The following is a 72,089-nucleotide window of genomic DNA, read 5'->3' as shown; positions in this document are numbered from 1 at the left end:
TCAGAAGTTGAGTCCCATAGTGCTCAGAGCCATTTTGAAGGTCTAAGCAGGGTCAATCCGTTGGCTGCTCTGTAGTTTTCCCTGATTTTTTCCTCGAGATCTGAGTACCTCAAGACTTCACTGTCTTTGATGCGGAATTATACGCGAGCTTGTGGTCACTGGAGGAGATGAGATGAGTTACGAATGCTATAATCCTCATCTGTTCCGACTCCCTCGGTGCCCTTCGCTTCCTACAACGTTAGTACCCAGCAGACGGAGTAGTCCAGAATATCCAGGGCGCCCTCCTCCATTTATAAAGGGAGGGGAACGACGCGTCTCCCTGCTGTTGGGAACGAAAGGTCGGCAGTGGCAGCCAAGGAGAAGTGGGGAAATCCTCAGATACTTCAATACGCTATACCACTACATTCTATCACCCCGCTCTTGATGCACATATGTCGTTGGGGAAAAGAGTGGCTGAAAGTGACAGACTGTAAGCTGCGTCTAGTAAAGTCCACAACGTGCCCGTGGCGTATTTCCTTCCAGCCATAAGGGCAGGATCAAGTCCTCCTTACTCGTCTTCGCATAGGCCACAGCGCTATGACGCATGGCATACGGCCTTTGGGTGAGGTTTTTCCAATCTGTAGTGCTTGTGGCGCACTGATCATAGTGCGCCATAATTTAATAGACTGTGTTTTATTTTCGGACCTGATGGCTGCAGCATGATTGTCGATAGATTTCCTCTGCATTTTAACTGACTATCAAGGATATGTATTACGACTTTAAAGGTTCTGTGAAATGTCGACTAGTGTCCTAAAATTTTTAGGGCGACGTTTTCAATGAGTTATCAGGGCGGCTGGATCACCCTCATTTTTTTGTAAGTGATCACTCAGTCAGATATTCCTGTGAATCTGTTTCAGTTTTTCTCTTCTCTTAGTTTTATTTGATCAGTAGTTGTATAATATCTGAACGATTATACTGCTAACTTCCAAGGTATGAGCTATTGTCATTGTGAGACTGGAGGAGAATGAGCGATTTTATTACACATTGATTTTTATCTCTTTTCCCTCATTTTCTCCTTTTTAACCACATTCGTTCCTACTGATTTCGTTTGGGAGCTGATAACCCTGCAGCCGAGTGCTCCTAACCACCCTCCCCTCCCCCCTTCCCCCCCTCCCCCTCCCCCCGTCACATTCACACACACACACACACACACACACATACAAACGTTATGACAGTCACAGGTGTGTGTCCTAACTTCTGTTTTAATTAATAGACAGTAGTCGAGTGCAGATATTCACTGTTATGAATAAACTGGAGGCTGACTGGGAAAATATTGTAATTTATTGATACACAACACCACTGTAAGTCACAAGACGGGCATTTAGAAAAGACTGGACAAAGTGCTAGGGTATCAAATGGAACACTTCAAGACTGTAAACTGTGCAGGTCCTCGATAGCGACTTCCCAAGTAAAGGTTAGGAGAAGTACTACAGGGCTTATGTGAGTGCAAAAGAGGACCTGGCAGAAGCAAGCAAAGTGACTTATCAAGTAATGGTTCAGGTTCCGCTTCCACTTAGGTGTACAGTTTTTATTTATCTGGATACATTGTTACAGTATGTTTTCTAGTGCAAAAAGAATGATTCGGTCATGTATCACATGATACTGTGAAGGATTTTGTGGTGGATCTAAATTTAGTACAGTACTAGATAGAGATTCTGTTGAGAGTAATACCTACAATCAAGCTGTGTACTCACTGTTAAGTTGATTTCTTAGAGAAAGTGCTTCCGTAGGCAGCTTGTACATAAATCGTGTTGCAGCAAATACCATCATAACTGTCAAAATTTCTGAGGCAACTTCAGTGATGGTGATTCCACCGAAAGAATTATAGTCAAAGTCTTGACTGCCAATATTTATAAAAATTATGCATCCGTATTAACAATTTACCAATCGAGTTGTGGTAAAGTGCTTTAGAGATTCATTTTATAATGTGAGTATAAAACACAGTAAAATCTATATTAAAGTCTAATCAGAAATTCCGATTATGTGTGCGCAATTACGTAGTCTGTTTGTCTGACTGACGCTATTGATAAACGGGAGTCAGTGGAAATTCCTGGTGCAGCATTAATGCATTTTTTAAATTATCTCACAGATTACACAGTCCGCAGAATTAGTCATTGAATGCCACTGGTGCTTTGCGCACTGACTCGACTAGCGTAAGATTTATAAATTGTGACATTCTTGAAGAAAACTTAGGAAATAGTAGCAAATATTCACGATTTCTTTTTCACGTTCTCAGTCCTCTGACGCAGAACGCTATAGGTAAAGAGACTACATCACGGGATAGTTTCCTCTGCATTCCAATAGTGGTTTGTTAGGATTGTATACTACAACCTGTGTTGGCAGCTATCACACTAAATTTTGTATGAATAGATAATAGTCCGAAATTTAAAATTATGCATTTTATGAAAGCACAAGTATCCATCGGAATATCTCACTCGGCATTTGGACAGACTGCTCGAAATAAGTTTCGTATGTTTTTTTTTAAACAAATTTTCCACTTACGAAAAAATAGTCTCTAAGTCGAACTATGCAACAACTGAACCGGTAGACATCGTTGGCTGGAAGGAACGAAGCTTCGATTTTAATTCGATGTAAGTGTAGAATATTGTCACTTCTTTTAGACACCACATAAACAAGATTTTCATGTTTTCAGGTTCATCGTTAGTTGGAGTATGTGAACAGTACATGACTAGTTGAGGAAAATAATGTACGCCTATGTGTGATGTTTACATGACTAGTTGTATTCAGAACTGAATTCTGTATTTAAAAAAATAACCCTGAAAGAGAGATGGATTTAAGATCTCAAAATGTTGTTTCCAAGACTGTTACTATGTATGTCTGCTACTAAGCTGGCAAAAATACTTGCGGTTGCCAGCCATATCCCTGATTATAAACGTGTGGTGAAACTAAAATTAGTTGCGCGCCTACATAAGTTGCAGAATCTCAATCAGTTCATAGGTTTCTGCTGTATCGATTGCTGTATGCATAAGTATGTTGCTTTTTAGTTTATCGATTGTTTCCTTGTCAGGAAGTTTTGGATGTAAGGTGAGTAGCATATTTAACTGTGACTGTGAGGGCGACATTTTTTATGGTATTGATGAACTCATAACTATTTTTGAGTGAGAAGTTATTTTCAAATATGTATTCATTATGGATAATATCATTAAAATTACTGTTGATTTAATAACTTGGATTATTTATGGAATTCACAATGGGCTGCATGGGACATATTGGTTTGTGGTATACAGCAATAGCCAATGCTTCCTTCTATTGGTATCAATGTGCTTTTGTTGTTTTGGGTGATATGCTTTCGCTTGTTAGTTTTAGACTAATATACTTCGGAATCACTTTTTCAGAGAGATGCGTATTGTTAAATATCACTGTAAGATGCAGTATTAAAGATGCTTTTTGATTATAGCTTGGAATATGGGGAAGGGTCTTATTCCAAATCTTTAGTGTTACTTTCCTGCAAAATGCATTAGTTTCGTTAGTTTAAACTCATACTTACATGATAAATGGTGCGCTACCCTTGTCTTCTTTAACAACGAGGTCACTATTGGTTGAATCTTTCTTTTTTATTTCACTTGTTCTTCCTATTGCAATTTTTTATAGTCTATTTTAATCGTAATCATGTTGTTTAACTCATGGGCTATAACATTTTTTTTCATTGTGTTTGGCAGCTGTGCATACTATTTTTATGCTTACTATTTGACATTTAATACTTATTTATTCGCTTTGAGGGCACTATTATGCTTAGAGCATTTGTTTAGCGCGTAGGGGATTATCGTTGAAGCATGTGTCTTTAGTATTTACCACTTTGACCAAAAACTTATAATCTGCTTGTGAAAAACGCATGGACGACTTTAATGTATTATGTCTATCCCTTAATGACGTAAATATTGGCATAATCTAGTAGGAACATGAATGAATGGGGAATAAGTTTATGGCTTAGTTCTAGAAGAATATTGTACAGTTGTCAACTGAGTAAAGCTTTCTTCTGGAAAATAGGTTAAATTTCGGATGTAACCAAGTAATTTCACAATGTGCTTTTGCTGTCTTGGATGATATGCTTTCACTTGTTTGTTTTAGACTAACATACTTTGTAATCACGTTGTCAGAGAGACGTATATTGTTTAATATCACTGTAAGGATAGTCTTCCTACATTTAAGTCCACACTTCCGAAATACACCTAGTGATCTAATTACCTAGTGTAGTAGCAAAAGATTATATGACTATTTCACAGCGCGATGCTGAGAACTGACTCTGTGACAAGAACATTAAGAAATAGTTAAATCTATCGAATTGGGTAACGGTTATATGGCATACTGCGACAGTAAGGGCGGTTTTGTAATTATTATTCATCTAACAGTCACCACTTCGATCGCCAACTTGTTGTAGATCAATCATTTTTCGCTGGATGTAAATATAAATACCTAGAGTTATGGTATCCTGTCGGCATGCAGAATGTGCCGTAGAACTGGTGGTTTTTACAAAGATCTTCGCACAAAGATATAACACACAGCGTGTTTATAATTAAAGTTCCAGTTTTAAAGCAACGCAGAAGGAGAACCATTGCTCAAAGTGACGTCAACTTTGTACAGCATATTATTGACGAAGGGGAAAACGGCATGGAACAAAAATAATGTAACGACAATTTTACCAACAGACGACACTGTAAGCATCTTAAAGTAAATGAGGTCGGCTAGAAATGATCGTAATACGACGGCTGAGGTTGCAAATCACATTGTTCTTACTGTTCAATGTGCATGACTGCGCAAGTTCGGCCTTCGAAAGTTGTGGCACAGCTAGTTAAGTACGCCCGTCCACAACATGGAAAGAGAAGAAATTGTTTTAATTGCCGTGAGACCAAAGACTCTACAAAAATCAAAGTGACGTCGGTTTTTGATTGTCCTGGGACCAAGAACAGCATAAAAAGCGAAAGACATCGGTTTCTAAATGTCATGGGGCCAAAATCGCATAAAACGCTAAATGATATGGTTTTCTAAGTGTTGTGAGATTGGTGCAAGGCAAGTTCAATATACAGTACACCGTTTCCTGCCACGGTCTGAAATCTAGATACACCATATTCCACAACAGACTGGGGTGTTCCGGGGACAGGGTTCAGGAGGCGTTGCGCAATGCATGTCTTCATTTCAGCTATGTTCGTAATTGGAGCACTGAACACAAGATCATTTAGATAACCAGACAACCAGAGGGCACACGGACTACGAATAGATTAGCCGGAGGGCCAAGCTGTAAAGAAATGACAGCTGATATTCCTAGCATTCCCGAAATGCCTCTGCAGCACCAGCTTCACTGGCTTAGCAACGTGCGAAGGAGCACCATATAGCGTTAAAATGTTTCTATCCACACATCCACGCTGTTGAAGCAATGGATTGACGCTGGTGCGCAAAAGATTCTCATAGCATCTACGAGTGACGGTACAGGTAAAAGATCGAAAGGACTCATCTCCTCAAAAGAATTGCGGCCCTACGATAAATGATGTCGAAAACCCGCACCGCACAGAAACCTCTGCAGGATGAGGTGGCATTGGTTGATGTATGTGATGATTTTCCGTTGCTCATATTCCGAATTTCTGCATATTTACATGTCCTTGGAGTCTTTGTCTGTCCAGAGAATGTTCCACGGCCATTTATTGTTCACTTACATGCAAGCAAGAAATTCCAGAACTAAGTTTTTCCGGCTGGCAGGTCAGCAGGGAGCAACTGCTGAATATGTGTGATTTTGTGCCGATAGCAACACAGGATGTTTCGCAGGATGTTATGCGTCGTGCTCGCAAGCATGTCCAACGTTCGGGAATTCCCCTTTCACTGCGTGTTTGTACACCATGGCTCGACTCCTCCTCCACTGCTGTGGCTGCATCTTCTACAGACGTCGGACCAACTGCTTTCCCCCATCTGTCAAACTGCACTTTAAACGAACTGAGGAACAGCCGGGCGTCGGGCGTCAATTGTTGTGCTTCTTCTGACGCTTACAGTGCCAAACCGTTGGTTAGGTATTCGTTGTTCTTTACCATAACGTCTTCCCATCTGTCAAAATTATGCTGTTGAAATTTGACCTGATTCTAAGCAGTGGTTCTATTTCTAATGCGTTTTGAAACTGAACCTTTAATTATGGGCACTCTGTACTTCAGAAACAGCACAGAATATAACCTCCAAGAACATCATTCTGCTAACAAAGATATACATATTGGTCATCTTTAAGAAATTAAAATCTTTATCTCAACACAGATAGAACACTAAACCACCCACTCAGTATCGAGACTTAAACCTGATACAAATTTTTCCTTCAGAATTCCGAAGAATTATCAGCTCAAAACAGCTAACGAGCCAACGAACCCCCCCCCCCTCCCCCCGCCCAAAGCTTCTCATCTATCACACTCTCTACATTTGGGCCACCTTTATACCACATAATTAATCTCGCACTATGCCGTCAATTATCCAAGCCTTCTCTTGTTGAAGTAACTTATTACTCATCTCATCTACATACTATCATGACAGCTGCTCTAACCAGATTAATGTTAAGTCCGTTGTCTTGCGGTAGCATTCTCGCTTCCTGCACACGGGATCCCGGATTCGATTCCAGCCGGGGTCAAGGATTTTCTCCGCCTCGTGATGACTGGATGTTGTGTGTCCTTCATCATCATCAATGACTCGCAAGTCCCCGACGTGGCGTCAACTAAAAAGGATTTGCAATACGGCGGCGCATGGGGTCTCCCGGTCAGCAGTGCCCTACGATCATTTCATTACAGTGTAAGAATGGAGGTAAGGCAGCAGTTAACTTTGAAGTTTTGTTTTCGTTTTAAAACGGAATTTCATTTCGATGTAAACAGTTGCAAATACCTGTTAGTATTAAGGCTTCACTTTATTTTTGGGCATCCATATGAACGTCGATCTGATCAAAATATTTGCTCACACATTCACACAAAAGCAATAACGTCTCTGAGAGAAGTATGTCATCTCATTTCCTAAACATCTTTGTAACAAGCACGAGTTGTACCGCACAAACTGGATGCTGGCAGTCTGCCGCGTCTGTTGGTGTATTTATCTATATCCAGTGAGAACTACGTGACGTGTAACTGCTGGCGGTCTCAGTGGTAGCTGCTAGATCGATTGTAATTACAAGACCGCCTATGCTGTCGTAGATACAACAAACTTCGTTTGAACATATAAAGGGCAACATAAACATTACTGATATTGATACATCAAACAATTTTTCTATTGTCTTTCCAAAGGGCCAATACTCCGCTTCACGCTATGAAACAGTCTTGCAACTCGCAAGTACATCATACGAAGATGATTCTGGAAATATTCGAGGACCGGTTCCTGGAATACACGAACATTAAAAAAAAAAACTGGTAGCAGTTATCTGTATTTATATTGAACAAATATTCACGGATTCTTAAACAGCCCTATGGATAAACTTAAGTTAAATCCAATTCGAACTCTGAAGTTCTTCAGATACGAGTTACTAACTCGGCTGTGTGACATGTGTTAACAAATGATCCCTTATAATATAAATTTCAGTTTTGTTGCACGAAATTTGTGTTAAGTGTTAAATCAGTTAGCTTCTGAACAAATTTTGTATTCTGATATGTGAGATATCACTTTCTAAAGGCAAATGAAAAGTTAGGCACTTTATTGTGAATAGCAGAGCAATCATGTAGATGTAGATGAAGTTGATCTAAAGCATAAGAAATACCTTACAACATTATTCATTAATTTTATGTAGTATAGGATTCGTTCTATTTCACAGCAGATATTGGCTAAAATAAGACGAATTTCTAACAAAGATAGTAACAAGGTTGCAGATTCTGCAAGATCATTGGACACAAACTTACCATTAGGATTTCTTTAGTTATATAACGTTCTGGCTAACTTTTTTTGAAGTTATTATCTAATTTTATATATAGAATAGAAGAAAATATCTGGAGCCTACCACTAACAGTAAAAAGAAGGAAATAATCTAATTTTAAATTTCCCACAGGACTGTACAGAACATTTATGGGCATATGAGGCAACTCCTAACTTTCCATCTTGTTTCTGTGTGTCCATCTCTTAAGAGATGTTTGTGAGACTCAGCTGCTCGATACATGGTGTCAAATCAAACATCTTTTAGCCGTCTAGTTTCCAAACGTATTTTATTTGACTAGGCCCCCTACCAGTTTCGGCTATTTACTACGCCAACCTCAGGCCCCTGACCTACCTGTATTAGGATCCCACCTCGGTTATCCTCAAAAAAAGGACCAGCATTCGAACACTGGTACCTGTAGATCCATCAGTCTCGTTGATCTGGCCATGTACGGTGCCTGAAAATGTTCGTAAATGGACCACAGATTGCAACTTAAATTAAAGGATGAAGAGTAGAAGGTGAGCCGTGCGTGGCTCGTGTTCGTGCCATATGTTATTTGACATCCTGTTTTTACTGTACTGCCACCTAGTTATGTTAATTTCACTTAATGGTGTCACTGAGTTGCCACCATCTCTGCCCGTGAGCGGCAGCTGCGGCGCTTATCGATATAAGCCCTGGCATATTATCTTTGCTGACTGCTATTACTTCCAGGTTGTCGTGTGTTCAGGGAGCATTCCGATCTGCCAGTGAGTTGGGAGGTGCTAGCAGTGCAGTTCGTACCTGCCGGTGTTTGACGCGGCAGAAGTTCAGTCGGGGCGTGGCTGAGTGAGGTCTGGACAGCCATTACTCGCACGATGGTTGCCGATACATATCACGTGATTGTGGACCACTTTGGTTTGTCGTCGGTCTGTCGTCTTGTCAGACGACGTGTGTGTTGACCGGTGATGGATTATGGGTAGCCTGCATGTACCGACTCATGATTCGTCCTTGTTATTGCACTGTCGCTGCCGTTAGTATTGTCTAATCCTTTGTGCAAGTGTTCGTGAAACTGTGTGTAGCTTGTGATGATGACTGCTCAGTTACTGTAGTGCTGTCTCCGTGCTGATGTGTGGCAGTCGGTCGGTTGGCGTGGAGCAGCGAGATCTCCACGGGGCATAGTTTGGCCGGGCCCGCTGGGGGTCTCTACGCTGTGTCGGAGTGTGTGGGGTTGTTCCCATTCCTACGAGGTCCGTGGCTCACCGACCCGAAAGTACGGATTGGATTTAATTTATCGGCAAGTCAAGACAGTTCACATTGTGACATCTGGTCCTCATTGTTGGCTGTTGGGACATTCCAACGAGCAACAACGTGTGTGTTCGAGTTGGTTAAGGTTTAGCCAACGTTCGGTGGAGTCTAAATGTATTTGGTTATTTGCAATTGAAGTGCACCAGCGGAAATTTCTGCCTCTTTGCCGTTAAGGTTCCGGTTACCTGCCCTGTCCGTTGACGTAAATTCTGGCAATGTCCTTCCCTCACCGTGTTGTCGCTGTCCAGCACGGGGTGCTTAATGTATGCTTGGTTGTGGGCGTCCATGCCTTTTACGTTTTGCATAGAACTCCCGGTTGACTGCTGGTCGAGTGGAGCGCAAGTTACCTTGTCGATGAGGCCGTTGACTGTCTGTTGGTTGAGTTGTCGTCGGATCGTGAATGGTTGGGCCGACTACCTGTCTCACCTAAGTGAACATTAGTATTTCAAGTGCTGGCCGACCCCCGAAACTTCTGAGAACCGTTAGCTGCACTGCCTTTTTCTTATTTTCTGTTGTGTGTATTTGTATGGCTCATAGTCGATGGTTTTGAATTGAATTGTTTTTAGTGTTGTTTTAAGTCATGGGCCCTCAGTCGCTTTAAAATTCCTTGCTTGTCAAGTGTTAGATTGTTTGGGCCTTCAGCCTGATTAATATAATGCTTAAAGACATAGCCTTGGGCCTTCTGCCTACTAAAAATTGTTTTAGTTGTGTTTTAAGTCATGGGCCTTCAGCCGTTTTAAAATTGAAGTTCCTTGCTTGTCAAGTATTACACTGTTTGGGGCCTTCAGCCTAATTTAAGATAAGGCTTTTTTGTTTAGATTTATTTTACCTTGAGTTTTAAGTCATGGGGCTTTCAGCCGTTTTTAAATTAAGGATCTTTGTTTTTCGAGCATCAGACTGTTTGGGGTTTTCAGCCTAATTGAAGATAAGGCCTTCTTTTTTGTATTTAATTTTACCTTGAGTCTTAAATGATGGCCCTTCAGACGTCTTTAAATTAAAGTTGTTGCTTTTCAAGTTCTCCATTTTGGGCCTTCAGCCAAATTGTAGAACTTACTTAACGTGAGGCCTTCTGCCCTCTAAATACTGTCTTTAGCGTCTGTATTTTGAGTTAATGGCTTTTATCCGCTTTTTTAAAATTAAAATGGTTGTACCCTTAAAGCATAAGATAGTCTGGCGTATTCAGCCGGTACCTAAGTTCAAGAATTTGTACTGTAATGTTTGGTCAAATAAATAAAGCTATATGTGTTCGAGTGTAGCTGACAGCCACTAAATTTGACCCCTTTCCACAATTCCAACTACCTATCCTGCCCCGTGGGCTCAGCAGGTCGTTTCAGAAGGTTAATGTTTGACGATGCCACGACGAAAACGTCATTCAAGACGGATTTGGATGGGGGAAGAAGATCGGCCCTTTCCTTTTCAGTAGAACAATACCAGTATTTATATTCAGCGATTCAGGAATATACTGAAAACTTAAATCAGGTTAGCTGGACAGAAGTAGGAACGAAGTGTAACCGTTTTATCTATTCGTTAGTATTCTACCATTTATTCCACTGACACCCCTGTGCTGGCTGTTGTCGGGTTAGTAGCTCTTCATTTGCCTTCGCAAAGCTGAGCACAACCAGCTACAGCATTCGCACCAAGGAAATATCCATGGGAGTACCAGGTATCAAACCCAGGTCCTCAACATGCCAGTCAGCTAAGCTGAGAACTCACCTATGTAGACGGATGCGATTATTCTACAATGGAGGATGTTTTGTACTTTACGCAGCGGTAACACAATCCAGTTTCTCGACTGCGAATAGAGTGTTAAACAGAATTGTTAAAAACGTAAAATCTGTCCACATTACTAAATTGTTTGGGGTTTGTGACAGTCTTGAATTCTTTGGGAGCACAATGAAGTGATATCATTTTCGAACTGAGCTGTTGTAATTTTAATAATTTCGTTTGAGCATAGTGTTGATGCTGTTGCACAATGTTCTAGAAACACATTTAAATTTGTGTGATGTTTAGTTCTAACATACATTCAAGCTGCGATTCAGTTGACAGATCCTGCAATTGCTTGTTACTCCTCCTACGCATTAAAACGTTTGTTGTAGTCACTGTTTCCTTTGTGTTCTTTAAAGCAAGCCAGACACATAATTGTTAGAGAAAGTGTTTTAGTTGGCTGAAAGGTACCGTTGCAAGGACATCCAAGTACATGCTGAGCAGCGATATTGCATGATGTAAGATTAAGTCAGGGAAAATCTCTTTTTTTTCCTTTTTTTTCTTTTTTTGTAAGAAGGTCAGGAAATTGATGGTCTCAAGTCTTCGTAACTATCTGTCTTCACCACTAAAGCTGAAATGCTCGTAATCTCCCACTGATCAGGTCTTCCTTATCATATTTGTTTTATAACTGCGTTTTAAGCTCCACTACCATTGGTGCTATCCCTACAGTCAGCTACTTCGTGTTGAGACGTAGTCCTAGTAATATTTTAGTACAACTGATCCTTTTAATCAACATACGAAAATATTCTGCTTAGTTACATAGATCATTCCATATTCGAAGGGATAAGTAAATTGTTTCGACATAGAACAATGAGTGCCGCACTGAACAAGTTGTGATACGCTCAAATACAAATAAGGGAAGCAAAACGAAAAACAAAAAAAACTAAAGTTAAAGCAATATCGCAAGGGCACTTAAGAAGCGATATCGTCATATGAGAGAGCTGATGAAGCTTTATGAAGGAAAAGTAACATTGTGAGGCATTTCTTGTTAAGTAAGGCCAGGGTTTGAAAGCCAGGCATAATTCCCTCAGCGTAAATCCTTCCATGAAGCAGCCATAAATAATTGCCTACCAACCATCCTTTCTCAGTACCTGCCCAGTCACACGATTTTCTGTATCTAAGGACTACTGCAACATCCTACGTTGCTTGTCTTCTTAAACCACTATTACCGTGGCTATATTTGCTGCCTTATACCACAATGAGGTACCACATCGACGCAGTAAGGGCATGGAATCTAATACCTCGTTTGATATATTATTTATATATCATATATTTAATTCTGATCAACAAATTCATAAACAACATATAGTTACTAATTTGTAAAATATTTAAAAAAATGTGGAAGCTTCCAGCTAATGGATCTACCACTGTAATGTTTCAGTCTATTGTGACGAACACACACACAGGGGTGTAAGGTACAAAAGAATTACAGACATTGGCTGCGAGGGCGCATTGATTTAAATCAATGGGGAAGGTGGAAAATTTGTGGGTGGTCGGGATCCGTACCCAAGTCTTCTGCTAACTGGTCAGATGCTCGAACCACTAAACCATCCAAAAGCAGTGGTCATGGCACGTTAACCGACTACCCTAGCACGGTTCTCGTCAGAACCAAATTGTCAACTTATCCAAACATTACTAATGCAGGACCCCTGGCCCATCATCAATCGTGACATTTCGGAGATTCCCGTAAGAGTTCAAGGCTGGTGTGGACACACACTGAAGAGATCATAGGCCGTCCTTGATTTTAGTATGTATACATATCGTACCTGTTCTTTCGGACGTGTCCAGAAGAAAAGAAAGTTCTGAACTTGCATTTTAAGACTTCGGGTTTATCAATTAATTTACTTGTTGTCCGCTGGAAGCATATTAGAAATGAAACTTGCTGCATTGACAGCAAGGTGGACGACGAACGCTAAATGCCAGCACAACGTTGGACGATCTTTCACTTCTCGATGCCCCACTCACTTGATGCATGAAAACTTGCAAATTACTAATGAAGTTCTGCTGCCCACCCAAGTTTTCTGGCAAGGCGCCCAGCTATCGGTCGATGGCCGAGCAAAGTGGTAAAGATGCGGCAGATACTGGAATAAGCGGCCGTCAGGCAGTGCTATCACGTTCGACGACCGTTTGAAACTGCACCGACGGCAAAGGAGTGTTCATTTGCCCTTCATGTTACAGACTCGATATGATGGTGACCATCCCAGCGTCTATTCATTAAGCAGCTTTTGAAATTTCTGTCGCCGAGGCATTGTGTTGAGTTGTGTTCTTTTGGCTGTGGTTGTGGTGGTGGCGGCGGAGGTGCAGGTTCCGATGGGGCCAAACTGCTGAGGTCATCGGTCCCTAGGCTAACACACTACATAGCCTAACTGAAAATAACGGCTAAAGACAACACACAGACCCATCGCCGAGGGAGGACAACAACTTCCGACAGGGGGAGTCGCGTGAACGGTGTCATGGCGCCTCAAATCGCGTGGCTACCCCGCTCGGATTTGGTTGTGAGTCAGGCCGAGTAGAGTTAGGTCGTTTCCCGTACCATTTAAATTGCCACAAGCATACTGAACTTTTATACAACGTGATCCGACTTAATGTTTCGGCAGGTCGCATGTGTTGTGATCCTCTCTGACGAGCGTTCGGATTTGTGTTTGGCAATTACTCTGATGCATAAATTTTCTGGTAATTAGAGAGAGTAGTTAACGCTTAATATGATCTTGATGTCTTTTCACGATGTTACTTTGTACCCGTGTGGGTTTATTTTGTGTCAGTGGCAGTTAATATTTAATTCTTTTCACCATGTGCATTCTGATTTGTCTATTGTAATACCGAAATTTAATGTACTATTTCGGTTGTAGGCAGCCTGCGTCCCGGTCATGGATTCTGTATTGTACTTGTAGAGGCAAATGGGTCGCGCCATTGAATCTGAGTACCAGTATCATTTCTGTTAATCAAATGGTTCGGTATCTATCACGAACAAAGAAGGTAGCAGGTTAAACAATTGTTAGATTTCTGAACCTGAAATAAAGTCTTAGGTGTTAGACGGTTTGGTGTTCTTAGGAAAGTTAAAGGTGGTGGGAAAAGAAAGGAAACGAAAAGGAAGGAATTCATAATACCAACTGCATCACAACTGTATGCGGAAACGCCTGCGACGAGTGAATATGTGTGCTGGACCAGTGTGCTCGAACCAGTGATTTCCTGCTTACCAGACATTGCGTTAATAACTGGGCCATAGAAACACAGTGTTCAACACTAATGCACAAATTATGTCAGCACGCTGTCCAGTCGACCCTCATTCCACTTAGTGCCACCAGCCAGCAGTCCCTATGCATCTCCTATATGTTATATAATTTTAGATTCCCGCCATCTGTCGAACCATGTTGTAAATCCGTACTGAAGGTGTATTCATTGCCCATCGAGACAAATCAATTATAAGAATATATGGTGTCTGTTCTTTCGAACATGTCCCAAAAAACAGTCACCAAGCATTCGTCTAATTCGATGTTAAATTGTTCCTTTTGATTTTGCAAATGTGAACAGTTGTTGGTTGGTTGATTTGGAGGAGGGGACCAAACAGCGTGGTCATCGGTCCCATCGGATTAGGGAAGGACGGGGAAGGAAGTCGGTCATGTCCTTTCAAAGGAGCCTTCCCGGCATTTCCCTGAAGCGATTTAGGGAAATCTAGGAAAACCTAAATCATGATGGCCAGACAGGGGTTTCAACCGTTGTCCTCCCGAGTTCGAGTCCAGTGTGTGTACCATCGTATTTTATATGTATCAGTGGAGGCCAAGTTGTTTTGAATGCACAAAGGTAGACCACTACCTTGTGGCTGATGTTTGAGTGCCGAAGTGACGTGAATCAGAAAGACCTTAACCATTAAATGATAATTAAATCGAAACCCTTAGCTGCCGACAGGTGTTGTTAATATGCATCACTGGGGACAGCTGAAAATGTGTGCCCTGGCCGGGACTAGAATCCAGGATCTCCCGCTTACATGGCAGATGTTCTATCCATCTGAGCCTCCAAGGGCACAGATGACAGTGCGACTGTAGATACTTACCCATTGCACTCTTCCGTGAGAGCCACATTCCCAACAGTCCACAACCTACGTTCGTAGCGTTCCTAGTAGATATTTACCCAATCACTTATTACTCGCTCCAGACCAAGCTGACGAGCTCCGTAAGAGTTCGGCTAAAGCGTGCGCATTCGCACAGAAGGTCAATGGCCGGGTAGCCCCCAACTACATGAAGATGGTATCTGTTCCCGAAAGGACAAATACCATTGATGACCGTGCAGCTTCTCTAGAATGAAATAATGAAATGGTAATTAAATCGAAACCCTTAGCTGTCGTCACCTCAGTCTGGTGCGAGAATCGAGTAATTTCAGATTCTTTGATTAACTGTCTTGAGTAACTTGACTAAGTTACCTGCAATACCTCATCAATGTAGGCTCATATTGTGAGGCCTGAAGCACCTGCCACTGCCAAACCTTACTTATGTAGAGCGTCTTCATGTTGTACATTAAGACATTTTGAGTTTGCTGTTTTTTCAACTAGTAAATCTTTTCCTGTTCGTTTCGAATTTCTTTGCCTACAGGGCGGATGTAAATATTGGAACAGCGGCCAAGTGAATCTTTTAATTTTTCTAAGCTTGATTTAATTTCACTTAATGATGCTTCCGTTTATTCGACAAACTATTTCATCCTTTTCGAATTTAATTCAGTGCTTGTTTTGGTTTAAAGCTGCCGTTACTGTTCTTCTTCTATATCTTTGGAGCTTTTTAGGCCTGCTGGCAAGGTCGGCTGAGTGGACTTTATGGTTCCATCTTGGTCGATGTCTGAATGAAGATTTACGGCCTTCTGGTCGTTGTGCAGAGTGTCGACTCATCGTTGTCTAGATCGTCCCTTGGGTCTCTTTCCCATGACTTTCACTATGGGTACTGCTGTGCAGCGGTAACGTCCTTCGCACGCAGCAAAAGTCCGAACCATCCAGACAGCTTTCTCGCATTTTCTACTGGATCGGTGCTACCCCGAAAAGTTTCCTGATAATGTCATTTGAGAAATGATCCAGTCGAGTGATGCCACTGAGCCGTGCTTGGCTCGTGTTCCCGCCATCATGTATTTTGCACCCTGATTTTAACGTAATTCCACCTCACTACGTTAATTTAAATTACTACTGTCACTGAGTTGCTGATGTTCCTGCCCGTCACCGGCATTGGAGCGCGTATCGATATATCCCCTCTCGTAGTATCTTTTCTCAACTGCTATTACTTCCCGGTCGTTGTCTGTCGTAAGCAGTTTGCGTCGCCCAGTTCGGGTAGCGAGTTCGGGTCTGCCAGTCAGTTGGAATGTGTCTAGAGCGCAGTCCAGACCTACTAGTCGGGGAGTTGCAAGGCGGCACTAGTGCAGTGGAATTGGAGCTGGAGTGAGGTCTGCGTCGACGTGGCTCGCCCGACAATCGCAGCCAAACATCACTTGAGCCGAGCCACGGTCTTGGTGGATCGTCGATCGGGCGTCCTACCGGACGACGCGTTTCGGCCCGCCAATCGTTCATGAATAGGCTGTGTATGTGTGTGTATCGACTTCAGATGCGTCTTCGTGTGTGCTTAGTTACTTTGGGTATCGTTCAGGTCTTTGTGCAGTGTTTGTCAGGTTGTGTGTGTAGTTGGTGATATGTCACTGACGACTATTTGAGATGTTGTCGGCATTCTTCGGCGGGTCAGTCGGCTGCTGCGGTCCGGGGAAGTTATCTCCACGCGGTGCAATCGGCTAGGTCTGCTGGCTTTCGCTGCGCAGTGTCGGAGCGTGTGTGGAGCTGTCCGATCACTACGAGATTCGTGGTTCAACGACCTAGGACGCCGAAGTTGAGTAATGGATTCAACGACCGAAGCCACGTCCATTCAAGTTGCGGTGGATCGTTTCGGTGGTTCGCTGATTGGGAAGGTTTTCCTGTGAGCAACACCAAGTGTTTCAATTGCTGATATTTACCCATGATGCCGGGCGATTAACTATATTGGTTGACTATAATGCGAGTGCACCAGTGGAATTTTCTGCATTGTGGCTGTTAGTGTTCTGGTTACCTGCCCTGGCCACTGACGTAATTTCATGTAGTACAACAATGAAAAACTACAACTACAAAGGAAATTCTCTATAATTTCGTGCTAGCAATAAAAAATGGCTACACTAATTACACAAACTACAAGAAAAAATCAGAGGATTCTAGTCAGGTATCCTGGCAGGGTCGCCATATGAAATGTCCCCTTAGAAATATTTATGAATGACTGTGCTGATAAACCCCTTACATTATTAGATTTTCAAACAGCTGAGCAGAACTGAACGTACTCAGACATTTCGCTCTTACCTATTCTGATCAACACTAAACTGATACACAATATTTTTAGCACATTGCAATCTGACTTTCAAAAATCCCTACAAAAGAATGGCCCTGACTAACAATAACTTATACCTTTCATGAATCACTTACCTCACAAAAATCTTCGTTACTCAAACGACTGCAATACAGCGTGCGCCCATACTGCCAGCTGAATAAAAGATTCTAACTACTGAAGGCACTAACTACTGATAGGCATAGTTAGCAAATGATATATTTTGATAGAGATCAAACGATGTATATACCTTAATAGCGCTCAAAAGTCATAATATATATATATCAGTTCATGACATCCAGTCTTACAAATTCACTATTTCTGATGGACACACGTCCAGATCTTCCGCTCTAAAAACTCCGCCATCTTTCTTCCCGCATCCACCACTGCTGGTGGCTCACCTCGAACTGCACAATACTACTTGCTGTTAACAGCCAACTGCCCAACACTATAATAGCAAATTCCAACAATGCCACCCAGCCACAGACTGCAACAGCACAGCTAGTGATTTTCATATAGAGCGCCACGTGGCGTTACCAACATAAAAACCTAAACAGCCTACTTACATAGCCCCCATGCTCCACACAAAAAATTTTACAAATTGTTTTGGTCACTGGCCAATATATATTTGTTAATTTTTTTATTATTACAATAACAAATATATCAAATGCACACACTTATTGATACACTGTTGGTCTAGAGCAAAATTGTTGTCATAAAGACAGTCCTGATCATTTATCACAATAGTAATTACAGTTTTTTCTCAAAGTCTCATTAGTAAAAGATAATGCACACGGAAGTAGGGGATTTCGATGCAGTCTTGAAGAAGTAGTGTAGTCCATCGAATGGAAAGACACTGCTTTCTCTTGACATACAGACAGGTAATGGGACACAACAGAGCAAACACACAGCAGAGTCAGTCGATGTTTTGAAGAATATTGGTAGGTAGGTCATCACAGAGCAGACCCACAGTAGTCCTGGTAGAGATTATGGTATTGATGGGCCACCAGAGGTGCAGACCCACTGCTGTCCTTGTAGAAATAATGGTATTGGTGAGTCATCAATGATGTAGACGCACTGTAGTCCTTGTAGAGATGGCCAGCAGCCATCTGTTGCGACTATGCGGATGCACAGTCACCATTAAAGAGTCTTGCAGACAATATAGCAAGTCCATAAACAACCACTTGTGCACCCATAAACTTTTTGATATGTCCTTAGAACCAGCATTGCTGTTAACCTGTCCCTTGCTCAATTATCAACACACGTGCAAACACTAACAGTCCCAACTTCTCATCAATTATGCATATACTATGACCAATAGAAACATTTGCAGCGATATGTAACTTAATTTGAAGAACCGGTGTCTATGCAATTTTTAATTTACAAAATAAGAATACAATTACAATGGTACAAAATACATCATTAAATAACATAACAATACAGATAACATTTTTGGTAATACGGGCTTTACAAAAGAATCTAAATGACATATACATCGGTGTTACAGGAATTATGACATAAGTAAATACATAAAAGCTCAGAATAACTTTCAAAACATCAACTTCACACGTGAACATTAAAACAAAACAAAATAAATAATGTCTAAACATCTTTACAGAGAAAATAACATATTATTAATGGAAATTATATTTGAAGATAACAGTATTCCTCATCATAATGAATGTAGCCTAGTATTAGAAAAATTCTACAACATAAATCTTATTAGCTAAACACATAAAGACAGGAAAAACACAAATACACATGGGTACACAAACACATAGCGGAAGTGAGACGTCTGGTACTGCAGTCCAACCCAAAACTTCATTCCGTAGATCTTTTCTCTTATTTCAACATTTGTTTCTACCAAAGAAACAAATAAATCCTATCCAAGCATGCTTTCTGTATTCTATTCATATCCTCTCTGATAATAGTTTTTCTTCACTGTACATCACTTTTTTGGCCAAATCATTATCTTATAGCTTCTCAATGCATATCTTCCAATTCATTACAACTCGTTCTCTTATATAGCCTACCCCATCTTTAGTTACCTTAAATCTACTGAGCTCAGATGCATAAACTAAGGGACGAGGCAATGCAGCAGCACAAAACAATTAACACAAACAGTATTGACAAAAAAATGCAAATTGGCGAAGCAAGCAGCAGTATATCTATATTAGCAGAGCAAATGCAACATTACAACTAATATGAGCCAATGTGTAGCAACAACAAAAAGAAATCAGTAGTAAAACTAGCATAACAGAGTAACACAAAGTGAAATTCAGCACTATGGATGGCACACAGCAGCAGCAAATGCAATAACTTATATCTAAACATGACAAAGCTCAAGCAGAAAAAATGTTACAGTAAAGATAGGAAATGTCTAATACCTATGTCAGATCTCAACACTAGAGTGATGCATCACCCTGACTTACTCTATGAAACAAGTTACCCAGTCATTGACAAAAACTATGTTTGCAATTCCTGTGAAAGGAAATGTCTATTTGTGCTCCCTTTTTTAAGAAAGTACATCATAAAATTATTCTTTACTGGGTCTGTAGACAGAAAGTAGTGATATTAGTACATCTATTAAATTTTATTTTAACCAATGCTTCAGTGCCACTAGAAACTAGACATCAAATGAAATAAGCAACTATGTAAAGCAAACCATAAAAACATCATTCAATAGTCATGTGGCATTTCATAAATCAGTAGAAATTCTCTCAACTCTCAACCACTTGTCATAATCAGGTGTGCAGATGTTAGAATATTTCTCATCAATTCATAAGCATTTCAGTAAGTAGCACAAAGTACGATATGTTTCCAAGTAATGAGCGAGTCGTAATAGCAATGCTTTCTGCAAAGAAATGTCAATAGCGAGGATAATGGCCTCCATTTTTCTCCACCTGTGCCTCTGAAAGGCACACACTAATGACTCTTTTTCCAAGTGACTATCGCTCAGATGGGCCTCAACAGCACATTACGTCATGGCCATCAACCATCCTTACTGAAATATTTATGGCAGTAGTCTCCACTACTGTGGCAATCTCATATACAATAAGAAAATTCAGAAGTTAGAAATTTACATTAGAAGTGTGTAGGAACAAAATCTCATATATAACAGTGTCCAAAAAGTTTTGTCAGCATTGTGGTAGCTACCATTCATGTATGTACACACATTTCATAACTCTTAAAGTACGGTTCTTCGTTTCCAACATCCGTTCTCAAAAATCAGAGTCCCTAACTACAACTAATTATTCCTTACCTTATTACAAATATACATATTCGCCAACACTTCTTCAATATTTCATCATAATAAGTAAGTAGCATAATCAAGTTCCTCATATAGCACAAGCTTATTGATCATAAACATACCTCAATAGCATAATACACATCGGCGTCATAATAATAACATCATAACACCTCAGTCAAATCTCAAAAACGTCGTAGCTTTCTGTAATAATTTCAAAACCTCAAATAAATTCTTTGCTCATTTCAATAGTGCCATGTAGCTCAAACGTACCTTAAAAAATCATGATCCCATACCAAATGCGTCATTCACAGATCTCATAGTATCACAATGGTTCTGAAATATATGAAGAGTTCACAAAGTACAGAAAAAACACAATTTCATAGGTATGATTTTATCCAACTGTGTAATTGCGTAAACATGTGTCACTGTTGTAGTAAAAAAATGCTTGTTCCTCTGTTAAAAAATCAGATAGCTGTGTAATTCTGTGTTAGAGAAATATGGTGCCTATGTGTAAAGTTGTATAAGCAAATACCATATTAGCTAGGCTCTCCTTGTGCTTGCTACACACATGGTACACAAAGTAGGCGTGTAACCTCCTGAGGATTAATGTAATTATACCCTCTGGTGTTTCAGATTACAGCAATGGAATGAAGTGTATCACAGAAAACCTTTGTCTCATCGTAATTCGAAAATCTTTAAAAACAAATATTTTAAGTACAAAATTAATCACTCAGATACATGTCCTTTAGCGCTAAATGTGTGTCTTGCTGTAAGATAATTCCGTGGAAGTGTCGTAATTATCGTCCTCCGAAAGGTAAGTTCTGCAGAAGTCAATGTACTTACCTCATCGTAAAAAAGTGAAGTGCTTTGCGTATAGATATCGTAGTTATTATGCTTATTGCCGTGATGAAGAAAGTACTGCACTGTAAGTTATTGTTGTGCTACGGAAAAGGCTTTCTCATTGTAGCTATACCACTAAAGTTACTACCAAAACATGTTTTACTTTCCAGAAGAATTCAGAAAAACTGTGCAGATATAAAACAGATACAGCATAAAAGCAAGAATGTAAATTGTCTCACACATTGGTTGCGTCGTGATATAATAGTGTAGCTGTCAAAGAAACCAAATACTAAGTCATCTTTAATCTCACAGAAAGTACTTCAAATGAAGAATGTCTTTTCAAGTAAACCAAAATGTTGCATTAAAATCGCATTAGCAGTATATGTTCTAAGTATGTAAGCCTTATAGTAGTTACGTAATCGTGCAATTAACAAGCAAGAATGTACACACACATTAACACTGTGTCCTCTGTTCACTATAACAATGCATTTGTAATTACTTGTCTAAATAAGTTCCCTAGGTTCTTGACTGGATAGTTATCTTTAAAACATAGTTGAATGTTAACAGTATCTAAGTGTGACAAAGAGTACTAGTAACGTTAAGTGAAACGTTTCATGGCAAAGACAAAGTTAAAAAACAGATTATCTCTCAATAAATGGTTTTACATGTGAATTGTGGTGCAATCATTTACTCTGTCTAGTACACAGAGTTTCAATTGGAACGCAATTATCATTTGGTATACATCAGTAAAGAATACTGGAATTTTTCTCAAGGTTAGCATCTACGTTATTTCTCTCTGAGCCAGACGGCGCACTCGGCTGCTTGGGGTGCAAATCAGTGTCTGTCTCTTTGTTGGCACGCGTTTTTATTAGGATTTGGAGGTCTAACTTCTACAAATTCAACTTGTCGAGAGGGCCCTGCCCTGTCTGAATCCCGCCAGTTCTGTTGAAAATCAGGTCTGTCGTTTTGTCGTTAGTTTCGGTAATTTTTTTCTTGTGGGTCACGTGGTGGAGACTTTCTCCCAGAGTCGTAACTGCACGGTGGACCGTTGCGCCTGACGTTATTATGTCTCCCTTCATAATAATTATTGTGGTTCCCATATTGTCTGTTTCTCTGATTTTCTCTGTGATAGTCATTACCACAGAGAGGTGATTTTTCCCTGTAATTATTACTACTCTGCCAACGGTTGTCATACAGTTGGTGTCTGTTTTGGTCACGATTTACGTTGTAAGTATAGCCTTGTTGTGTCCCGTTATTATTTCTGTCATCGCGCAATTGCGATGGATGTGACCTGTAATTGTTGTGCTCCTGTCTTCGACTTCTGCGATTGTCAGCATCAATTTCCAATTTTTGTAATAGTCCCTGAAAGCTTCAATGTCGTCTTTGCAACGACCTGCCAAAATAATATGTCGTAAATGTTCAGGCAATTTGATTAAGCTAATGTGGATAAGTTCTGAGTGGCTGTATGGGTTTGGAAGATACTGATTCTTATGTAACATGTCTTCAAAATATTTAACAAGACCGGAAAATTCAGATTATTCGAAATGCTACATGATTACGACGCTATGTTTTACCTGGTCTTGTGTAGCTTGAGACCAATACGCTGAGAGGAAGGCATGATAAAATCCTCCTTCACTGTGACAATCGTGAATGTCCGATCGCATTCTTACAGCTGGTTCAGTCTCCAAGTAGCCACCCATAAATTCTAAACTGTGCTCCAATGACCATTTGGGGGGGAAAAAATGAGAGAACTGATGGAGCCATGCTTGTGGATGAATGTCGTTGACAGAATTTTTAAATGTTTTGGATTTACGTCTAGTACTGAACAGCATATAGTCAAAATCATCATGTTGGCGAGTCGCATATCGGTCATTGTTACTTTGTTTTGGCAGTTCCATCACAAAATTCGTTGTACCTTGCTAATTTCTTTCATAATTTCCGAAGTGTCCTGTGTTATTATTTTGTGGCTGTTCCGTATTTCTATGTCCCTCTTCTCGTATTGGAGCGCGAGTGTCGTCTGAAATATGTAGTTCTTGTATTACCTGTGTCAACTGATCTTGTAGTTCCCGGATTTCTCTATTGTACTGTGTATTGATTTCGATTAGATTTTGTTTGAATATTCTAATTTCTTCATTTTCTTCTGTGTCAGTGAAGGCTACGGGTCTTGTATCATTCAGAGCATCAGCTACCTTTTTAGATAAGTTAGTAAACTGATTCGAAAGTTCGGCTACTTTATCCGATAGTGAAATTATTTCCTCCGTGTGTTTTTCTGAACCCAGTTTCATAGTGTCCATTTGTGTTGAAATCATATCTACTGTGTCCTTTAAGTTTTCCTGAGTTTTTGCAAGTTGCGTAACCGAATCGGTAGATGCAACTGAGTCAATTTTAGCTTACAAGGTGTCGTGATTTTCATGAACAATAGTTTACAGTTTCTTTATGGCTGCATCGTGATTCTATAATGCAATTTCATGTCGCGAAAAAATAGGTTGAAAATGCTCACAAATTTGTGTTTTTACATCATTACAGACTTTTGACATTTTGATTCGATTTTAAGTAACTCAGCAGTTAAACCTTCATGTGTTTATTCAAGTGCGGTGTCTAACTTTTGAAGCTGTTGCTGTGACTGTTTTTGATTTTGTTCCATTGCATCTAACTGTTGCTGTGTTTGTCTCTGGTGTTGTTCCATTGTGTCTAACCTTTGCTTTGTTTGTCTCTGATTTTGTTCCATTGTTTCTAACTTCTGAAGATTTTGTTCCATTGTGTCTAACTTTTGAAGCTTTTGTCCCATTTATTGCATTAATTGTAATAACAATGCAATTGTATCTGAAACATGTTCTTCAATGATATTCGGCAGTGCATTTGAAGCTGCAATATTCGCATTTTGAAAAGCAGAAAATGTGTCTTGACTTATTTGAGAAAACAGTGAGGATGCAAAACCTGAATCTACAGTATTTGCAAGATTGTGTCCTGTCATTTAGGATTACTGAGGCGAGCTGTCCCCTATGCACAATTACCAAATTACTGCTTTGAATGTCTGTTAATTCATTACACGGTGGTGCTGATAAGTTACAATCGTCGTCACAATCATTTTTCGATTTACTTTGGAGCCTAATGTTATGCTTTTCACACGCCATAATTATCACGTATTTCACATGGTAACAAGAAAAGCACAATTTGAAGAGCAAAAACAGGGAAACATATTGGCATAGCACTGAAATTAATTCCTCGTTAATTGCAAGCGCAGCTGCGAAATACTTGGTGCACATCTACATAGATGCAACAACTGTTTTACTGTACAACAACGAAAAACTACAACTATGAAGGAAATTCTCTCTATAATTTCATGCTAGCTATAAACAATAGCTCCACTAATTACACAAACTACAAGAAAATATCAGAAGATTCCAGTGAGGTATCCTCGCAGGGTCACCATATGAAATGTCCCCTTAGAAATATTTGTGAATGACTGTGCTGATAAAACTCTTACATTATATGATTTTCAAACAGCGGAGCAGAACTGAATGTACGCAGCCATTTCACTCTTTACCTATTCTGATCAACACTTAACTGATACACAATATTTTTGGTGCAACACAATCTGACTTTCAAAAATCCCTACAAAAGAATGGCGCTGACTAACAATAACCTATACCTTTCATGAATCACTTACCTCACAAAAATCTTTATTACTCAAACTATTGCAATACAGCATGTGCCAATATTGCCTGCAGAATGAAAGATTCAAACTACTGAAGGCACTAACTACTGATATGCATAGTTAGCAAATGGTTTTGGTAGAGAACAAACAATGTATTTACCTTAATAGTGTTCAAAAGTCATTATATATATATATATATATATATATATATATATATATATATATATATACATATACACTCTTGGAAATGGAAAAAAGAACACATTGACACCGGTGTGTCAGACCCACCATACTTGCTCCGGACACTGCGAGAGGGCTGTACAAGCATGAACACACACAGAGCACAGCGGACACACCAGGAACCGCGGTGTTGGCTGTCGAATGGCGCTAGCTGCGCAACATTTGTGCACCGCCGCCGTCAGTGTCAGCCAGTTTGCCGTGGCATACGGAGCTCCATCGCAGTCTATAACACTGGTAGCATGCCGCGACAGTGTGGACGTGAACCATATGTGCAGTTGACGGACTTTGAGCGAGGGCGTATAGTGGGCATGCGGGAGGCTGGGTGGACGTACCGCCGAATTGCTCAACACGTGGGGCGTGAGGTCTCCACAGTACATCGATGTTGTCGCCAGTGGTCGGCGGAAGGTGCACGTGCCCGTCGACCTGGGACCGGCCCGCAGCGACACACGGATGCATGCCAAGACCGTAGGATCCTACGCAGTGCCGTAGGGGACCGCACCACCACTTCCCAGCAAATTAGGGACACTGTTGCTCTTGGGGTATCGGCGAGGACCATTTGCAACCGTCTCCATGAAGCTGGGCTACGGTCCCGCACACCGTTAGGCCGTCTTCCGCTCACGCCCCAACATCGTGCAGCCCGCCTCCAGTGGTGTCGCGACAGGCGTGAATGGAGGGACGAATGGAGATGTGTCGTCTTCAGCGATGAGAGTCGCTTCTGCCTTGGTGCCAATGATGGTCGTATGCGTGTTTGGCGCCGTGCAGGTGAGCGCCACAATCGGGACTGCATACGACCGAGGCACACAGGGCCAACACCCGGCATCATGTTGTGGGGAGCGATCTCTTACACTGGCCGTACACCACTGGTGATCGTCGAGGGGACAGTGAATAGTGCACAGTACATCCAAACCGTCATCGAACCCATCGTTCTACCATTCCTAGACCGGCAAGGGAACTTGCTGTTCCAACAGGACAATGCACGTCCGCATGTATCCCGTGCCACCCAACGTGCTCTAGAAGGTGTAAGTCAACTACCCTGGCCAGCAAGATCTCCGGATTTGTCCCCCATTGAGCATGTTTGGGACTGGATGAAGCGTCGTCTCACGCGGTCTGCACGTCCAGCACGAACGCTGGTCCAACTGAGGCGCCAGGTGGAAATGGCATGGCAAGCCGTTCCACAGGACTACATCCAGCATCTCTACGATCGTCTCCATGGGAGAATAGCAGCCTGCATTGCTGCGAAAGGTGGATATACACTGTACTAGTGCCGACATTGTGCATGCTCTGTTGCCTGTGTCTATGTGCCTGTGGTTCTGTCAGTGTGATCATGTGATATATCTGACCCCAGGAATGGGTCAATAAAGTTTCCCCTTCCTGGGACAATGAATTCACGGTGTTCTTATTTCAATTTCCAGGAGTGTATATATATATATGTTCGTGAGATCCAGTCTTACAAATTTACTGTCTCTGATGGACACATGTCCAGATCGTCCACTCTCTAAACTCCGCCATCTTTCTACCCACATCTGCCATTGCTGGCGGCTCACCTCCAACTGTGCAACACTATGCGCAGTTGACAGCCAACTGCCCAACACTACAATAGCAAATTCCAACAATGCCACCCAGCTACATACTGCACACAGCACAGCTAGGGATTGTCATATAGAGCGCTACGTGGCTTTACCAGCATAAAAACCTAAACAGCCCACTTACAAAGTTAACTATATTACTGTATTTCAAATTCAAGAGTACCAGCAGAATGTTCTGCCTTGTGGCCGTTAGCGTTCTGGTTACCTGCCCTCGCCACTAATGTAATATCAGGAAGCGTCCTTTCCTCAGCTGTTGTTGTCCAACATGGTGTGTATTTAGACAGCTAATACATACTTCATTGTTGATTATCACGTTCGTAACCTTTTGTGTCTGCGCTCTCGTGTACTGATTCATGGCAAGCAAGTCACTGTGTCGGTCGGTCTGTGGCTGTCGTCTGGTTGGGTTCCGACGGATCAAGTGTAGTAGGACTCACCACCTGTGTCACCTAAGTGAATGAGGGCTGACCGACCTCCCTGGAGGCTTCTGAGTGCCGTTGTCTTATTGGCTTTCATACCGGTGTTTAATTACCTGTTTTCGGCTACATAAAATTTAAATCTTATGGTTATATTTTTAAAAAATTTTAAAAAATAATTCTGGGCTTTCAGCGTTTATTCTTAAAATTAGGTTTCAGGCTTAAACATTGCGGCCTTCTGGCTGTAAAAGATTATGGTAATATAATTTAAAATTTTGAAACTTAAATGTGACTTTCAGTCGTTTGTATTGCACCTTACATATGTTTGTTATATCTACATTGCCTTGAGGTTTTCCACCTAGCTGTGATACATGTTTTTATAATTATTTTATTTGCTGTTTTAACTGCATTTTTATCGTGTTGATTTTTAAGATTTTTTGTTTGGAGGCCTTCAACCATGAAACAGTTGCATTGGGTAAAGGTTCGGCTACGTGCCGCTTTGGTTGTAAATGTGTTATTAAAGTACAATAAAATACAATTAGAAGGTGAAACTGACCTCAACCTTATTTGGCCCTTTCCACAATCCTAATCACCTATTTTGCCCAGCGGATTTAGTGGGCGTTACAGCCACCTGTCTAAGCAATTTAGTCCCTATCAGCCCCAATCGTCGTTCTGTCTCTTTTGTAGCTGACCAACACTCCGTGTCGTAGAGAGCAACAGGACGGATGACAGGTGACGCCTGTTCGCCACGACATCCACCTGTCTGCGTCCTTACGTTGATCTCGTCTGTAAGATGGCCTTCGCTAGATGTTGCAGAAACGAGATAATGAAATTTTTCTACTCATATCTTCTCCGTCAACGGTGATGGTTGCAACTTATCGCCGGCCTGATTTTATATACTCAGTTATCTTTTTGTTCAGCTGCAGACCACATCGCGCCAGTCGGTCATTCCACTCTTGTGTTTGGTGCTGTAGATCAAACCTGTTCTCTGCAAACATGATGTCATCAGCATAGAGAAGTGTCCATGGTAGCAGCATGTGCAGTTCGGAAGTGACAATGTCCATCCCAAGAATAATAAGCAGTGGTGATAAGGCCGAGCCATGGAGGACTCATCCTGTTAAACGAAAGTTTTTTGACGCTCCTGCCGCCGCTCGGACATAGCTCACCGCTTATACATACAGAAGCCGTATCCGATTGACAAAATTCTCCGGAAGGCCGTTGTCTCGGAGCGCTAACCAGATTGTATCATGTGGTACCCGATCGAAAACCATTTCGAGGTCTAGAAAAGCAAGGTGATGTGGCTTGTTCTTTTCGCGTTATCTTTCAACCAGCAGCCGCGCTGCATGGATAGCGTCAGTTGCGGTATGGTAGAAGGTACGAAGGAATGATAAGGTGCCGGGCTAACACAGATTCAGACATCCTTTAAGACAAGTTTATTAACAAACAAATCTTTCTCAATAGTTGGAAGAAAACACTGGCCAAATCCTTTATTTTTTTACCTTAACGGGCACCTTTTAATAGACTAACTCCTAGTTAATAATATTTACAATGATCCAACATGAAGGGTAAAACCCTGGTGTTACAGCAGTGCTAAATTTGAGCCCATATCGATTATAACATCAATTAAACGTTAAAACTCCAGCTCGATAACTATTCATAATAAAAATATTTCAAATGTCCCAAGCTATCATAAAAAATCATTCAGTAACCATTAAACAAATTTATAACAACAAACTGACAGCAGCTCGAACCGAAAAACAGTGTGCAGATATATCCAGTTTAACCAAAGCACTTGAAATACACAACAAGAAAGGACGGTGGGATCCCCTTACCTCAAGTTTCTAGCAAAAGTTTTGCACATATACTGTGCAGGGGTACAGAATAATATCAAAATAAGTTTAGGTGCTAAACTCCTTCAGATGAATGACATATTAAGAGACGTCAACTGTTCAATTACATACTGTAATTACTTAACTCTAGAACAAATATGCAACTTTACAGCTCACCCGCTGCTACCTCAGTGGATTTAGAGAGCCGTAATCTCGCACTCTTATTTTATTTCACATGTCAGTCTTGCTCACACTTCCTGGCAATACATTATTAACATCTTTAAATTGACGTGATAAGACCTGAAACATAAATTAGTTACCACCGGTTCCACACCTGCATACAAATAATTGGCCCCAATATGGCAAGCTCAATGACAAACTTGTAACACAAAGAGTTAAAAGAAACAATTGCCCAGTCCCGAAACAATGTCAGTGATGGAGGTCCACAAGAGGAGAGTTAGTTACAATTTGCCAATTACAGTTACAATTTTACAACCACACCAATGGGCAAGGACTCAACAATAAATTAACCCAGCTTCACCTGGAGTTATCTAGTCCTCTTGTGTCAGTGCAACCAGGGCGCAGTGACAATACAGAGGGTGCGGAGCTTAAATCTGGACAAATGAAACTTTTTTAAAACGCCAATTATTAAAACAAAAAACAAATAAAAATCCTTCTACTTGTAAGTAGTGGTATCCTTTAAGAGCAACATTACTCAGCCGCAATGATCGCCTCCAGTCTTGTCCTGAAGCTGACCATATGTGCAAATGCTCCCCCGATAGCGGTGCGTAATGCAACATTATGGTGCCTCATCTCATTCGTAACTCTTTCGAATACGCTCCAATCATAGTTGTCGAGGGGGCTCAAATCCGGGCTTTTCGGGGGCGAGAACTCCTTTGACCGGAACATGTCAACGTTATCCGAGAGCCAGTTTAGTACTAAATGGTTCGTATGAGGTCATCCACTGCCTTCCGCTACGGTCGCAGGTTCGACTCCTGCCTCGGGCATGGATGTGTGTGATGTCCTTAGGTTAGTTAGGTTTAAGTAGTTCTAAGTTCTGGGAGACGGAGGACCTCAGATGTTAAGTCCCATAGTGCTCAGAGCCATTTTCTTTCAGGTTACAAGCCGGTTTCATTGCAGCCCTAGAGGTGGAGTTTGGAAAATGAAAGATACCCCAGCCGGCGAGATCTAATAGCATGGGGGTCAGAAAAGAACAAGAGGAGGCCGACGATGGCCAGATAGGAAAGATAAAAAAAGAGGAAGCTTGTATAAGTAAACGGAAGCAAAGCCAGCTCGGGACCCTGTGGTCGGCAACCACGTACTCAATAGGTGTGAATCCCAGAGGGAGAGCAGAAGCTACTCTTGATCTCCGAAATTTGAGCAACCTTTCCTTGAATACCTTAGAGTAAGAAGCACAGTAAAATTTTGTTAAGGTTGGAGTGGCTGCAGTCGTTTGTCATGTAAAATTGTTTCAACACGAACCTCTGCAATTTGACAACATACCGAGTCTTTCTGATGAATTTGTATTATGTACTAGATTGTTCTTTTGGGCACCAGCACGTTATCGCTCCACCATATCTCAGTACCGCCTGAGATACTACATTTAGTGCCCTACATGGTAACACTGAAGTCCAATTTATCATCCTCCTAGATCAACAGTTCAGAGATGTATCAGTCAGTCATTCAAATTTTTTGTTCAGTGGAAAATAATATTAAAAAGGCATTTATTTGTTTTAATGTATGTGGTTCCCTTTTATACGACGTTCTATCGTGCAGCTCGGTCCCATTTCAATTTATTTGACTGCAGAGGAGTCACCTTTATCGATCTGGTTCACAGAATAATAAACAGGCTAACTGTGCAGGAGAGTCACTGTATTAGTTTGATGACGTTTTTATGTAGTTATAAATAACCATCTAGCACTTGATATGAGTTTCTGTAACTTTTGTTTACTCATCGCATTTGTCCTAACCTTATTAGGCGTCTTCAGTGTTTCACTGCCTTTTATAGTGAGATACGGGTTATTTCCTGTCGGTGCGTTGGCGTCATGCTAATTTTTAGACTGTTTAATAGTACTAATAATAATAGTACTAATAATAATATTACTAAAAGTATCTCAAAATTACGCATTTTACATCCACCCTCTACACTTCTCATGGTGTCTTAGCTAACCACGCAGGTTCATTCTAATACCGCAGTAACATCGTATTATCATGAAACGCAATATTAATAGCATTAAATGTGTAATTACTATAATATTCAGAAAGTTGTAGGTGGATATCACAACGACTACTGCAAATCAATATGTAAAGCGATTACGGATTTTTCATTACACGAAGAACTAACCAGTTTCTGTGCGGAAGTGAGAGAACTCGCTTGCTGAGCACATTGCTTCCTACTACAGCGAACCTCAAATCGTATATCGTGACTCCCTGTGTGCATTGACCAGAGAGTTCCGTTGATATGTATACATTGTCTGACATAGTGTACGAAAATAAGTAGTTCCATCGACTATGACGAGAGATTGTCGAATATATTTTTTTAATTTGTGTTTCATTCTTACGTATAATAAGACACAATGTTAGGCAAAAGCCATAACCTTGTGTGTTATTCTTTCTTTCTGTGTCTGGGTTTACATAAAAATAACTCTCTAGGGTTTTTATTTAAGTAAGAATATTCCTCGAGGAGGGAGTGTACTACTCGCGTGTGAATACTATACTATCTAACTCGAATCTGCGTTTGGAGATTGTTTTGTTCGTTTCCGAAGTAGCGTGTCGATATCTGATGCTTCAAACATATATCATGTTGTTCGATCAGATTGTCTGTCCGCAGCTGAGGTGATCAACGGCAGCACTTGATAATGACCTCAGGCTATCCTACGTAAATCACCCACGAAGCCGGTCCGGTCACAACATTTGTATTTTACTCGCTCGTCGCTAATGGCTCATATTTATTTGTACCCTATGTATATAACCGTTCATAAATCTAGAAGCCTCGACATTGTACTAACATTACATGAGTAAGCGCAATGAAGGAACTGGAACTTCAAGGTTTTAGGAACATGACAGGCCAGATCTACTTCTACGTCACGAAATAAGAAATTGAGAATTCAAGTGGAGAGGCTTTTAGAGTCTTCGAGACACCAAGATTCCACCGGATGGATCGTAATTCGAGGAGAACTGTTGGTAGTTATCGCTCCCTGATGCTGACTCACTTGGAGAGTTAGAAGGAAGGAAAGACTCATTAGCCAACACACAGTTATCTCTTCGTGAGACTGCACGGGAAGCTCGATGATGCATTGACTCTAATGAACCTGAAAAGTAGTTTCATCTCTTCTCTACCAACGTTTCTCCACGCAACACTGGTGAGGCGTATCCCTATTCGGTTAATTGTAAATTACCCGAAATTACATCTGACAATTCCTGCTTGTATGCTACACACATAGAATTATCTGTCACATGTCTAAACCTTTTTGATTTACTCATTCGTTATCGAAGATTTAACATCAGATACCACGCTATTAAAACATTACAACAAGGTAAACCTTTAATCATCAGAAAAGTTACGTAAAAAAATTATTGTGAGCTAAACAATAAAATTAGCAAGAAGAAATAAGAAGTCTCTGGTGGCGAAGTACATCAAATAACCGGGTGCAGTGGGATTCCTGTTTTCGTTTCATAACCTTTTGGTAGTGGATTCATATATATCCTCAACAAGATTATGTAAAATTTGTATTGGAGGGTAAGTAACATCAGTATTAGTTAGTTCGGCGTAGAACGATTTGCATTTGGAGTTAGGGGAAAATAGATATCTGTGTATCCAGGTGGGCATTCTAAACGAAATAGTTATAGATGGCGATTGTCTGTCCCACATAGCGCATGTTTCAATGATGAGCTTCACTGCGTTAAGAATAGATGCTTGCTTAACATCACAATATGTGGCTGCTTGAAGTCATGGTTGGTATTAAATGTCCCGTACAACAACGATGCCAAAATAACGTACCATGGGAGCTTTACATTACACTTTTGGGACTCCTTGTTATATCATTTCAATTAAATTACAATAATAATAATCATATCAACATTCTATACGTATATTTCAAGAAAAATCAGAATATGCAGTCATCATCAAAAGCCAAAACGCACGTTAATTAAGTAAAGAAAAGCTTACCGATGGTCCCCGTTCCTCTGAGTACAAAGTCTTTATCGTCTTTCGAAGAATTAATTGACAGTATAGAGCCCTAGACTCGACTAGAGATTTTCTATGAACAAAACTACGTCATAAACGTATAACTGAATATGAAGTGTAAGACGGAAATAATACTTGTTACTGTTAGCAGTAATACCACCTACTGCTCCTGCTGACGATACTCGGCTAAAAAGCGCCGTTCCTGCTGAATATGAGGTATAAATCGAGGTATGTGAAAAGACTAAAGTGCTTAAATTCATTACATCGGCACTTTTGTCCAACAGGAAAGACATTTTAGCAGTTTTCCTGGAAAGTACCATAGCTCATTAAACGATGTTACCTGTATTGCGACCCTGTTCTGTGCATAAAGCAGCGAAACATATACACTGAAGATCCAAAGAGACTGCCTCATATCGATTAGGGCCGCCGCGAGCACGCAGAAGTGCCGCAACAGGACGTGGCATTGACTCGATTAATGTCTCACATAGTGCTGGAGGGAACTGACTTCAATATTTTAATTAAAAGTTTCCTGTAGTATTAAGTGACATAGTTAACTTAACTGTTAAGTCATATATCTCACATGGCCTTCATCAATGGAAAGAGTCGTACTTAATTAACGAATGTGGGATTTATTTTATATAAGCAATCTAGAATACAAAAAGACTACTGACTTCAGTGGAATTTTCTTAAAATTAAGTTTCACCGAACACTCAGAGAGACGCAACAAGTGTAATCGTATACCAGCATCCGATTATATTTCAGAATCTAGGAAACAGACAGTAGCGTATCGATAAATGTAAAAATAAAATACTCTCACTAAAAGTATCTGACGATTTATTTCACATAATTGTCAACATGCCTACGATTTAATGATTATTGTTTTCGTGGATCTTTCCGTTGAAAAGGCAATAACAGTATGGCACAGGTTTATTGACTGGCAGTTTAAAAACATAACCATTTTAGCTAGGAACGAGCGTACCATAGTACTCCATTATACACTGAAGAACCAAAGACACGGGTAAACCGGCCAATACCCTGTAGGGCTTTCGCGAAAACGCAGAAGTGCCGCAACCTACCGTGACATGGACTCGACTGATGTCTGAAGTAGTGCTGAAGGAAATTGACACCAAGAATATAGTAGGGCTGCGCATAAATCCGTAAGAATACGAGGGGGTGGTGATCTCTTCAGAACAGCATGTTGCAAGACATCCCAGATACGCTCAATAACGTTCATGTCAGGAAAGTCTGGTGGTCAGTGGAACTGTTTCAGCTCAGATGAGTTTTCCTGAAGCGACTCTATAGCAGTTCCGGACTTGTGGGTTGTCGCATTGCCCTCTCGGAATACACAATGGACATGAATGGAAGCAGGATGCTTACGTACGTGTCACCTGTCAGAGTCGTATCTAGACGCGTCAGTGGTACCATACCACTCTAACTGCACACGCCCCACACCATTACAAAGCCTCCACCAGCTTGAAAAGTCCGCTGCTGACAGCCAGGATCCATTGATTCATGAGGTTGTCTCCATACAATTTAAAAGGAGACTCGTCTGATAAGGCCGCATGTTTCCTGTCATCATTATTTCAATGTCGGTGTTGACCGGACTAGGCGATGTGTAAAGCTTTGTATCGTGTAGTCATCAAGGTTCCACGAGTTGGCTTTTGGCTCCGAAAGACCATATCGATGATGTTTCGTTGAATGATTCGCACACTGACTCTTGCTGATGGCCCAGCATTGAAACCTGCAGCAATTTTCGGAAGTCTGGCACAACTGTCACGTTGAACGATTCTCTTCAGTCACCGTTGGTTCCGTTTCTGGAGGATCTTTTTCCGGCCGCAGCAATGTCGTGGATTTGATGTTTTGCCGGATTCCAGATACAGTACACTGGTGAAGTTGTCGTACGGGAAAATCACAACTTTATCGCTACCTAGGAAATGCTGTGCGCTATCACTCGATGCGCCGACTGCAACATCACGTTGAAACGCACTTAAATGTTGATAACCTGCCATTGTAGCAGCAGTAACCGAACAACAACTGCGCCAGACACTTGCCGTCTTATATAGGCGTTTCTGACCACATCTCCGTATACTGCCTGTTGACGTATCTCTGTATTTGGATACACGTCATTGTACCAGTTTCCTTGGCGCTTTCCTGTATGTTTTTAAAGGCATCATTCCTTTTACTGCGCCTCTTACAGCACATCTTAAAGGCGATATACCGGCATCACCTCCCTGTGAATGGTCTCTATTGACTGGGGAACTGTGCCTCATTCCCTACAGACTTTCCTCGACAGCCTTAATCTCCTTATGGTGTAACAGAATTTGTCGCCAGTAGAGGCCGGAGCGTGGTATTGCATTGCTGAACGTAGTGAGTGGGAGTAGTTCCAACAGAGTAGAGAAAATGTAGAATCAGGGAGGCGTGCAGGATCGGGACACCAGCACCAGGTATTGAAGAGATAACCACATCGTGGCAAAAGACACAGAAAAAACCCACGCTCACCACGAAAGAGTGTGTAGCTTAGATTGTTAGTTGGCTATAAGAAATGGTATTGCTCATAGACATAAAAGTGAAATCGCAGGCGATGATTGGGTTGACAGATACCTTAAGAGACATTCTGCTTTATCAATTCGCGAACCTGAAGGAACATCTGGTGAAAGAGCCACAGGCTTTAATAAAGTAGCTGTAGATATTTTCTTTCTACGGGACGAAACTGTAACCCGCCTTATTTTTATGTCGGCAAGCACAGTTTACATGCACTCGAAGCTCATTTTTCCTCGAAAGAATAATCGAAAGAATGTGAGTTCAAATTGCTATAAGGAGTTTGGTCTGAGGTACACAGCACTGGATGGATGACTGAATTGACACTTTTTGTGTGGTTTAGAAAATTTGTGGGATTCTCTACGGCATCAAAAGACTTTCCAGTCCTTTTTATATTAGATGGCCTTTCAACGCATACCAAACATTTTGAAGTTACAGACTATGCGAGGGAATGAGGCGTTTCGTTGTTATGTCCACTACCATATTGCTGTCACAGACTTCAATCTTCATTATAACAATGAGCTTCGAAAATGGCTAAGAAGCAAGCCACGGGAAGCTGCAACTTCCTTTCAAAGTGCGGCCTCAACGAAAATCATGAATAAATGTTTCAAGACTCCTGAAATGTGGCAAATTGACGCATCAGTATTTACCAACGCCGATTTTCTCCCAGTAGACACAACTGACATCAGACCTGGAAGGCCTCTAAGTAATCTTTTCTAGAGCTGAGGAATTGGAATTTCTTTCGTTTAGTAAGCATACACCGCTTAAGGGAGACATACCTACCAGGTTAGATGAGAAAGCTGGCGAGGTTTCACCTAACTGTAAGGACGGCGCTGCCGTTAAGACTGTCTGCTTTGATGAGGCTGATTGTTCCATTCCTGGGTGTTCTTGGATGACATCTTACAACAGGACCAATTCATTTCATGTTTCTCCTGAAATTCCAATGCCTCTGTCAAAAATTAGTGGAAGCACAAATTGGGCGAATCAGAAGAAGAGGTAGACGATGGTATTAAATGATTCACTATACAAATAAGAGTTAGAAGCCATCGTAAGGAAAAAGAGGAAAAGAAATTCGCCAAACAACAAAGAGAAGTAACAACTATTTAAGAAATGCATATGATTGCAAAAAGCAAAAGAAAGAGCCTGAAAATAAATTAAGAAGAGAGAATTCAGAAATAATGAGAGTGACTCTGAGGTCGCTTATGACTGCGAATGTTTATACTGTGGTGATATTCGAAGTCAGTTGAAGGCTAGGTAACTTGTTTCATGTGCAAAATGTTGGTACAGAACTCACGTGCGACACTACACTGCGAAGAAAATGAGGCTGTCCAAGTTTGTGAATTACGTGAACAGGTTTAAGAAGGGGACAAGGCGATGAATGCTATAATTAAAACATTACAGTCTCTTCAAACAACGTAAATGCAGAGTAAAAAAGGAATTCTGCATTTCCAATAGATCCGTATTTCTTTTCTAAATTTTCCTTACCACCCCATTCTGCCCATGCCTTTGTCATAGTGGGACAAATGACATACTAGACTGTTTTCGAGTAAAAATTTCTGTTCTTTGGTTTTCCTACGATATTATCGTATTTTTGTGATGCTTACCTTGTGGTGTTCATTCTGAAGATTGGTTTGATGCAGCTCTCCATGCTTCTCTATCCTGTGCAACACTCTTCATCTCCGAGTAACAACTGCAACCTACATCCTTCTGAATCTGCTTATTGTATTCATCTTTTGATCTCCGTCTACTATTTTTACACACACACACACACACACACACACACACACACACACACACACTTCCCTCCGGTACTAAATTGGTGATCCCTTTATGTCTCATTATGTATCTCACCATGCGATCCCATCTTCGCAGCAGGTTAGGCTACAATCTTCTTTTCTCCCCAATTCTATTCAGTACCTCCTCATTAGTTACGTGATCTACCCATCTAGCCTTCAGCATTCTTCTGTAGCGTGACATTTCAAAGGGTTCTATTCTTTCCTTGTCTAAATTATTTATCGTCCATTTTTCACTACCATATACGGTCACAATACATACATATAATTTCAGTAAAGACGTCTTGACACTTAAATTTATATTCGATGTTAACAAATCCCTCTTTTTCTTGAACGTTTTCTTTGCTATTGTCAGCCTACACTTCATATTCTTCCTTCTTCGTTCATCATCAGTTATTTTGATCCCGAAATATCAAAATTCATCTACTACTTTACGTGTCTCATTTCCTAATATAATTCCCTCAACATAACCTGATTGAATTCGACTGTAGTCCATTATCCTCGTTTTGCTTTTGTTGATTTCCATCTTATATTCTCCTTTCAAGGGTCTATCCATTCGGTTCAGTTGCTTATTCTAATCCTTTGCTGCATCTGATAGAATTACAGTGTCATCGGCAAACCTCAATTTTTTTTTATTTCTTTTCCCTGAGCTTTAATTTCTACTGCAAATTTTTCTTTGGTTTTCTTTATGGCTTGTTCAATGTACATATTAAATAACGTAGGGGATGCGCTACAGCCCTGATCACGCCCTTCTTGATCACTGCCTCTCTTTCAAACTCCTCGACTCTCATAATTGCCATCTTGTTTTTGTATAAGTAGCATATAGCCTTTCGCTCCCTGTATTTTACCTCTGTCAACCTCTTCTTAAACCGTAATGAGTTCATAGAAAACTTGTACCTCTCTTATTTCATTGTCTTATATTTCTAAATACGTATTTTTAACTTTGTTCCACATTCTACCCTGGATTCCTCAACCTATTTTCATAGCCCACGTGGCCCTATCGGCATTTGTGCGGTACGACACAGTGGAACTGGACTACAAACAAATATTACGCTCTCACTTAAGTTCAATCGTATAAACAAAAGCACAACTTCATAACTTGAACTTCAAAAATGACAAGAAACAAATAAACCAGTGTCAACTGGAGTGCAAAAAAACTAAGTAAAAATTTATGTCTATTGCCAGCTGCTGTATTCCCGTGTAACCAATAAAATTTACCACACATTATGGGGAATGATTTAGTTTATATTACCTCCTAAAATATTTACTGTTCCTGCAGAAATACGCTTCACAGAAAAATGATACCCAAGTAGCCAATGGCTGTGACAGCGTTGAGTTAAATCTACTTTCATGGAATTTGAAAGGTTCAGAGGTTTGATGGTTAGTTTGCTGGTCATGGAATTTGAAAGCTTCAGAGGTTTGATGGTTAGCTTGTTGGTCATCGGTATATTAATACGAGTGACGTCGAAAGCTCAGTGTGACACCTAAGTCCAAGGGCAGCTGTTTGATTCCAGAACCTGCCTCCATTTGAACGTGCTAAGGATGTTTCGGTAATCCTTTGCAGCACATAACGGAGCTGCTCTTCTTTATTGGCCGTCAATAACAGACGTTAAATACATTGAAACCGAAAGGATACCCATGAAATGGAGTTTTATGTGATCTGAATCCAGCTTCCTCAGAGGAATGCAAACGGTTTTTCAGTTCTAACCTAAACGGTTTGATATTAAGAGATGAAAGATGCATGTGAGGGGTGTTCTTCAGACCTCTATGCACAACAAAACTTACTGTAATCTCTTCGCCCGGCTAATGAGGTTTTGTCTCCAGGCAAAACAAATGAAATGGTAAGAAAACTAAATTCTTCTGAGGTAGGATGAGAACCAACACGCATTTAACGCATTAAACTGCAATAGGTGAGGCCTTTCTGAATTAAGACATGAAGATACCAGCAAATATAGCAGTAATGTGATACGTTTGCTCTCACTGACATATTAAATTTTGTGAGTCATTTCTGGAGGCGTTAATGTTTCGCGTTAGACAAAATGTTGCCAAAGCAACGACGGTGGGCGTATTTTATGCCCACTTTTTGAAAATTTGTAATCTAGTCATGTAACTTATGTCTAAATATTTTGCAAAAATGTTTATTGTTTTCAGTGATTTCCTTTTCCAGATTCTATAACTGCTTTAAAATATTCACAAAAATTTAACATACAGTTTAAGTCGTAGTAGTGAATGTGACTTTCCGCAATAAATGTCACGTAATATTTTCAGATTCTGAACCCTTCATATGAATCTATACGCCATTAAAAAATAATTCATTTGAGAAGATAAATTTTTTGACAAAATCGCTAATAATACGCTTTATTCGCGATAACCGGATTTGGTAATCAACGTTACCATCGTCAGGTCCCGACGGACGGGATATTTCGTATTTCTTGAAATAGCAGTGTAAGTACGCTTTCTCATGAATTGGCAGGTACGTAATAGACTTGATGACCGATGTATCGTCCGGCGGGGTAGGTTGGTCGCTCACTATCCTTAATCAATCCACCTACCTGGATAGGCTTCAGGCTGTCTGCCCGTTCACTCTGCGATAGGAGTTACTTGTTTAGTTGAAAAAGAAAAGCAGCGTTGACAGCAGAACACCTACCACTCAAAGACCACGTAACTCCAGTCGATGGGCGGAAACAGAAACTTAGTTGAACTATCGAGTGTTCGGTATTCTTGTATTCGTATAAAAATGTATAAGATTTCCTTTAAGTTTGTTTATTGTCTTTAAAACTAGGGAAACAGCTGTCAAGTCCGTATTTAATACCTAGACACTAATAGTGCAACGTTACTCTCATTGTAACGAGTTCACACCCAAAGCAACCACAAGATATTTAGTCCGATCCCATATTTCGAACGTCCTAAACAGTCACTGACCCAGACTACTTGCGATTTAACACTTTCAGTCGTTCGACAGGTTTCTTATAAAGAAGTGCTCGCCATAACGTCTCTTCATCTGCACGGAACACATCACGCAAAGTTTATCTAGGGCTTCAAATGTTCACACGCGAATATTTCACAAAATAAAACACTCACACCGCTTAGACTTTCACAAAGTACACAACACCGTAGTCGCCTTTTTTCATCGACACGAGAGCCCATCAAACGCACGAAGTTCTTCATTTTCGTACAAACTTGGTCAGCGCGGTTTGACATAGACGTTTGTTAGAAGACTGCTACCGAGCTACTCTCTCAACACATAGATCTGAGGCACAAAGTTGTAGTCAAATGCGCAGGAAATGCTGAATTCCTATTGGCTAATTGTGAAACAACCACTCAGATCATTTCGAGCACTTCTAACCTCGCGATATTTCTGATGTCAGGCACTCAGACTACCACACGTAATTTAGACTAGAAATCTCGGAAATCAGAAATTAAATAAAATTTAATGAAAACAAAGTATGACTCCTTTCCACAAAATAAAATACTGATAAATTTAATACTCAGCGCCCCTTCTGGCTGCCAAAAATATCAGCTTCACTCGGAAATACGTCATAAATTCATTTATTGCACAACAACTTTCTCACACATACATTTACATTGTTTTGAAACATTCTCACTCCCTCCATGTATGTTCTCCATTCACTCTCTGTCTCTCCAAAACACTCGCATGACCAAAACAAAATGAAATAACTATTTTCGAAAGTACTTTCCATTACGTCAGAAATCTGTGTAATTTTCTTTAGTCACACTAAAGTAAATTCCAGAAATTAGATTGTAAGAACGTATACTCTTAGTTGCAGTTTCAGTAGATACTATAGACGAATACGTTACAGTCCCTAAAGAGTCTCACTATGCCAGAACGGTTATTATGTGTTCTAGGTGAAAATTTATATCTCTGAAACTACGGAAGTTACTGATTTGAAATTTTAACGGTATGCTTGTGTTATCCATAGAATTTTGCACACTAAATATGAAAATTATCGATTAATATTTCATAGGAGTTCTTCACATTTATAGAGAGTATATGTAAATTATTTGCACGTAGCTTTAGCCAGGTAGGCGGCTCGCTCGGCGCAGTAGGCGGCTAGACTTATCCTGGCCAGGAATGCCCTTTTTGACGTTGCTAGTCTGCGTTTGGTGTCCACCTTGCTCCGTTCGTCATTTGTTATTTTACTGCCTAGATAGCATTATTCCTTAACTTCATCTACTTCGTGACCATCAGTCTTGATGTTAAGTGTCTCGCTGTTCTCATTTCTAGTACATCTCATTACTTACGTCTTTCTTCGACTTACTCTCAATCCATGCTCTGTACTCATTAAACTGTTCATTCCGTTCAGCAGATCATGTAATTCTTCTTCACTTTCACTAAAGATAGCAATGTCATCAGCGACTCGTATCACTGATATCCTTTCCCATTGACCTTTATTCCACTCCTGAACCTTTCTTTTATTTCCGTGATTGCTTCCTCGATGTACACATTATACAGTAGCGGCGAAAAGCTACTGCCTTGTCTTACACCCTTTTTAATACGAGCACCTCGTTCTTGCTCGTCCACTCTTATTATTCCCAATTGGCTGTCTTACATATTGTATAAGACCCGTCTCTCCCTATAGCTTACAACTACTTTTCAGAATTTCGAACATCTTGCAACACTTTACACTGTCGAAAGCTTTTACCAGAACAACAAATCCTATGAACGTGTCTTGATTTTTCTTTAGTCTCGCTTCCAACCGCAACCGCAACGTCAGAATTGCCTCTCTCGTATCCTTACCTTTGGGAAAGCCGAACTGACCGTCCTCTAGCGCATCCTCAATTTTCTTTTCCATTCCTCTGTATATTATTCTTCTAAGCAACTTGGATACATGAGCTGTTAAGCTGATTGTGCGATAGTTCTCGCACTTGTCAGCTCTTGCCGTCTTCGAAATTGTGTGGATGACGATTTTCCGAAAGGCAGATGCTATGTCGCCAGACTCATACATTCTACACTCCAACATCGTTTTGTAGCCACTTTCCCAACGATTTTATAAATTCCGATGAAATGTTATCCATCCCTTCTGAATAATTTGTTCTTAAGTCCTCGAAAGCTCTTTTAAATTCTTCTTCTTATACTGGATCCCCTATCCATTCTAAATCGATTCCTGTTTCTTCTGTCACATCAGACAAATCTTATCCCTCATAGAGGCCTTCAGTGTTTTCTCTCCATCTATCTGCTCTCTCCTCTGCATTTAACAGTGGAATTCCTGTTGCCCTCTTAATGTTATCACCCTTGCTATTAATGTCACCAAAGGTTGTTATGACTTTCCTGTATGCTGAGTCTGTTCTACGAACAATCATTTCTTTTTCAATGTCTTCACATATTTCCTGTAGCCATTTCGTCTTAGCTTCCCTGCACTTCCTGTGTATTTCATTCCTCAGCGACTTGTATTTCTGTATCCTGAATTTCTCTGAACATTTTTGTGCTTCCTCCTTTTATCGATCAATTGAAGTAATCCTCCTGTTACCCATGGTTTCTTTGCAGTTACCTTCTTTGTACCTAAGTTTTCCTTCCCAATTTTTGTGATGGCCATTTTTAGAGATGTCCATTCCTCTTTAAATTTACTGCCTATTGAGGTATACCTTGTAGCTGATCTACAGCCTTAGAGAACTTGAACCGTCTTTCGTCACACTTCTTTGCATATTGATTCTTCCTGGCTAAGGTCTTAAACTTCAGTCTACTCTTCATCACAACTATGTTGTAATGAGTCTATTTTTGTTCCTGGGTACACTTTACAATCAATTAAGTGATTTCGGAGTCTCTGTCTGACCGTGATGTAATATAACTGACATCTTCCCCTACCACCAGGCCTTTCCCAAGGATACCTCTTCCTCTTGTGATTCTTGAAGAGAGTATTCGCTATTACCAGCTGAAACTTGTTACAGAACTCAATTAGTCTTATTCCTCTTTCATTCCTTGTCCCATGCCCATATTCTCCTGTAACCTTTTCTTCTACTCCTTCCCCTACAACTGCATTCCAGTCCCTTCATGACTATTAGATTTTCATCCCCTTTTACATACTGTATCACCCATTCAATATCCACATACACTTTCTCTATCTCTTCATCTTGAGCTTGCGACGTCGTCATGTATACCTGAACTATCGTTGTCGGTGTTGGTTTGCAATCGATTCTGATAAGAACAACCCTGTCGTCGAACTGTTCACAGTAACACATTCTCTGCCCTACATTCCTATTCATAACCAAGCCTAGTCCTGTTATACCATTCTCTGCTGCTCTTGATATGACCCTACACTCACTCATCTGACCAGAAATCCTTGTCTTGTAAGATGACAACTAGTAATAAATTGCTACGTTACAATCGGCACGTCCAACTTAAAACAACTACATACACAGTTATTCACCAAATACGCTTGTCTTACGTCACTCACAACACAACTCATCGTTACAGCCAGATAGCCGCTAGACTCTAATTACTGAGAGTCGGATATAGTAAATTATTTGCATTCATTGCAGGACTATACAGATTCATTCCTACTGAAATTAAAACTAATACATAGATTCAAAGTTGTGGAACATTTATTGTTGGAGAAACAACCTACACATGTTCCATAACGTATAATACCAAGGGGAAGGACGGGTAAAACACTGCAATGTATTATTATAGGTCGCCCCTTGCGGCTCAAAATCAGTAAATTTAAAAAGTAAGGTGAAAATAAATGTGAATAACAATTAACGAAATTTTTATTCGTGTACGCACTGCAAGAAATGTGTCGATATTGCTAAAAGTCGGCTAAAATATATGATTTGGACCCTATTTAAGAAATTACATCATTATCTATGTAAAAAGAATGTCGCTAATGAAAGTTAACAACATGAAATCCGGTTTCGCTGGACAGAGGGGATCAGATTGTGGAAAGGGGCCAAGGTCAAATACTGCTAATTATACAAAAACGGACAACTTTATTCCTCCAGCCAATGCACAGTTTTCTCTTTAAGCAACAAAGATCAATTCACAGCTGAGGGACCAAGTAACTTCTCCAAAATACATTTAACTGGTTTCTTCTAAAATACAAGGGCCTAGAGTAACGACTGAAGGCCTTAGTTAAGTAAATTTGCAATATCTTCTCTGCTAAAGGCCGAAATAATATTTCAGATGAGCCAAGGAAATTCTTTAAAAGCCAAGCATTTACAAATTTCGGCTAAAGGCCATATTAAGGAAAACCCAAGTTAATCCTTCGACTAAAAGCCTGATAAATTTCTTTTTTTACATAATAAAAGAGAGTAATTAAAGATAAGCTTTCACACAATATAACAGAAAAACAGCGTAAGAAAGCTTGAAGTATCTTTTCGGCTGAAGATCCAAACAATTACTCAATAATAATTAAAGGCAACCTTAAGATAAACATTTACAGAACACGGATGAAGGTCGTTTCAAGGATTCAAGATAATTAGAGAGAAACCTGACAGACAAGGATTTACATATTAAAGTCACAGACTCTGAAACAAACTCGGCTGAAGGCCTAAATACAGAGCAACAAGAATTTTAAATGAAACACGGCTGAAGGCCTAATCTTAAAATATTTGACATTAAGTTCGGCTGAAGGCCATATTCTAAGAATATAACAGAATATATTAATCCGTGGCTGAAGGCCTGGCGCAGTACCTGCGACCGAATAAAACGACAATCACAAACAACAGTGTTGTTGAGGAGTGTTCCAAGGGTCGGCCTGGTGAGGAAATTCTAACCACAGTTTAGGCGAGACAAGCAGCCAAGCGTAACACTAAAAAATCGGGTTGCAACACGACCTAGGCACTGCTGAAAAATCAACAACAATCTAATCCAGTCTCTCTGTCGCAACTGACCAACTGCCTATTCCAGTGGGCAGACAACATTCATCTGCTCAGTGGAAATCACAGAAGCTACACACAATTCCATGTAAACACGGTTCCACAACAACTCTAATAATCATAAAAGCTATCACTGTGGAAAAAAGACGAATCAATTCGACACACAGAGAGTTTCCACAAGAGGTGGGCGACCAAATACACGTCGTCCGATGCGACGACCTACCGAACGACCAAACAAGGTCGTTTCCACTGAAGGTACATGTGTCGGCAATGCTCGGGCGAGTCTTGGCTGTCTGAAGCTGACTGCAGCTCCAACCCGACTCAACTCGATGTCCGTTCGGAATTCGCAGACACGGCGACCCATTCACACTGGCTCGGACCCAACCATGCAATGGAACGCTTGCCCATTGGCCGTGACATCTCTGCACATGGAAGAAACCGTCCCACATCCAGCAAAGTGACCAACTGATGAGGCCCAGAAACGGTCAAAGGACTTAATACACGTCGCCCGATGAAACGACCAACAGAACGACCAACAGATCGACCAACCAACGGTCGTCACGCTCCAATCTCCTTCCGTCTGACAGTTCATGTGTGTCGCCAGCGGTCGGCGAGCACTGGCAGTCCGCACCTCACTGGCGCTCCGTCCCCGACTCCACTGCTGCTGCGTGCCGACTGTCCTCCTAACTGCATTCCAGACACACGACGACCTGGAAATACACGCGGTCGCTCCAGAGATAATACGACGGTGCACTCATCGATAAGCCCTGCTGCTGCCACTGATGGGGAAGCAAACGAGCAAAGAAAAACGGGCCGACAGAACCATGAACAAAGGGTGACGAACAATAATCGGCATGACCGTGAGATGTGCACGGCTCACAGTACTTAACGAAATCAGATTTACGAGGGCTATCCGCAAAGTTCATTACGTTCTGGAATTAAAAATAAATAAAGTATTGGAAATTTTTTTTATTATATACAGATGAAAGCCACACTTCAATACTACTTTTCTACATAGTTGCCATTTAAATTAAGGCACTTATCGTAGCGATGGACGAGCTTGGAAATTCCTTCGTCGTAAAATTCGGCCGCCTGGCCTTCAACCACGTGGTTACCTGTTCTTGAAGCTGTGCGTCGTCATCAAAACGCTGCATAGCCAACCACTTCTTCATTGCTGGGAATAAGTGGAAGTCGCTCGGTGTCAGGTCGGGACTGTACGGTGGATGAGGAAACAACTCCCAATTAAAAGATTCGAGAACTTCACGAGTGGCATTTGCCGTGTGGGCCCGAGCGTTGTCGTGAATCAGCAAGATCTTTGAGCCCAACTTTTCCCTGTGCTTGTTTTGTATAGCTCTTCTGAGGTTGTGCAGAGTTTGGCAATACCTTTGAGAGTTTATTGTAGTGCCTCTTTCGAGGAAATCCACAAAAATCACACCTTGTCGGTCCCAAAAGAAGAGGTAACCACGTGGTTGAAGGCACAGGCGGCCGAATTTTACGTCGAAGGAATTTCCAAGCTCGTCCATCGCTACGATAAGTGCCATAATTTAAATGGAAACTATGTAGAAAAGCAGTATTTAAGTGTGGCTTTCATCTGTATATAATTAAAAAAATTCCAATACTTTATTTATTTTTAATTCCAAAACGTAATGTACTTTGTGCATAGCCCTCGTATTTTTAAATATTTTTGGTGGTGGACATAAAGTATCACCCTCCCTCCCCCCCCCCAAACACACACACACACACACACACACACACACACACACACACACACATATTACACGTTATTCAACATGCGTTGGTATTGCTAGGGATAACACTGAATACCTTACTCCGTTTCACAATTTTGAACTTATACATCAGTTTTATATTCATTACGAATGCGTACTGATCTACGAATATTCCTGTAACTAATGTAAACACATTTACTACTCCCAGATACCAATAGCTCTATTTGGTGGATACTTTTCGACATCCGGAAAAAAGAGACGTCAGACTGTACAGAGGTGGTTCGGTTATCATCGCTTTTTCATAGACATTTTTCTCTTGACTAGTGACTACTTAGATGTATTAGCTATTTTGGAAATATGAGAGTGATGCACATTTCTGCAGTTACGAAGCTTAATGTAATTTATAACGGTTATATTACTTCAATGCTATATTTCGTTTCAGAGCACGAGGTTATTACGAACACCGTCTGCCGAATGGCCGCATGTTACACACCCTGCAACGCACTCTGTATACACGCAAATTAAATGAAGAGCTTCGTGAAAAGCTTTTATTAATATCGGAAAGCGTGTCGAGATTAAATTCACTGCAAGTGATTGCAAGGTAAATTGTGTAAATCTTATTCATAGCAAAAGTAAAAAGGATAAAAAGTGGTAATACTGTGTGAAGTACAGCTGCGGAATGGACTGAGTTCCTGTTTTCCTACAGAGCCTGATAAAACGTGCAGGAGAAAATAACGGGTGCTGTACACTCGACAGACCCACGGTCTTCCAATAATCCTCGGTGAGTGGTGAACAGCTGTTGAATTCTTGCGGCTTTAATTAAAAGGGAAGCTACAGCCCATTAAAGCAGTGTTTGCCGAGAGAAGTGCAAGACAGTGGCTGCTCCCCACACCCACTCCGGTACCTTCGACTCGATTGTTTTCAGTGGAGAACGTCGGCTTCTGTCGAATTAAACAGCTCCTAAAAGTATTGGTTCATCAGTTAATGGACCAGATCGCTGTAGGTAAACGCTGAAGAGAGTAGTATCGAGCCGGTAGATTGCCCGTAATCCTCTGCCCCGACGGGGGTGGCTCAATTACGTTATGTTTAGCATAATAACGACTGCGATTCGCGTAAGCGCTCCCTTGTTAGGCATAAAACAAATTTACCGAGTAATGAAAAGTCTAAAATTTTTGTAAGGACTGAAGAGAAGTTTTATTACATTAATAATGCCCATGATGTCCACATCACGTTCAGAAATTTTAAACACTTACCAGTAGTTACTAATTTCGTTACGGACAACTGGAGAACGACATTTTCCTTGCTATTCGTCATAATTGTCTTTCACTTGTGGTATTCATTTCGCTGTGATGAAAACTAAAGAGAGGAATTGTAGCCACATTTAAATGTTGTGTATGATTAATTCATTTAATTATTTAGAAAGAGGTAATTTCTAACAAGAAACTAATGTGAGTCTAACAAAATAATACGAAATATTGTACTCGTTTCATTTACGTCACCAACTTACTGTTCGTAAAATCCAATCATGTTTCTCCTTTAGTGAATTAACTGACGACAGATTCATAGATGGCTGATATACCGTGTGAGGGGGAAAAAACGTTTCTTTACAGTCAAGTGTTACAGTTTTTCCAATGTAAAAAATGAACTTTTTACGGAAGTTGTTCAACACGGGAAAAATGTGTTTTGTCGAGGCAACTAATAGTCATTAGATGATGCTGGAACTAAGTAGTGGAGTCTTAGATATCTGCTAATGTATTCTTCAAGTAAATGAAGTAATAGGCCATTTAGCGTGACGAATATAAGTTACGTTGTTGAACTTACGCCACATTTTCGAATATTTGAACACGTATGTTAGCCTGTATGGTGTAAGTAATACTTGGAGAAATCTTTAATGAGAAAGACAACAAATGTATTTTTAAGTTCGTCCTGTACATTTCTTACTTTTAGAGTCCTTAACAATGAAAGGTGTAAACATTAACTGGCCTATATTCTACCAGAAATCTTAACGAGGGGGGGGGGGGGGGGGGTTATGGGCGCTCAACATCGAGGTCATCAGCGAAATCTTAACGAGCTTTCATGAAAGTTGGGCCTGTAAAGCTTTCACTTATATATACATTATCGAAATATAAACAACAATTGCAGTAACGAAAGTTCCTGAGTCCTAGCGTAATTCTGAATCGCTGTGGATAAGCCGTGTAGCGTAGATCAATAACAGGCGAACGACTATACGGTAAAATTGCGAGAAACCGAAAACATCACTCACGATGTCAGCTTACGTGTCCGCTCCCCGACGATAAGCGTGATGCATGCTCTTTTTGTGTTCGCGAAAAACAGCAGATATTTCGGATTGTAAACACGGCTGTTTAAACGCGAATGCAGCAAATGTCGCCGAGGGCTTGGCTCCACACTTGCAGTAACATAACAGCAGTAACGCTTTTGTTTGCCTTTCATTTAGCGTTTAATACTTCGACCGCTTCATTTGAAAGCGTAGGAAAATAAATACCCCTCTAAACTGAAGCGGTGAACATCGCCTCGTTTGCAAAATAAAGAATTCCGTATTAGGCACCTAAAGCAAACTGAAGCGACGGAAATAATTCTATAAATTTAGTTACACCATTCTGACGCTATTTGTCTTTGGTTAATGAGAATTAGTGACATTAACACTAACATCTTCTACTATTAGTACTCACTTGAAATTCATTTACAGAAACACAGATAATAGTGACACAACCGGGAAAAGAGGCCAACATATGACTTGAAATTGAATATGAAGTCGTCTGAGAACTTTCACGCAATCTTGACACACACCAATACAATTTGTAAGGAAATTGAAATATTTTGCGCGTCAGCGCTTCGAGTCTAGCTCGCACTGAGACTAATATTCCTTTTCCCGTATTTATGACAACTACAACTTGAGAAACCTGTATGCGATAGACAGCGACTGGTCCACAGATATATATATATATATATATATATATATATATATATATATATATATATATATATCACACACACACACACACACACACACACATACACAACTACTGGGGTGTTCGGCTGTAAGGAACAAATGCTTCGATGGGCATTCGAAAAGTAATGCAACATAGTTTTTTGTCATCTAATTTCTTGTGAAGAAGTGCGGAATTTTGTTGTTGGACTCAGTGGAATATACCTGCTTCAGCCCTCATACTTTCATCAAGTTCAGACAGGTGGTGGCGCTATACGAAACCTTCAAAGTGGCGTTTGTAACGGAGGTACGTTTCAAATAGAGAGCTGTCAATGAGTTCCTTTTGGGGGAAAATCAGATTATCACAGATAGTCTTAGGCGTCTGCTAAATGTCTACGGAGACCTGACGGTGAATAAAAGCATGATCAGTAGTTGGGCGAGACGTCTGTCTCATCACAACAGGATCTCACAAACCTGTCAGACCTCCTGCTTGCATGCGGACCATACACAGCCTTCACTCCTGCAAAGCTGTAACGTGCGGACACTCTTTTTCCATGTGATAGACGGTTCAAAATCACACATCTCGCTGCACAACAGGACGGCCCTGTTGGCAGTGCTGACACACTCGTCCATTAATTGGAGTGCTCAAAGATGTGAGCTAGCTGGGTGCCTAACAGAAGGCCATAAGGAACAATGAAGGATGCAGCAGTACTTGGATGATGGGGAGTTTATTGATGCAGCAAGGCTCCGTCGATCAGTAGAGCGCTACCATGCCGGCTTTCAGGCCTTCCCAGCAAATTGGAGTAATGCCGTCACATTGAACGAACATTATGTTGAAAAATATTGTTTTGTAGCCAGAAGAGTGGTGACTAATATGGTATATGGGATTCCTGCATAAAACCACCCTTATTTCGGAATAAAATGTGTATCATTAGTTCCTGAACGACCCTCGTAAATAATCCCGTCAAGTTACTAAGAATGAGGAATGAAGGGTGCCAAAAAATCTGTTAGCTTTCTACCACTCGTCCATGAAATTACATCAGTATCTACAAACATACTCGAAAGCCACTGTAGGCTTTATGGAGGAGGGTACCATGTATCACTGCCTGCCAATTCCTGGCCTATTCCCTTCGCAAAAGAAGAAAGGGATCAACAACATTCAGTTTATGCTTTCGTACAGGATTTGATTTATGTTGTATCCTCGCCGTCTTTGCGCGTTAGTGGCAATAGAATCGTTCTGCAGTCACCTGCAAATGTTGTTCTCTAAACTTACTTTCTACTGTTTTCGCCAAAAGATAGTCTTCCGGCCGGTGTTACCCACATGAGTTCGCAAAGCATGTCAGTAACGTTAGCGTGTTGATCATTCCTTCTGAAGACAAATCTGGAGGTATCCCTCTATATTGCTTAGATATCTTTCCTTAATCCGACGTGATGGGGGTCCCAAACGAATCAGCCGTGCTCGATAATGTCTCGTACTAGCGTTCTATACACGATCTCCTTTCTAGATGAGCTACATTTTCCATTTCCCAGTAAGCTGAAGCAGATTATTCGTCTTTCTTAGTACCGTCCTTATGGACTCTTTCCATTTCATACCGCTTTACAGTGTTACGACTAGAGATACAATCATGATATGCTTCAGACTAGCAATATTGTGTTTAAATATTACTGGATTGTTTTTACTACTCATCTGCATTACACCTTTTTCCTACATACACCTGAATCCTTCTATAATCAGTTAACGACGATAAATTACAAGGTCACCACTCACCAGACTTACACTAACCTAATAACTGAATCGGCTCCAATGTATCTTTCAGTAGTGGGTGGTCGATTGTAAAAACAGAACACGTGCTGGCAGATACACAGTAGAAGTTCTAGACTTTCATATTTTCATCTGGAATATACTGCTCCTACAACGAATTATAAGATCAGCCGTCTCACCAAGGTTCCTGGATTTTACTTCATTAGAAAGCTAATGCCAAAACCGAAATCTTCTACCAAATATTTTCAATGTGCTCCCCCTGTGTAACACTATGGGCTAAACTGGTACTTGCTGATTAAGGACTTGCACCTTTAATACACCGTGTCTCAAGTAATAAGGCACGGTAAGCAGTAAAAAGTATAAAATAAAATTTACAGTTGGTGTATAGGCAGACAAAAGTCTAGCAAGTCATCAACTTCACTTTTCATATACACATAAATAGGTACACAAACTTTTGCTAAGCCATAATGTACTTCTTTGGAACAAATGTCTGCGACAAATGTCTGGGACTAATATGCGGGATGTATGGATGGGTAATTTCTGAGAGCATTTATCGTGGGGAACAGCGGTTTTTCTTAGTACTTTAAAATTAACATAAACAGTTTCGACCGCTAGAACCTGTACTTTCGCGGTAACCGGTTTCGGTCAGTTACTGACTATCTTCAGATCCCATACCACGATGGTAGGCGGTGGCGGAGAACGGAGCAGACGTTAGGAACTCAGCTACTGAGCAGTGCTTTCCTTCTCCAGCATGGTATGAAGTCTGGAGATGGTCAGTAACTGACCGAAACAGGTAACCATAAAAATAAAAGTTTCTAGCGTTCGATACTTTTCATGTTCATGTTCACTATTGGACAAATGTCTGGGTAAAATGTCAGGGGCAAATGATTGTATAAAATGCTTCTGACTTGTCTGAGACAAATTTCTGGGACGAGTTTGTAGGTGAATGTGTGGGACACATTATAGTTTTAACCACCAATCCTGAACCATGGTTATCAGAGCCTTTCCTTAGTATTCACCAAGAAAAATCTTGCCACTTGGCTGTATTTGGCTATAAAAAGCCTGTGAAGGGGCTACAAGCAACTCTTACACATGTAAAATGTCTTCATAATTTCGTTTGGTACGTGAGAGCCCCCAGTTCTCCGCTTTCTAGATTCTCTTATACAAATAAAACGGTCACTGAAAAATTTTCCGATGAAAGTTTTTGGGTGTAAGCAAAAGCGATGACTGAAAAATTCGCATGATCTACCCGAAAATCTCTCAGATTCGACACGGCGTGCTGCAAGTGTACAACATCTACTTGAAGTACGGTATGGTAGTTGCACGCCTCCCTGACGATCGGTAACTGAGCGCAACGTTGCCATAGCAACAGGATATTACGTAAACAACCTGCAGTCAAACTGGTCGTCGGCCTCTTCCCGGAGCGACGGCCAGTTCTCCAGTTGATTCGAACTTCTTCATCATGCTCCGCACAGCAGGCGGAGAAAGAGGACCCTTCCGTAAACCCTTTAGCCCGGCGAGATTCTGGAAGTGCAACTGCTGCATTACTGTTGTTGCTATAATAGGGGTTCACCAATAAATAATACCCTGCTCCTCATTTCCAATTTCATGTTGACACATCAAAGTGGTTGAAATGGCTCTGAGCACTATGGGACTCAACTTCTGACGTCATCAGTCCCCTAGAACTTAGAACTACTTAAACCTAACTAACCTAAGGACATCACACACATGAATGTCCGAGGCAGGATTCGATGTTGACACATCAACAAGTGCACTGCGACTGGTCAGGTGTGTGAGACTACGAATCACGATGACTGATCATGGCACCTAGTGGTCATAGTTGGAACTGGACAGTGGCGCTGTGGTTCACGGAAACCATGCACCACATACTCTGTACATTAATGCTACCATGTTTGGTACTCTTATGGTAATTGGTTTCGGTGTTATAGCGTGCTAAACAGAGAAAGTTCAACCATAACCACTCGCTACATGTAGCTCGGGTAGGATTCCGTACCAATCGACGTAGAACAGATCCCTTACGCAATAAGGAGCGAAAACCGATTTAAGATTATTCGATCCTTCATGGAGCAGCCTACTATAACTGCCACAGAAAAGACCCTGCCTTGCGTTTTTTGTGTATGCAAGAACCATCCCGGAAATTTGGTTGGACAGTTGAGAAAACAGTTGATGAGTTCACTCATAAACTGACAAACAAAATGAGGAAAGTTCACGAAAGTGCTGCAAAAAGAGCTTTTAAAATCTGTCATTCTTCTGTACTTGGAACTAGATTCTTTTTCTTTTCATTTATTTATTTTTTACATTTTATACATGTGCAGAATGCAGAAGCTTCATGATCAAGTCTTTGTAGACGAATGTACTGTGCTTTTCCATCCGTGTGACGGTTGTTTTTAGAGGTACGTCAAAATTTTCAGGAAATATATTCGAAACTGCTAAATGCTAACGGAGAAATAACTCCGAGGGTACATTCCGTAAATACATATTATTTAATTCTGTGTCAGAGGAATGATTCGTTTATAAGTTAATTGAAAGGAAAAAAGTGTTATTTTTTGAACCGAACTGTATTTCTGGTGTGTTTTCTGAAAAATCTGTACGCTTGCAAGGGAGTAGCCTTTGTTAAATGTGCCTAGTGCTCCACCAGTTTCGGTTCCCGATATTTCTACGACAATTACCACCAGGAATTCTGTTCTTGCACTAAGTAATTTCTTGTCTACATAGTTCCACGTAGTCAGCGCGTACACAACTTTCCCACTAGAGCGCGCCCCGCTAAGCACAACAGCACAGGTGCAGCGCTCCTCTGTCTCCGCACTACGAGATGGCACTGCCTTAGAGACGGACCAAATTCTGCTTCCGCCGATCTGTGTATTAATATGTAAGGCAGCCAATGAGATTGCTGCTGATGTAGAACCTTTTCTCCTCGTGGAAAACACTCGCGCAGTGATACCAGAACGCGCTAGGTATTATAAGGCCTGTACAGACCTCAGATTACCAGTCTGCATTTGTCTGCACCAGTCTGTACAAGTCTGCATTTGTCTGCACCAGTCTGTACCAGTCTATAGTCAAGTTTCAGTCTGCGCCTAATAAGTTTACCATATTCCTGTACAAAGCCATGAAGATAAATGAATAGACACTTTGTCAAGTATCAGAGATATGTGAGAATAAGATTGACATACCAAGACCAAAGGAACTTCAGATTGTCAATTGTAAACAGCCTCCAGAATCAAGTTATGTAATGTCAATGCTTTTTATTATTTTAATAAAAGTGTGTGAAAAGTAATCAAGCTCTGTTTAAAGCTGGTCACTGTCCATCTGCTACTCTAAGTGTGCAAGTGGCATTTCTATCTTCTGACCTAACGGCAGAAGATGAACACGCCACAATAAGACCACGAGACATATTGCTGACACTCGCCTACTTCGTTAGAGCGACAAGTGAAATAATCTGAGGGTGTGTGTACTGAAGGTCTTACAGTACGCACACCACATAAACTATAGCAAATAAGACGAATCTGTAATGTGTCCTGGAACAAACGGAATGCGCACCTCAAGAAAGCTTGCTGTAATGACTGATTTATTAATGAAATTACCACTGCGAAACTCGCCATTTTTTGATATATTTTGCGTAACATGTTCTATGTAATGATATTCTGTACGATAAAATTACGAAAAAAGAAAACGAAACAAAAAGCACGCAGGCAGGTTTGAGTGGTAGTCGCGAACCTTACCCGCTGCGGTACGCTCGCTGGCTGAAATATGCGTAACGTCACATGTATAGGAGTTACACATCAAATTTCAACATTGATCTCCTCGGAAACTAGGGCTGTCGCATGAAAAGGACAGGTTCCTCCACAACATTCCTAAGACCCACAAAAATGCGTGATGAACAGGTCTGATAGTCCCCTTGTGAGGCAGCGTCCGCACCTACAACAGGCTGCTCATTTCCCGCACACCGTTGTCCACTTCTCAAGTGACAGGCAGCGCGCTCTTCCTTGCTTGCAAGCACCGCTTAACTGCAGAAACAGCACAGCAGCCGCCTTAAAGTGGTTGGGCAGTGATCAGTAATGAACGTGCCTAATGACGGCATACTGTGCATGAAAATAGTCTAAACCCAGATGTGATAGCTCCAACTTTCGAAGCTTTCCACACGTCCTTCTCTATTACCTTCATGAAAATGAGTAAAGACAAATGAGATTTATTGAGGAGATCATAAAGTTTCCAAACTTATTGGAACCATTTCCGTTACCTTGAAAACTTCCATTTAAAAATATGACTTTTGCACAGCGACAGTCGAAGTGCTGTATTTCTTATTACTCTTCATATCACGATCATGCATGTTCTGTTCAGTCAACTAATATAAACTATTCCCTCCCCACATAAAAAAAATTCGTCTTACATGCTACTGTCATTGCTATCAAGCTGATTCCTCTAAGTTACGTTATACCTGGGACACTGTGCAAGGTGATCACTTATTGCGTTCTGTGTTTTTTACTTCTCTTTACTTTGTTTATAGCATCTACACACATCAATAACGTTTTGCATCATTTCGGTTCCGAGAATTCCGGAACCTATTCACAAAACTGCAATAGATATCAACATAAACATCATATCCGCCCTTTGCTCGTGAAAACCACACATTGCATGTTGTACCACCATACAGCGAGACCTTCATAGGTGGTGCTCAAGACTGCTGTACACACCGGTACCTCCAATACCCAGTAGCACTACCTCTTTCATTGATGCATGCCTATATTCGTCGTGGCATACTTTACGGAAGTTCTTCAAGGGACTCTTGGTTCAGACTGTCCCACTCATCAACGGCGATTCAGCATAAATCCCTCAGAGTGGTGGGTGGTCACGTCGCCCATAAAAAGCCCCTTTCAATCCATACCAGGCACGTCCGATAGGGTTCAAGTATGGAGAACATGCTGGCCACTCTATTCAAGCGATGTCGTTATCCTGAATGAAGTCATTCACAAAATGTACACGATTGGAGCGCGAATTTTCTTCCATGTAGACGAATACCTCGCCAATATGCTGCCGATATGGTTGCACTATCAGTCGGAGGATGGCATTCAGATATCGTACAGCCGTTTGGCTCTTTCCATGATCGCCAGTGGCGTACGTCGGCCCCACATGACGCCATCCCAAAACATCAGGGAACATCGACCTTGCAGCACTCACTGGGCAGTGTGTCCAAGGCGATCAGCTTGACCGGGTTGCCTCCAAACACGTCTCCGACGATCGTATAGTTGTAGGCATGTGCTACACTCATCGTTGAAGAGAATGTGATGCCATTCCTGAGGGGTCCATTTGGCATATTACTGGGCCCATCTGCACCGTGCTGCATGGTGTCATGGTTGTAGAGATGGAGCTCGCCTTGGACGTCGGGAGAGAAGTTGTGCATCATTCGGCCTATCTCGCACAGTTTGAGTCTTAATACGACGTCCTGTGGCTGCACGGAAAGCGCTATTCAACAGGGTGGCGTTGTTGCCTGGGTTTCTCCGAGCCATAATCATTAGGTAGGGGTCATTCATTGCTGTAGCCCTTGCGCGGTCTTCCCCAGCCATGTCATCGACAGTTCCTGTCTGTCTGTATGTGCTCCATGTCCGAACAACATCACTTTGGTTCACGCCGAGACGTCTGAGCACTTCCGTTGCTGAGAACCCTTCCTGGCACAAAGTACCAATCCGGACGCTATCGAAACACGGTATAAACCGTCTAAGCCGTGTACGTTCTTTGTGGTGGAACCGATCGGCTGTCGGAACCCCTCAGTCTTATAGGCGCTGCTCAAGCATGGTTTTTTATATCTCTTGGCGGGTTCAGCGACATCTCTGAACAGTCAATGGGACTGTGTCTATGATACAATATTCACGGTCAATGTCTATCTTCAGGAGTTCTGGGAACCGGGGTGACGCAAAACTTTTCTTGGTGTGTGTATTATATATGCCTGTGGTTGCCGTATCTAGCTGGGACCTCGTTGGGACACTCTGAGGTGGGGGTGAAATGTCTGTGGACACCCCAAAATGAAGCAACAACTAAACGGGCATCGCAAATTGCAGGCTGTTTAACACAAGTCATTTGTTACTTCACAAGAGACCAACAATATTTTATTGCGCAGAAAAATTTTACAATTCAGCTGTCTGGCAAAAATTACATTCCTTCTGAATTCTATTATTCTATCTACATTAAAAATGGAAACTCTTCAATTCTGACTTATAGCTAAACAGCACACGAATAGATTCTAAATAATTAAATGTTTTATAAGACTGACCAAAGTCCAATCATATAATAGTGAAAGCTTAAACAGTGAAAGGAGGCTATTGAGCACATTAAAGATACTGACGTGTGTAACATCATAGATTAAGGGTCGACCTGCGACAGCAATCGCACAACTTGCATACGGGCCGCTAGACGCCGCCGCGAGCGCTAACAGTGCATTGCGGTCGCAGGCGCGCGTGTTGCGTACGGGCCGCGAGGTGCCGCCACGAGCGCAACCATATGCAAGTGCCGACGGAGTTCGGCGAGCTCTCATTTTGTTGTCATCTCATTTTTGCCTATTCTCTTATTTGCTTAGCTCTGATTCGTTATTGGCTCACGTTATTGTGCTCCCTTTCAGCCATTGATTTACTCCCAATTGAGAAGTGCTCTTTCTGGCATTTCACATTTGCATATTTCTCGTTTTGCTGATAATATGCTCCTTAGCCTTTTTTCCAGGATTAACATAGTCTCATGTACTGTTTGTTCACTTCAGCCTGTTCATATTTTGATGTTCTTTAAATACTGTAATATTAGCGGAAGCATTTCTTCCCTTAAACTTGTGTAAATGTAGGATTTTTTCTGTGACACAAGTTTAAGGTATTGAATTTAATTAGCTATATACGAAACTGTGCTTTAAAAGGAATTTATTTTTTCAGTTTGTACCACATCAGCGACGATTTTGTGATATAAGGGAAAAATTTTAGGGGCGAACCCATGGAAATAGCTTAAGTGATCCCCTTTAAAAATAAAAATTTGTGTGATACTGAAAGACGTGACACTGTAGGCACTGAAAATTTACGTATATATAAAATAATACGTCACACTGGAGGCACCGGAGGGATTTCGCTTAAGCCTGTTTCTAAAGTAAGTTCACAATTTATTCATAAAAATAGGAGTTATATGTATAATCTCTATTTTTCTAGTAAAAACTGGCATTCTGCAAATCTATGTCTGTTTTCTTTTTCATGAAAATGAGCGTATCAGAAATCGTTAATAATAAATGGATTCTTCAAAATCGACGGTTCAAATGGCTAAACGAGGTATATGGTGAGCAACATACTTTATTTTGTCGTAGTGGTTTATCTGCCTGTAGAACACCCAAGTGTAGTGAATAGTATCCAACCGATACTTAGTTTACAATTTCCCTTTCCTACGGTACGTACAGTAGCGGGTAGAGCTCTAGATACGTGGAACCACGGCCAAGTGTAGTCAAAACAGGGCGCCGCGTAAGCGTGAGGGACATGCGTCCCTGAATGTTTAGCCGTATTCGTGTGACGACTAGCCTGAGAATTGAAATTTACGTATGTAATCATGGATATAAAGGAAGTAGGCGAAGCACAATTAATGACTAATGAGACTGAGGAATTAGAAGTTGCTGAGAATCTTCCCACTATACAAAAGCAGTTACGAATAATGACGAGTACCACCTCCGCTATATTTTTTCAAGTAGTAGAGATGAATTAAATACAGGAAGCTTGTCGATACGAGTGGATGACATTCATAAAAATCAGGAAGCCGTGTCGATACGAGGAGATGACATACATAATAGTCAGGAATCAGTGTCAGCACAGGTAGGCGAAATGTCTCGTGAGATAGGGTAAATTTCTCAAAATCAAACACAAACGGCTCAAGAAATACAAAATCTCATACGCGAACACGAGGACGCAGTCAGAGACTTAAATTCGGATGTAAAACGGTTAAAAGGAGATCAAGGCGCTCTCGAGGTCATAGTAAGTCAATTGTCTACGACACTCGACGAATTGTCATTAAAGCATACGGAATATCTGTAGAAATAGTTTCTCGGGTAAAGGAAGCCGTAAATTCCATTTCAAAAGAACAAGAAATACAATCGATAGATCCACTGCTCAGATTTCTGAAGTAAAAGAGCAAGTTACTCAGGAATTATCTCAATGGCGAAGGGGAGTTAATGAGCAATTAAACAAATTTAGTGATGAGCTTACCGATATTAAAGAGGTAGTAAAGAGTGATGTTTCCACGCCTACACGTGGAGAGAACGTATTAGATGCTAGTACACAAAAGCGGGGGCAAGCCACTGAAGTAAATTCTGAGGTAGCTCGGAATGAGGAATCATATTCATTACCGGGGGCTACGACACCTTATGTAAATGTCATTATGGAGGAACATTATGAAACACAGGAGGGGTCAGTCATTCTCACCTGATATGAGTGGGGGGCATCCAGTAGTATTTATTCGTTCTTTTCGTGGCGTAATATCCACAAAATGGACGGAATTACAAAAGATGAGTTACGTAAGTGGATTCATGTTAAATGATGCGGCCTTGTGGGCCACTAAAGTCATTGAAAAATGTTCCACTTATGACGAGTTTGAAAAAAGGTTTCTCGCGAAATATTGGTCGTTAGGGGTACAGCAACGACTTCGTGAGGCTGTATTGAACCCCGAGCAGTTTAGTTATAGTAAAGAAACCATCCTAAAGTATTTCGAGAAGTATCTGAATAAAACGAAATACTGGGACGAGCCAATTTCGCATAAATATTTGTTGGGTATTCTTAAGAGTAAAATGCCTATTGATGTACGCGAAAAATTAATTCACGCCCCAGACGCAAACATTGATGAGTTTATGCCCATCCTAGATGCAACTGATTTGATGCAGGAGGATGTGCGGGCAAGATCTCTAAATCACAGTCAGTCGTGGAGGAATGGAAATTTTCAGCGTCGCGAGCCGGCTGGCGGAGAACCCAGCTCGGCCAAGACAATAACAAGGCGTACGGCTACGGTAGAACAGGCTGGTGGGAACGAGGCACTGCGGATAGGAGGCAGGAACGTGGGTTCACTCCAGGATACTACAAAAATAGCGAAACGACCCAAAACAGAAATCAAGGGAGAAAGAATACCCAGACACAAAACCCGATAAATCTAAACTGGCGATAGCATCCGCCACCAATAGTATTCGATGAAGTAAATGATACCGAAATGCGGCCGATTTCTCAGCCAGCGGAAAACATATTACCGCCGCATTAAGTCCCGAAGTGCAGGCGGGTGGGCGAGATAGGGACGATTCTGATTTAAGATTAGAAATGTTAAGGTACAATGATGGCACTGACATGAGAAATGAATTGTATAACGAGGACACTAAATACAGCACCAATCATCCGACAGTTATAAAACCTGCCGTTAAAATATTAATCGAAGGTATTTCAGTGAACGCAGTATTTGATACTGGGTCTGATATTAATGTGATTTCTAAGGAGTTACTTAGACAGATCACTAAAGCAAAACGGGTGCCAATATTGCCGGTTAGCAATTGTAAGGTTTTGAGAGCGATTGGAGGGAGAAGTAGAAGCGTGAAAATACAAGCCCAATTAGAGATAGAATTGGGAAATGTAGCGATTGAATGCACGTTCCTCATAATTGATGCGCTGATAGTGGACAGTATTTTAGGGTTTTATTTTTTGCAAGAAAGGGACGCAAAGAAAGTCTTATCTAACGGGATATGTGAGTTTAAGGTCAAAAAGAAAATCGTTTCTCTAAAATTACTGAGGATAACCGACACACTTGGAAGGTTTTGCCCGGATATACAAATGAAGTTCATTTCAAGAAATAAAACTATAGGCTCAGGGAATCATGTCCATGAAATAAAATCTGACCGACATGAACAAATGTTAAAAATTGTCTCTGAATCTGCTCAGCTGTCCTCAGAGCAGCGTTCTGAATTGTTTAAGGTTCTCGTGAAATATGATCGTGTATTCGAAGAAATACCTGGTGCGATTAGGGGATATGAATATAGGATGAATGTCATGCCACCTAAAACCTTCTGTCATAGTTCGCACCGAGTACCATGGACAAAAATAACCGCAGTTAGTAATGAAATTCAAAAGATGCTTGCATGGAACATCATAGAAGCATCTCACAGTCCCTATTCGAGCCCTTACTTGCTGTAGAGAAACCAAATGGACAGGTACAACTAGTTCTCGACGCAAGCTAAATCAATAAAATTATAATACCGGTGAGAACGAGGCCCGAGAGTATAGACGATACAGAGATATCATGGCGTAAAATATTTTTCTAGCCTCGATCTCCGAGGTTCCTACTGGCAAATTCCTATTGCGGCACAATATAGGAAATATACCGCCTTCATTCACGCAGGAAGAAGTTATCAATTCAAAGTTTTACCATTCGGTTTAAATATAAGCTCAGGTGCCTTTATTGCGGCACTTGCTGAAGCATTGGGTCCCGAATTTGTGAGTAAGATATCACTGTTTGCAGACGATATTTTAATCGCCACAAATTGTTGGGAGGAACATATGCAAATACTGGAGAATGTATTATATAAGTTTTTGCATGCTGGTATTATAGCTAATTTTGTAAATCGAAGTTTGCACTAGAGAAAAATAAATTCTTGGGCCATATGATGCATTCGTATGGTATCCTCCCAGATAGTGAAAAATTTAATGCCATAGCGAAATTTCCAGTGTCCAGAACAAAACGGCAATTAAAAACTTTCCTGGGACTCGCGTCATTCTATTGCCGATATGTTCCAAATAAAATACAAAATGCGGAGCCTTTGTTACGTTTTCTCAAAAAGAATACTTACTGGAATTGGTCTCCGGAATGCCAGCCGGATTTTGAAAAATCAAAGAGGCTTTATTAAATCCTAAATTACTCTACCATCCTGATATCAGTATTGAATTTTGTTTGTTTTCAGACACTTCCAATGTGGGATTAGGATCATGTCTGTTCCAAGTTCAAAATATTGATGGACAACCCACCTTTTGACAATTGTATTCGTGAGTAGGACTTTAACCTATTGTGAATGATGTTACTATACTACAGAATTGGAACTACTTGCCATTCTGTGGTCGTTCCGAAAATTCCATTATTATTTAGCTGGTGCACATACCAAAGTCTATTGCGATCATAAGGCGCTAAGCTTTTTGCATAGTTGCAAACTCCTACATGCACAACTTGCAAGGTGGTCTCTTGCTTTGCAAGAATAATACAGTTACGAGTAGTGTATATCAGTGGTAAGGACAACATTGTTGCTGACACGCTATCTCGGATGCCCCAAGGACTAAACAAATATTCCCCATCCTCAAATCTAACATTGGAATTTAACGTGTTTCTAATGAAAGATGAGGCAAATAGACAGTATTTTGTTGACTTAGGTAAAAATATAGCAGCATTGCAAGATGCCAACCCTCGATGGAACTCTGTTAAACAGGAGCTATTGAGCTGTCGTAATACAAAAATCAGCAACTATTATAGACTTGAAAAACATGTGCTATTTTATTGGAATAATCCTGCATCTGGTGCGTATGTATTCCGGTTGATTGTCTAGACCGATTAATATAGTAACCCATAACACCGGGGAGCACTTAGGGGTTATTAAGTGTGCTAATAAAATTGGGACATGTTGTTATTTCCCCAATCTTAGAAAGAAAGTCCAGAACTTGATTCGCACTTGTGTAATTTGTCAAAAGGCGAAAGCCATAAATATGTGTAGAACTACACCAAATTTTACCTGACTCTCCATTGCATACTTTAGCGGTCGATGTTTGCCGGCCATTCCCAGTAGGCAAGGGTGGTGTAAAACTCTTAGTGGCATTTTCTGATGTTTTTACGAAGTACCTCAGAATTTATGTTCTTAGGTTGGTGAAAAGCTCCTCCATTCTTCGAAAAGTAATTGCTGATTTTATACCGCACGTGGGAAAACCGCAAGCGATATTGTCAGACAATGCGACCACATTTATCGCAACCACGTGGAAAAGATGTTTGGCCACCCTACAAATTAGGCAAATACTTGTGTCCAAATATCATCCAGAAGCGAACCCCGTAGCAAGGGTATTTCATGAGTTTAATAGATTTGTAAGGACGTATTGACATAACAACCATACTGCTTGGGTCAGTTCTGTAAAGCCATTTCAGGAAATTCTAAATAATCTTACGCATTCGGCGAAAAACCACACTCCAGAAGAGCTGATGTTTAAAAAGCCCAAACTAAATTAGTGGGCAGAACTTTGGCCGATATTTGCAAATCAAGGCATCTCTTTCGACGAAAAGATCATCAGGCGACCATTTTTCTACATCACCAAGCACAGTTGAGGAAGAAATATTTTGATAACAGACTAACTGGGAAATGAAAATTCATAGTCGATAATTAAGTCCTCATTAGAAGTCATGTGAAATCATCAGTATTGTCAAAAATGAATAAAAAGTGACAGCTATTATATACTAGACCTTTTTTTAATAGAGAATATACCCCATCCCGGCGTTTATCTATTAGTGTATCCCGGTACCCTTAAACAAAAGCGACTATATCCTCATCAAGACATTAAAAATATAGAGTGAAAAAAAAAATGACTGTACAGATAACCATCTTGTACTGAACATCATATGTTGCTACTAATTAATTTTCTTTTTCACTGTTTTATTCAAAATTTTCAGCTAAAGAGTTAACTGTCTAAAGATGTTTCCTACAATCATAAAAAAATTTAAGTACAACACCTAAAAATTGATTATATTATGTCATGTGTGAAAGGACACGAAGTCATAACGACATAATGTAGTATCGAGGTAACACATTTTCTATATAAAATTTAAGTGTGTCAAGCAGAATTTTGCAAAGATGCTTCAGGTAAAATGTTGATGAAACAAATATTTCCAATGCAAAGGAGTAAGAATAATGTAGTATAAGGAACAACATAAAATGGTTTATTTTCTTTAAAATAAGTACTACATAAAATGTTTTTTTAAAAAGTAAGTACTAAATAAATGTAAGACCAACTGTAAAATTGTTCCTAATATAGCAGGACAATTAGGTCACAAATAGTGGAAACATAGCGTAAGACAATATCTTACGAGTGTTATGGTTCTCTATATGCACATCAATACAAGAAAAGACTCGGAAGGGTCAAGTCCTTTCAACTTGTATTTCACGAAAGATAAGTTACTTGCACTCATACAGGAATACTTTTCTCTCCTTTTTTTTCTTTTAATAGATATGAATAGGTAGTACTTTGTATATAAATATTAGACTAGATATGAGATGAAAAAAAAGAAGAAAATCGAGTCGTGTGAATATAAACTTGACTACAAGAACGATGTTGACTATAGCTAGTAGTCGCATAGCTAATAGTCGCACGAAATTCGTAGCGCCTATAACTGGTAGTACTTACATTCTGAGTAGTGATAAGGCCAAAAAGAGCAAAGAAACGAAGAAATATATATAATGTACATAAGATGCAAAAATTGTTTTTATGTCTAAAAAAAAGATAATACTTTACTCATAGGACAGGTAAACGATGTACCCTATCAACAGTGAGTGACACACCATTGCTTGACCTGTGGACCTTAACAGAAAGAGCAATATTCAAAATTTCTAGGTGCTATTAGACTACTTCTTTAACCACACTGAAACTATATCAATAGCCAGTTAATTGGAAAGGGTAAGGGTGTATAAATGTTACCTTATATATTGGACACGTATGTGTGTTGAACATCATTACTCGAAGGACTCGGATAATTTGGGGTCTTTCGAACCAACCGGACACATATCCTTGTTGATGCAAAAGGTTGGATAGACGTATGTGTGTGTGTGTGTGTGTGTGTGTGTGCTATATAATTCTATACACATTTTTAAAGTAGTACCTTCGAAGTTAACGAAGTACACTACATAAACGATTTCCAGAAGTTTCCGTGTACTGTAGATGTCACAATGTATATACAATAAATTTTCAAACAGTGTAAATGCCTGTTAATCATTACAGCTTTTGTAGTAAAAAAAACGTGTAAAATAATTAAATATTTACACCAAAACTTCTACTGTAATATTATACAATACTTTCTATTCAATAGATGTAGAAGAATACACAATAAAAAGTTTTGTATAATTGTCGTCATACTTTTGAAATATGACTAAAATGTTTTGCATCTATATCATTATATGTGATAATCAATGATTATTTTGTGAACCACTGAATGTAAAGGTGGTAGAAACCAGGACAGTAGTTTGAAAATTTAAAGTAAAATTTTGCGATCGGAGTAAACTGACAAAATGTGTCAGGCATTTAATAAATTAACCGCCTTCCACATTGGGGGCCATGTAACATCGTAGATTAAGGGTCGACCTGCGACAGCAATCGCCCAACTTGCGTGCGGGCCGCTAGACGCCTCCGCGAGCTCTAAGCGTGCATTTGGGCGCTGATGACCACGCTGTATAGCGACCGTACACCTCAAACACACACACACACACACACACACACACACACACACACACAAGGGTGCATTGCGGTCGCAGGCGCGCGTGTTGCGTACGGTCCCCGAGGTGCCGCCACGAGCGCAACCGTATTTAAGTGCCGACGGAGTTCGGCCAGCTCTCATGTTGTTGCCATCTCGTTTTTGCCTATTCTCTTATTTACTTAGTTGCTTAGCTCTTATTCGTTTATGGCTCATGTTATTGTGTTCTCTTTCAGTCATTCTGATTGTTTTGATTTACTCTCAATTAAGAAGTGCTCATTCTGGCATTTCACTTTTGAATATTTCTCATTTTGCTAATAATATGCTCCTTAGCTTTTTACATACTGTTTGTTCATTTCAGCCTGTTCATATTTTTATCTTCTTTAAATACTGTAATAATAATCGGAAGCATTTCTTCCCTTAAACTTGTGTAAAGTATTCTCGATGTAGGTTTAGTTCTGCGACACAGGTGTAAGGTTTCGAATGTAAATTATATACGAAACTGTGTTATAAAAGGAATTAATTTTTTTCAGTTTGTGCTACATCAGACGACGATTTTGTGATATGAGGGAGAAATTTGAGGGGCGAACCCATGGAAATAGTCTTAAGTGATCCCCTTTAAAAATAAAAATTTGTGTGGCACTGAAAGACGTGACACTGCAGGCACCGAAAATTTATATGTATAGAATTATACGTCACACGTGTAATAATAATAAAACAACATTTAACAGTTGAGACTTAGGTCAATATTAGCACTATTTCTTTAAAAACCGTACTTCAGACAGGGAAACCGCGGAAGGGGCAGATACGATAGGCCCGGCCTTAGTGAGAGACTTAGAACAACGGTCACTACTGGGTAAATTACACCCGGTTGCTACAACATAGAAACTCAACCTACGAGGGATGCCGTAACGAGCCAAGATTCCGTAACGCCTCAGAGGCTACGGTGATGACTCCCGCACGCACTTACACAGCTACGCCAGTTGGACCGGCGGGTAACAGGTTACACCCCAGACCAGCACTTCCAAACGCTACAAACATCTTGGAAACAGAAGAAACTGGCAAGCATATAAATCATGCATAATAATTACGGAACATATGAAAATGCTCATACCACAACAAGAGGCTCAACGTCAGCGAGACCCCAATCAAACTTTACGAGTAACAATAAAAATTTTAGAATAAGAACTACTAAAATGATGATTAACCCTCGCATTACCAAGCGGGGTATTCTGATTACCCCAGGTTGATTCTTTCCGTACAACAATGATATCTGAAGGGCCAAATGCCTTTGGTTCATGACTTTGTGCTAAAATGATTGACGTTGAATTCACACTCACGACTGTCTAATTTTTATGGCTTTATCATTGTTGAAGTAATTTATTGGTGGGATTGTGAGACTACCCCGCTTGGTATGAAACGTCTTATTTTCTTATTTGTAGAAAAAGAAGATTTTGTTGGGAAATATATGTCATTCATCTTTGTTGAGTTTTGCAATAGAGCCAATGTTTGTTATTGTTGCTGGATGAGCTATTCCTATTCTGGACTCCGACATAGGGTTGTGAACCCAAACTTCACCCCTCTAAGCCATTCGTCAGTAGACGAAACTGCAAAACGCTCACGGCTTCGTGTAACTGCTTATAAATGCGTGACTCAGAGGTACCCGGATCGACTGAAACCACATCAGCTAAACAACCATTGTAATGCGTAAGGTAGGTCTCAATTCTACAAATTTGCCTATAGATGGTCTGAGTGGAACTCGAAAAGGTAATAGTCTGGGTCAGCTCGTCAATGGCTACCGAATTACGTGAGAGAAACTCACCCGGAGGACCGATGACGTCCGACGACAACGCTAAGGTAAGTGGCTCGCTTCGCGGAGGCTGGCGGTAAGGTCAGTAACAGCACCCTCTTTTTGCAATCCACGTATCTTTAATTCGTAGATCAACTGTTCCTTCGTGAGATCAGCAATCCCGGGTATTTGGTGAATATAACCTGTGGCCATGGTCTCCTGTGAACACAAAAACAAGTAATCAATACCAAACAAGATAAAAATACATAAATGAGACGTATAGAAACTGCAAGTCATGTGTACAATCCTTGGTCTCCCTCCCGCAGATCTGCTCTACTCTACTACCAGTCGCAACGTGGTGGTTACGTGCAAACCTGTGACAAGTAAAATAATAAGTACAGAGGACTTGCGAGATACAACTATTTTATTACTGATCAACAGTTTAACCCAAAGGGCAAAGTATTTACCCAGAAACTTTGTACAAGTGTCTCTTATGCACAAATCAGAAATATACATTGCACAATGCCCTCCTTATTGAATTAGGTGCAAACAAGAACTTCTTACAAGTGGTTCAATAATAAAAGATAAAATCAATACCAATTAACAATTTAACAAGGGCACTTGAATAAGTTTCCTTTGAACACGATTCACGAGTAAAAAAATACATACCATAAAACTTTTCTGATTGAATTACTTGCAAACAAGAACTTCTTTTAACTTCTATACTAACCGTAACCCTTTTCAATAATAAAAGTTCCTTACCCAAACCCCAGTCAGCCCGCCAGCCCACCACCACCACCACCACCGGCCAACGACGCAAAGATAAGCAACGCCAGAGGGAAACAATCGATCCGGGTGTATCGAACGGAGAAAGCAACTGGCGCCGGTGCCTCCACACCTTTCAGCAGGAAGTGGGTGTGACATCCTTTTTAACTATTTATTACAATTTTAAAAAAGCAAACATCACCAGAAAGTGGATTAGTTAATATAATACTTGATACAATAAATTATACACAATTTCCAACAGTTGATTCCAATGATTCAGGCCAGTTGAACGTAGAATTGGATGACTAACTCCCCAGCTAGTACGCAGATAAATGCATTTGAGATTTTTTTTTGGTCATCAGTCTACTGACTAGTTTGATGCGGACCGTCATGAATTCCTTTCCTGTGCTAACCTCTTCATCTCAGAGTAGCACTTGCAACCTACGTCCTCAATTATTTGCTTGACGAATTCCAATCTCTGTCTTCCTCTACAATTTTTGCCCTCTACAGCTCCCTCTAGTCCCATGGAAGTCATTCCCTCATGTCTTATCAGATGTCCAATCATCCTGTCCCTTCTCCTTATCAGTGTTTTCCACATATTCCTTTCCTCTCCGATTCTGCGTAGAACCTCCTCATTCCTTACCTTATCAGTCCACCTAATTTTCAACATTCGTCTATGGCACCACATCTCAAATGCTTCGATTCTCTTCTGCTCCGGTTTTCCCACAGTCCATGTTTCACTACCATACAATGCTGTACTCCAGACGTACATCCTCAGAAATTTCTTCCTCAAATTAAGGCCGGTATTTGATATTAGTAGACTTCTCTTGGCCGGAAATGTCTTTTTTGCCATAGCGGGTCTGCTTTTGATGTCCTCCTTGCTCGGTCCGTCATTGGTTATTTCACTGCCTAGGTAGCAGAATTCCTTAACTTCAATGACTTCGTGACCATCAATCCTGATGTTACGTTTCTCGCTGTTCTCATTTCTACTACTTCTCAATACCTTCGTCTTTCTCTCAAACTATACTGTGTACTCATTAGACTGTTCATTCCGTTCAGCAGATCATTTAATTCTTCTTCACTTTCACTCAGGATACCAATGTCATCAGCGAATCGCATCATTGATATCCTTTCACCTTGTATTTTAATTCAACTTCTGAACCTTTCTTTTATATCCATCTATTCTTCCTCGATGTACAGATTGAGGAGTAGGGGCGAAAGGCTACAGCCTTGTCTTACACCCTTCTTAATACGAGCACTTCGTTCTTGATCGTCCACTCTTATTATTCGCTCTTGGTTGTTGTACATATTGTATATGACCCGTCTTTCCGTATAGCTTACCCCTACTTATTTCAGAATCTCGAACAGCTTGCACCATTTTATATTGTGGACCGCTTGTTTGAGGTCGACAAATCCTATGAAAGTGTCTTGATTTTTCTTTAGCATTCCTTCCATTATTAGGCGTAACATCAGAATTGCCTCTCTCGTCCCTTTACTTTTCCTAAAGCCAAACTGATCGTCACCTAGCGCATTCTCAATGTTCTTTTCCATTCTTCTGTTTATTATTCTTGTAAGCAGCTTCGATGCATGAGCTGTTAAGCTGATTGTGCGATAATTCTCGCACTTGTCAGCTCTTGCCGTCTTCGGAATTGTGTGGATGATGCTTTGCCGAAAGTCAGATGGTATATCGCCAGACTCATATATTCTACACACCAACGTGAATAGTCGGGTTGTTGCCACTTCCCCCAATTATTTTAGAAATTCTGATGGAATGTTAGCTATCCCTTCTGCCTTATTTGACCGTAAGTCCTCCATAGCTCTTTTAAATTCCGATTCTAATACTGGATCCCCTTTCTCTTCTATATCGACTCCTGTTTCTTCTTCTGTCACATCAGACAAATCTTCACCCTCATTGAGGCTCTCAATGTATTCTTTCCACCTATCTGCTCTCTCCTCTGCATTTAACAGTGGAAATACCGTTGCACTCTTAATGTTACCACCGTTGCTTTTAATGTCACCAAAGGTTGTTTTGACTTTCCTGTATGCTGAGTCTGTCCTTCCGACAATCATATCTTTTTCGATGTCTTCACATTTTTCTTGCAGTCATTTCGTCTTAGCTTCCCTGCACTTCTTATTTATTACATTCCTCAGCGACTTGTATTTCTGTATTCCTGATTTCCCGGAACGTGTTTGTACTTGCATCTTTCATCAATCAACTGAAGTATTTCTTCTGTTACCCATGGTTTTGTTCGCAACTACCTTCTTTGTACCTATGTTTTCCTTCCCAACTTCTGTGATGGCCCTTTTTAGAGATGTCCATTCCACTTCATCTGTACTGCCTGCTGCGCTATTCCTTATTGCTGTATCTATAGCGTTAGAGAACTTCAAACGTATCTCGTCATTCCTTAGTACTTCCGTATCCCACTTCTTTGCGTATTGATTCTTCCTGACAAATGTCTTGAACTTCAGCCTACTCATCTTCACTACCATATTGTGATCTGAGTCTATATCTGCTCCTGGGTACGCCTTACAATCCAGTATCTGATATCGGAATCTCTGTCTGACCATGATGCAATCTAATTGAAATCCTCCCGTATCTCCCGGCCTTTTCCAAGAATACCTCCTCCTCTTGTGATTCTTGAACAGGGTATTCGCTATTACTAGCTGAAACTTGATACAGAACTCAATTAGTCTTTCTCCTCTTTCATTCCTTGTCCCAAGTCCATATTCTCCTGTAACCTTTTCTTCTACTCCTTCCCCTACAACTGCATCCAGTCGCCCATGACTATTAGATTTTCGTCCCCCTTTCCATACTGCATTAGCCTTTCAATATCCTCATACGCTTTCTCTATCTGTTCATCTTCAGCTTGCGACGTCGGCATGTATACCTGAACTATCGTTGTCAGTGTAGGTCTGCTGTCGCCTCTGATTAGAACAACCCGGTCACTGAACTGTTCACAGTAGCACACCCTCTGCCCTACCTTCATAATCATAACGAATCCTACTCCTGTTATACCATTTTCTGCTGCTGTTGATATTACCCGATACTCATCTGACCAGAAATACTTTGTGAGAATGCATGGAAAATTCAACACTCCATTCATGAAGAAGA

Source organism: Schistocerca piceifrons, chromosome 7 (genome assembly GCF_021461385.2).
Source record: "Schistocerca piceifrons isolate TAMUIC-IGC-003096 chromosome 7, iqSchPice1.1, whole genome shotgun sequence".
In the NCBI taxonomy this organism is placed as follows: domain Eukaryota; kingdom Metazoa; phylum Arthropoda; class Insecta; order Orthoptera; family Acrididae; genus Schistocerca; species Schistocerca piceifrons.
Note: the sequence above shows the minus strand (reverse complement) of the source record.